The sequence below is a fragment of the Hibiscus syriacus genome, unplaced genomic scaffold (genome assembly GCF_006381635.1).
Source record: "Hibiscus syriacus cultivar Baekdansim isolate YM2019G1 unplaced genomic scaffold, ASM638163v2 tig00111917_pilon, whole genome shotgun sequence".
Taxonomy (NCBI): Eukaryota; Viridiplantae; Streptophyta; class Magnoliopsida; order Malvales; family Malvaceae; genus Hibiscus; species Hibiscus syriacus.
The window spans coordinates 404262-476350 of NW_024063213.1; the positions used below are offsets into that span (position 1 = coordinate 404262).

General features: G+C 34.3%; 5 protein-coding genes and 1 pseudogene across 5 annotated transcripts; 4 read left to right on the forward strand and 2 right to left on the reverse strand.

Annotated features, from left to right (window-relative positions):
* The first annotated feature begins 22074 nt into the window (after positions 1-22074).
* Positions 22075-22610, forward strand: LOC120172917. The gene has a single exon (XM_039180246.1). The coding sequence runs from the start codon at positions 22149-22151 to the stop codon at positions 22572-22574; it is 426 nt and encodes a 141-aa protein (XP_039036177.1). The 5' UTR covers positions 22075-22148; the 3' UTR covers positions 22575-22610.
* Positions 22611-38436: 15826 nt separating this feature from the next.
* LOC120172912 (exonuclease 1-like) lies at positions 38437-43223 on the reverse strand. The gene is given in 15 exon segments (XM_039180245.1): positions 38437-38662; positions 38758-38977; positions 39134-39185; positions 39281-39627; positions 39703-39757; positions 39840-40012; positions 40146-40190; positions 40193-40268; positions 40361-40433; positions 40520-40701; positions 40876-41099; positions 41200-41344; positions 41458-41581; positions 42349-42468; positions 42950-43223. Coding segments are annotated over 15 exon segments (2079 nt in total). The 5' UTR covers positions 43111-43223; the 3' UTR covers positions 38437-38580.
* A 4027-nt stretch (positions 43224-47250) lies between these two features.
* On the forward strand, positions 47251-48483 carry LOC120172903 (bidirectional sugar transporter SWEET2a-like). The gene is made up of 5 exons (XM_039180238.1): positions 47251-47364; positions 47505-47541; positions 47633-48008; positions 48085-48204; positions 48292-48483. The coding sequence occupies exons 1-5, from the start codon at positions 47304-47306 to the stop codon at positions 48397-48399; spliced, it is 702 nt and encodes a 233-aa protein (XP_039036169.1). The 5' UTR covers positions 47251-47303; the 3' UTR covers positions 48400-48483.
* A 6347-nt stretch (positions 48484-54830) lies between these two features.
* LOC120172933 lies at positions 54831-55587 on the forward strand. Its single transcript, XM_039180257.1, has 2 exons — positions 54831-55075; positions 55297-55587. The coding sequence occupies exons 1-2, from the start codon at positions 54866-54868 to the stop codon at positions 55585-55587; spliced, it is 501 nt and encodes a 166-aa protein (XP_039036188.1). The 5' UTR covers positions 54831-54865.
* A 1730-nt stretch (positions 55588-57317) lies between these two features.
* LOC120172950 (transcription factor GTE12-like) lies at positions 57318-59442 on the forward strand. The gene is made up of 6 exons (XM_039180267.1): positions 57318-57341; positions 57421-57504; positions 58552-58673; positions 58794-58860; positions 58953-59074; positions 59217-59442. Exons 3-6 carry the CDS (start codon positions 58581-58583, stop codon positions 59385-59387), a joined length of 453 nt encoding a protein of 150 aa, XP_039036198.1. The 5' UTR covers positions 57318-57341; positions 57421-57504; positions 58552-58580; the 3' UTR covers positions 59388-59442.
* A 565-nt stretch (positions 59443-60007) lies between these two features.
* On the reverse strand, positions 60008-62062 carry LOC120172934 (annotated as a pseudogene).
* Positions 62063-72089: the final 10027 nt, after the last annotated feature.

Consider the following 72089-nt stretch of genomic DNA (forward strand, 5'->3'; position numbering starts at 1 on the left):
CATTCATTTCTTTAATCATGTGATCTTATCCTTAACACTTATGAATATCATATCATACATTTCACAAAGCAAAATACATAACATTACATAAAGTTTATTTATGTTATCTCTTTTATTTGCCCATGGTACACTTGTGAGAACTAAAGATATTGGAGTACATTGAGGTTGTGCATAAATACTGTCACCACAACTCGTATAAATTTCCACTGAGTGATATATAAAATTTCCACGTAGAACCCTTGACTCTTGGCAGGCCAATTATACCCCTAGCTCTTTTATCACGTAACATAGGCTTTACCATTTATCACAATTTTTATAACTCATATCACATAGACATATAATCTCATATCTTTTTATCACACAGCTCATGTAACATTTTCGTATAGTCTCATAGCTTTTATCACTTTCTCTTGTTATCACATATTCATATACTCATAAAACTCATATCATTTCTCATGAAATCACTTAAATCATATCAGATAGTTTATACTTTGTTATCTTATGTTCACATATATCAGGTAGCACATATAGTCACATATCACATAGATTATTTATACCAATTCACATGGTTTATCACACTAAAATTTATTCACACAGATCATGTAACATATACAATAACATATAACACATATACTCATATCAAACACATGCTTATATTTATGAATCTATGTTTTCTAATATAGGAAATAGACTCGTCGCAAGTCTTATTTCCATTAACCATCATATTCCAACTAGTATGCAATCACCTTAGTCTCACTAGTCCAAGTTATGTACTTATCTCTTTCTTGCTCGATTTTATCTCGTTGACTCATCAGATACTCGTTTTCAATAGATATCTACACAATTATTGTCAAACCCCAATTATGGGCAAATTAATTTTAAAATAAAAGTGTAAATGAGGATGATATAGTAGGTAGAAATGGAAAAATTGTTGGGTTGGCATTTCATAATTGAAAAACAAAATAATTATTATTATACAAACTCAATCATGAAGACAAAAGCCTTTGGAGTCTGACAAATAAAGCATCCAAATAAAGTTGAAGACCTTGTATCATATACGTGTAGTTTTCTTTGTGTTAATTATCTAAGGGTAAAGAGGCACGTAGAAGAGGAATAAGAAGAAAGCTGAAGATAGAGACATGAGAGGAAAAAAACAAAGTGAGCGGTTTTGGGGATTGGTAACGCCAATTTAATTTTTAATTTCGATGGAGAAAATGATGAATTTTTGCAGAACATGAGTTCTCTGAGACTGAGCAATTCGTTCGAAAAGAAAGTTGGACTAGGGAGAGAATTCTAGTCTCTGCGGCCTCTAGAAATAGAGCTTGGCTTGAATCGGAGCTATCTGTTCGTTCAGTGTCGCTGCTGCTACTTTTTTTTCATCATCATCTTTGGAACTCAACAGGGGCAAAAGCAACATCAGCAGAACCAAAAATTGTTGTTCCAGTGTTACACCAATGACAAGAGAACCAGATGGGAACATGGAGAGCCTCGGATCCGAAACATTTTTGGTAGATCTACATCTATGTATAAATATTATCGATGATCAGAGGCTAGATTTTTTTATAAGGAGAATGAGATTATTCGAACAGAATAATTTGGGTTTCGACTAGCGGTCAGTAGCAACGACCGATGTGGTGTCCACCGACGATTAATGGCTGCCGATGATCAGCCGTTGGAGCCTCCTTGCTTAAGATATGAAGAGAGCACTGAAGAAAAAAAAATAGAAATGGTGATAGTTGCGTGAAGTGAATAAGTGATTTCATAATACCTTTTGAAAATCACGTGTGGGGTGTTGAGATAGTAAGATGGACAAATCATAGTTTCAGTCCTATATGTTTGGTAAGGTTCTAACTTTTCCATCAGTTTTAATAAAATTTCAACCAAACTATGATAGTTTAAATTAATTCAATTTAATACTTGATTTTAGTTATTAAATATTTTAACGACTCTGAAAGTTTTAGTTTAATCATTTGGGTTCCCGAACTATTAAATTAGTTTCTAATAATCATTTTTATTACGAGGGGAAATATATTGGATTCAAGTTTGTGTATTTGATGGTTTGGGTTCGTGAGAGAAAAATTGGAATCTCGATCCAGTACCTCTCGATCCATCCGTATGCTTTATTATGTATTCGATACATTATTGGTAATGGAATTAAAGATCGAGATCAAGTGAATCGAGTTTAAATTGTCGATCAGTATGGCACGAAAAGTGAGGTAATACTTTACTACATCTTTATGTTTTATGGAACATGTGAATATTGGTAAATGCATGAATAAGATAATGTTGGTCTCATTTGGGTAGTTAATGAATTTCTACACTCGATCCGAACACAGTAGAAATTTGGTAACTGATTATGGTTCAAAGAACTTTTATAAGAAATTAATGAATTGTTAGAATTAAATTACAAGTTTATGATTAGTGATAAAGAAATCAGCCATGGATTTGTAACTTATATTTTATATCATCAAAGGTCAAATGTTAAAGGTACTTGGATGGGAAATTATGAGAATACTCCGGTAAGGTAAACTTATGAAAATACCCTTAAGTTGTAAGATGTCAAGAATTGTCCCTGGAAGTTGATTAATAACTCTGAAAGGATATATTGATATGATAAAACTATAGATGTGCATACGAAATGCTAGTTTTCTTAGAAAATTCGAATAATCGGTTTTCAACCCCAAGAGGGTTTATGCACGATACTAGAAGTTCGTTAAGGAATCATTTCAAGATTTGAGAATGTTCTGAAGAGCAATTGACCATAGGATCTTTAAATTATAATTATTTTCGTTAAGAGCTGATATCGAAATTATCTGGTTAAGAAATTACGAAAATGCTCTTGAGAGGTAAAATAGTCTGAGTTGACCCTGAATAAGAAAATACTATGAGGATTCGTACTTAAATCAATTAAGTACAAATTTGATTGTTAAGATCCTGACTTAGTGAAGAAAATTCCTGATATTCCGTTGGTAAAAATCTGAGAAGGCACTTGACCCGAAAATATCCGAGTTATGAGTAAATACTTGAAGAATAAATTATCGGGTTGCTATTTTGACAGAATTATTCGAAATGACTGAAATAAATGATAAGTTTGAATTCGATAATAAAATCGGACGGAAGGAAATGATTGTTATACACTGGATCTGTAAATGACCAGAATACCCCTATAATGAAAATAACCCAAGAATATCACCAAGCTCAGGAATGATTGGAAATCCTCGAGCTCTGAAATGAATGGAATAAAACTGAAAACCAAAATTACCAAAATAACCTTATGGCCTATACTAAGTAAATGTCTTGGATTAATTAAGAAATCCAAGTGAATATGGATGTTGTACTACCCTTAAAAGTTATGGACCATAACTTAAGTGAGCCAATCAACCTTAATGGTATGCCAGTACCTGAATAACATAGATATTACTTGAATGTGTGTTCATTTTCTCAAGTTTGGATCGATGATAATTCTGGAAGTACTTGACTCAACTTAACTCTAGATCGCATTCCGTACTAAGAATTAGACATTTGTTCGACAAATCAACCACGAAGACCAAATTGAATAGAACGGAAGTACAACATGTATCTGAAATTCAGTAACGTTTGAATTACTCTGGAAAATCCCGAAGTAACTGGAATAGACTTGAACGCTAAATGAACTAAGTAACCTCAAGGACTAAGGATTAAGTAAGTGATTTGGATGAGTCTGGAAATGTTAATGAACAGAAATGATGTAATGTTCTTATGGGTCATGAACTACAAATTTCATGATATTGTGGAAGCATGACGTGAAAATGAAATAAAGACATTGAAAGATCTATTCAGCGATGATTCCGAAGATGATATATGGACAAGAATTTTCGGTATTAAAGAATAAATACCCTGGAAGGGTAATGGATTGACCAGACGATAAGTATCAGTTATGGGAGTTGTTCAGCTTGAGTTATTCGATATTCCGATAGATCGACACAAACCGTAAATGTTCCGAATCTTCGTTTCTTCCTTATCAACTCAAGTTATATTCTGAATAACTGATTATTCCATTAGTTATTGAACTATTCCTCTAGTGATTCTAAATTCCGACATTCTATCGGTAAACTGAAGATCCTTGTTTCTCTGCACAATAAGATTATCTAGTATCTTTGAAGAATATCTGATAAATATTCTGATCCTTTAGTGTGTTCCACTTGTACTACATGATAGTTTTATATGTTTCAAATGAGTTTAACGAAAGTATTGATTTATTGGTTTATGAACCATGGCAACATGGTATGTGATCTCCGATTATGGTTTTCATCGAAAAGTATGAATTGTACATGATTTATGAAATAATAGAATTTACTGGTTTATGAATTATGGTTACCTGAAATGTGTTATCTGGTTTCTGTTTTCACTGGAAAATATGAATTGTTCCTGATTTATGGAATCATGGAATTTAGTAGGTGTGCAGGTGGGTGTAAGGTTCTGTGAACCTACACATTATGGAGTGTTGGTTGGAGGGAATAATATGATTTTTGATAAACGTTTTATGGGAGAGTGTTGTTGGAGGAAGTTATCGTTACTGCATGCTCCTCTACTTTGTGATCAGGGTAAGTCCTTACTTGGTGTGTAGGTGTGTGTATGGTTCTGGGGAACCTACACATTATGGAGAGTTTAGTTTGAGGGATTAATATGGTTTTTGAATAAAAATATGTTTTCAAACTACTACTGTTTAAAAAGAAAAGATTTGTATCTCTTCACTGGTTCTATAGGAACACACTAGATAACCTATTTTGATCTTCTGAGCCTAGACATCCGAAATATTTCCATCTGGATTGAAAACTCATTATCCGTTACTATCTAAAATATCAGTAGAATCTCTGATCTGCATGAAAATTCATAGATGTTCGAAACCAATAAGAAAATTTATGTTTATCTGTATCTGCACGTTCTTCAGCATCACCTGGTAGTTCTGTATTACTGAGCTTTCCGAAGCTCACTCTATTACTCACCATTGAAGGTTAAAAGATTGTACCAGTACAGCTATCAACATCTGTAAGGGAGTTCTTCTGACGTTGCTTGCAGAGTATGGTATATGTGATTAGGAGGCATGTAATTGTATTTTGGTATATATATTAGTCTGAAAATCTATTTTATTTCTTCATACTGATAAATGATTTTATAAGTTTACATGTTCTAATAAAAAGTTTTAAATTTTCTGCTATTTTTACAGTGGGTCGCTCCGGTGACCCTAATATGACACTCCAGATTAGATCGGGTTATCCATATCGGTCTAAGGGGTTACATTTAGTGGTATCAGAGCTGTTGGTTTAAGTCAAATTTTTCAATATAGATCGGCCGGTTAAATTTCAAAAGATGTTTGATCAATACATGTCCCTAGAATGCAATCGTACCTCTTTAAGCTAGAACTCTAAGGTTCAATCCCTATCTGTAATGAGCAAACTTAAGCTTTCATTTGTTAGGAATCTATCGTTTTATAAAGGAATAACAGTAACGTTTATTTGAATTCTATAAAGTACTACACGAGCCATGTGAGAGTTACTCATCTGAGAAATTCTGACCTGACTCCATAAATGAAATTGGGATATGTTACTGCTCTAAGAGCCTATTCTTGTAACCAAGTCAGAATTGATTGCACAAGGATAAGTATGTTCTGATTATTTTATTGGACTGGGGAAGAGTTATGATAAGAATGTATACTCAACTGGTTAAGGATTAGTGAAAGATCCGTATTTCTATAAGAGCTACATGAAAGTTATGAAAGAACTTATGGAAGTTTTAGTTATGTAATTATGTGACATGAATGAATTTCGAGGACGAAATTCTTTTTAGGAGGGAAGAACTGTCACATCCCAATTATGGGGTAAATTAATTTTAAAAGAAAAGTGTGAATGAGGATGATATAGTATGTAGAAGTGGACAAATTGTTGGGTTGGTATTTCATAATTGAAAAAAAAATTATTATTATTATTATACAAACTCAATCATGAAGACAAAAGTCTTTGGAGTCTGACAAAGAAAGCATCCAAATAAAGTTGAAGACCTTGTATCATATACGTGTAGTTTTTTGTGTTAATTATCGAAGGGTAAAGAGGCAAATAGAAGAGGAATAAGGAGAAAGCTGAAGATAGAGACATGAGAGAGAGAGAAAAACAAAGTGAGCGGTTTTGAGGATTGGTAACGCCAATTCAATTTTTAATTTCGATGGAGAAGATGAATTTTTATAGAACATGAGTTCTCCGAAACTAAGCAATTCTTTCGAAAAGAAAGCTGGACTGGGAGAGAATTCTGGTCCCGGCGGCCTTTATAAATGGAGTCTGGCTGGAATCGAAGCTATATGTTCGTTCAGTATCACTACTTCTACTTTTTTTCATCATCATCTTTGGAACTCAACAGGGGCAAAAGAAATATCAGCAGAACCAGAAACTGCTGTTCCAGCGTTACACCAATGACAAGCGAAATAGATGGGAACATGGAGAGCCTCAGATCCGAAATATTTTTGTAGATCTACAGTTATTTATAAATATTATCGATGATCAAAGGCTATATTTTTATAAGGAGAATGAGATGATTCGAATAGAATAATTTAGCTTTCGACTAGCGGTCAGTAGCGATGGCCGATGTGGTGTCCACCGGTGATTAATGGCTACCGATGATCAGCCGTTGGAACCTCCTTGCTTGAGATATGAAGAGAGCACTGAAGAAAAAAAATAGAAATGGTGATGGTTGGGTGAAGTGAAGAAGTGATTTCATAATTTCTTTTGAAAATCACGTGTGGGGTGTTGAGACAGTAAGATGGACAAATCATAGTTTCAGTCCTGTATGTTTGGTAAGGTTCTAACTTTTCCATCAGTTTTAATAAAATTTCAACCAAGCTATGATAGTTTAAATTAATTCAATCTAATACATGATTTTAGTTAGTAAATATTTTAACGACTCTGAAAGTTTTAGTTTAATCATTTGGGTTCCCGAACTATTAAATTAGTTTCTAATAATCATTTTTATTACGAGGGGAAATATATTGGATTCAAGTTCGCATATTTGATGGTCTGGGTTCGTGAGAGAAAAATTGGAATCTCGATCCAGTACCTCCCGATCCATCTGTATGCTTTATTATGTATTCGATATATTATGGCTAATGGAATTAAAGATCGAGATCAAGCGAATGGAGTTTAAATGGTCGATCAGTATGGCACAGAAAGTGAGGTAATACTTTACTACATCTTTATGTTTTATGGAACATGTGAATATTGGTAAATGCATGAATAAGATAATGTTGGTCTCATTTGGGTAGTTAATGAATTTCTACACTCGATCCGAACACAGTAGAAATTTGGTAACTGATTATGGTTCAGAGAACTTTTATAAGAAATTGATGAATTGTTAGAATTAAATTACAAGTTTATGATTAGTGATAAAGAAATCAGCCATGGATTTGTAACTTATATTTTATATCATTAAAGGTCAAATGTAAGGTACTTGGATGAAAAATTATGAGAATACTCCGGTAAGGTAAGCTTATGAAAATACCCTTAAGTTGTAAGATGTCAAGAATTGTCCTTGGAAGTTGATTAATAACTCTGAAATGATATATTGATATGATAAAACTACAGATGTGCATAAGAAATGCTAGTTTTCTTAGAAAATTTGGATAATCGGTTTTCAACCCCAAGAGGGTTTATGCACGATACTAGAAGTTCGTTAAGGAATCATTTCAAGATTTGAGAATGTTCTGAAGAGAAATTGACCATATGATCTTTAAATTATAATTATTTTCGTTAAGAGCTAATATCTAAATTATCTGGTTAAGAAATTATGAAAATGCCCTTGAGAGGTAAAATAGTCTGAGTTAGCCCTGAATGAGAAAATACTTTGAGGATTCGTACTTAAATCAATTAAGTACAAATTTGATTATTAAGATCCTAACTGAGTGAAGAAAATTCTTGATATTCCGTTGGTAAAAATCTGAGAAGGCACTTGACCCGAAAATATCCGAGTTATGAGTAAATACCTAAAGAATAAATTATCGGGGTTGTTTTTTTGACAGAATTATTCGAAAGGACTGAAATAAATGATAAGTTTGAATTCGATAATAAAATCGGACGGAAGGAAATGATTGTAATACAGTGGATCTGTAAATGACCAGAATACCCCTATAATGGAAATGACCCAAGAATATCACCAAGATCAGGAATGATTGGATATCCGCGAGCTCTGAAATGAATGGAGTAAAACTGAAAACCAAAATTACCAAAATAACCTTATGGCCTATACTAAGTAAATGTATTGGATTAATTAAGGAATCCAAGTAAATATGGGTGTTGTACTACCCTTAAAAGTTATGGAACACAACTTAAGTGAGCCAATCAACCTTAATGATATGTCAGTACCTGAATGACATAGATATTACTTGAATGTCTGTTCATTTTCTCAAGTTCGGATCGATGATAATTCTGGAAGTACTTGGCTTAGCTTAACTCTAGATCACATTCAGTACTAAGAATTGGACGTTTGTTCGACAAATCAACCACGAAGACCAAATTGAATGGAACGAAAGTACAACATGTATATGAAATTTAGTAACGTTTGAATTACTCTGAAAAATCCCGAAGTAACTGGAATAGACTTGAACGCTAAATGAACTAAGTAACCTCAAGGACTAAGGATTAAGTAAGTGATTTGGATGAGTCTGGAAACGTTAATGAACAGACATGATGTAATGTTCTTATGGGTCATGAACTACAAATCAAGCACGTCAGCATTTCATGATATTGTGGAAGCGTGAAAATGAAATAAAGACATTGAAAGATCTATTCAGTGATGATTCCGAAGATGATATATGGACAAGAATTTTTGGTATTAAAGAATAAATACCCTGGAAGGGTAATGGATTGACCAGTCGATAAGTATTAGTTATGGGAGTTGTTCAGCTCGGGTTGTTCGATATTCCGATAGATCGACACAAACCGTAAAGGTTCTGAATCTTCGTTTCTTCCTTATCAACTCAAGTTATATTCTGAATAATTTATTATTCCGTTAATTATTGAACTATTCCTCTAGTGATTCTAAATTTTGACATTCTATCGGTAAACTGAAGATCCTTGTTTCTCTGCACAATAAGATTATCTAGTATCTTTGAAGAATATCTGATAAATATTCTGATCCTCTAGTGTGTTCCACATGTACTACATGATAGTTTTATATGTTTCAAATGAGTTTAACAAAAGTATTGATTTATTGGTTTATGAACAATGGCAACAAGGTATGTGATCTCCGATTATGGTTTTCATCGAAAAGTATGAATTGTACATGATTTATGAAAAACTGGAATTTACTGGTTTATGAATTATGGTTACCTAAAATATGTTATATGGTTTTCTGTTTTCACTGGAAAATATGAATTGTTCCTGATTTATGGAATCATAGAATTTAGTAGGTGTGCAAGTGGGTGTAAGGTTCTATGAACCTACACATTATGGAGTGTTGGTTGGAGGAAATAATATGTTTTTTTATCAACGTTTTATGGGAGAGTGTTATTGGATGAAGTTATCGTTACTGCAGGCTCCTCTGCTTTGTGCTCAGGGTAAGTCTTTATTTGTTGTGTAGGTGGGTGTATGGTTTTGGGGAACCTACACATTATGGAGAGTTTGGTTGGAGGGATTAATATGGTTTTTGAATAAAAATATGTTTTTAAATTACTACTGTTTAAAAAGAAAAGATTTATATCTCTTCACTGGTTCTATGGGAACACACTAGATAACCTATTCTGATCTTCTGAACCTAGACATCCGAAATATTTCCATCTAAACTGAAAACTCATTATCCGTTACTATCTGAAATATCAGTAGAATCTTCGATCTGCATGAAATTCATAGATGTTCGGAACCAATAAGAAAATTTATGTTTATCTTTATCTGCACATTCTTCAGCATCACCTGGTAGTTCTGTATTATTGAGCTTTCCGAAGCTCACTCTATTACTCACCATTGCAGGTTAAAAGATTGTACCAGTACAGCTATCAACATCAGTAAGGGAGTTCTTCCGGCTTTGCTTGCAGAGTATGGTACATGTGATTAGGGGCATGTAATTATATTTTGGTATATATATGAGACTGAAAATCTATTTTATTTCTGCATACTGATAAATGATTTTATAAGTTTACATGTTCTGATAAAAAGTTTTAAATTTTCCGCTATTTTTACAGTGGGTCGCTCTGGTGGCCTTAATGTGACACTCCAGATCGGATCGGGTTATCCGTATCGGTCTGAGGGGGTTATAATTATACGACTTATGTGAATATCAGAGTTTGAATCGATTATAACCAATTAATATAACGTAAGATGAAAGAACCACTTAATTTAGCATTCTAAGCTTAATAGTATCGGTATTCTTACTATAATACCGATACTACCCTTTTATGGTATCAATACCCCTAGGTACCGATACCATTTTGACATTTTGTATTTATAATTTGATAATGGTATCGATACTAGACACTTGGTATCGATACCCCTTAAAGATTTCATCGGATTTTATATTATGGTATCGATAATGTTCCTTCAGTATTGATACCCCAAGCTCAAATTCTACCTATTTGGCTTTGAAGTATTGGTACTGGATGAACAATATCGATACCCCATGCCCATAACTTATTGATTTTACCCAAAATTTTTACCACACTCACGTAAATCATCTACTATAACCTCCTTTTAACTCTTTAGACTTAACTATACTTATTCAAATCATCTTATATCCATATAACACATCATCATCTTCAATATCTCATCATAATTACTTTAAAAACTCTTTACCTTCAATCTTTCATAACTTATTCATCTTTGAGTTTTATGTCACCTTAAGCTTCCCTTAAACTTTCTTATTTATCCCAATAATAAAAACCAACTTTAAAATGAAAGGAATAACCAACTTGAGACCAATTTACCTTTAATCAAGCATTCACGGTGGAAGAAGAAGGAGAAACTAAACTTCTAGAGTTCTCTGATTTTTCCTTCTTCCCACTTACATGTGTATATATATAATACCACTATAATTTTTTAATTATTTTCTTACTAAATGACCATTATAACCTTTCCACTTTCAAACTTTGCTATTAAATCCAACAACAAGATTTTCTAATTAAGTCCCTGAACTTTTCAATTTTTCTTAAATTGATCACTAAATTTCAAAAACTTTCATTTTAGTCACTAATCCAGTTTTTGGGATGTTACATCATTATTGGTGTACTCAATCACCCTTCGAATAAACATCGTGAGATGGGAATTAGGGTAACTAGTTCTACTGTACCTTTCAAAGTTGGGCATCTTGAATTTAGGCGGAAGTACCAAGCCAAGAACTAAGACTAGGTCGGTTGCATCCATTTCATTGTGAGAGCTCTGTCTTCTCATTCCCTTTAATTTCTCTCTACACCATTTTTTTTAAATTCTCAAGGATCTCATTCTTGTTTCTTCTCGTCGCATCAGGATTCGTCATATTGTGATCAGTAGAATCATCCCGAGGATTTAACACGGTTTCTTACATTCTAGTGGCAGAGAAGCCTACTTGGCCACTTGGAAGCTTGTTGGGCGAAATGAGTGGTTGTGAACTAGCATGTGCCTTCACATATTCAGATTTTTCATGGGTAGAGGAAATCTTCTCTTTGCCTCTTTCTTAGTTGAGCCCAATCAGTTTTGCTACCATTTGGTCAACTAGGTCTTTTTGGTTTTGCAAGATACGATCCATTGTGGCTTTTTTATTTTTCTCCATTTTGGCTTCCAACTCTGCTTGCATCTTTTGCAGACTCTCTTTCAACTCTTTCTTCAGCTTATCAAATTTGGCTTCCATTCTCAGTACTATGTGAATGCAGTTGCACAGTTAGAAGCACTTCCTCAGAGTTCCCCACAAGTTATGATTAAAGCATGTAAAAATGCTTAAATGAATGTTATGAAAAATGAAATGATGCAAATGCAGATGCAAAAATATTGACCTCAACGATGAATATCATAGAATAATTTTCACCAGAGATAAAAACTTTCACATTACAAGACAATCTACTTTACAGACATACCTTCACTTAGATGTTGAGTCTAAAGTGGATCACTGCTTCGTCTCGGATATTCATCCTTGAAAATGATGCCCCTCAATACTCTGTAACCTAACTTGCTGACGGTGCTGAAATCAGTGTGTCACTCCTTAATGGTTAGCGATGAAACGATTGTAGACAAAGCTTTAATGTTGAATTACTCCTTAGATCAATGAATCATCATTTTAGCCTTGAATGTTGCCCGATCTTCGAGAAAGACTTATTCTTGTAAAAAATTTCTCTCGAATATCCCCTTGCAGATTAACATTTTCGCATTATGTCATGACAATGCAATGCAATGCAATGAAATGAAATGCAAATAAGAAAAAATGACACAAACAAAAGAAAAGAAATAAGTTAGTGTACACAAACAAAAGAAGTGAAATCAGTTAGTACATGTACAACAATCGATACAGATAAAAATGTTATTCAAAGAAGAATATAACACCTACCCCGTCATGATATCTTCCCGAACATGATTTAATTAAATAACATTCCTACTCGGACATGTTATCTACTCAAAATGATTTATAAGAAATAATCCTAACCGCATGGTATCTATTTTACATGCTTTTATTTAACAGAATTTAAAGCAAAAAGAAAAGATTCAGAAATGTTCATCCTTTGTGTACACTTATTTTGGGTACATACTAACAAACAGAGGTTTGGTATGACTATACCTAGGGTGGTCGTTCTATGTTTCACTATATACATGGTTTCAGCTTTAATGGGAAAGGGTACTCGAATTGTCCTTGATATCGATACCCCCTTGGGCTGCCAAACCCTCGATCCTCACCCAATACAAGTTTCGAACGGAACGAGTTCAATTCGAGAGGATTCATTTCCTTATACTCATACGAGGAATAAATCCCTACAAATGTATAAGGTATGTATCCCATGGGTTATTTTCTAAAACTCATACGAAGATTAAATTCTTACTAGTAAAGCATTCACCTCGACTTATCTGGATTGAAGCTCGTGTCTAGAGATCATGTTATGCAAATGTACGTGATGTGTGTGAGGAGGAGCATACAAACCTTTGACTCAAAATACAAACCAAGGAAAAACTTGATAAAACCTTAACAAAGCTGAAAACATAAATTGAAATGTTAGTACGATAAACACATATAAATTAGGGAAAAAAAAATTAATAAATGGATCATAATTTAACTAAAGACTTGAACTCATAATTTCCATCACAACGACAATGTGTAAGTGAACTACAGCATGACTCTCTAAAACAATTTATCAGCAGAGTCGCCAAGTTGTCATAACCATTTTTTTTTGGAAAAAACAATTAAATATTATTTTAAAAACGATTATGACTTTAATTTGAAAAATTGGCGGTTTTGAATTGATTTGAAATAAATTAAAAGGGAGTATCCATCGACCTTTGGGTTAGGTAGGTCGAATACCTAAAAACATCTTTTAAAACAATTTTAAGGAAAAATTATTTTAAGACAAAAACTGGTTTGCATTTACAAAGATTCGATTAAAATGGGTTCGGGAGTCGATTACGCGTGGGGAAAGATAAGCACCCCCACGACGCCCGAAAATTGATACTGAATCGCTTACACCTTGTCGTAATGGTAGAAATAATGAATTCAAATCAATACTTAAAGTATGATCCATTTGTTAAAGTTAATTAATTTGCTTTGAATTATTTATTAGGGAACATTCTTTAATTTGATAAGAAATCCTAAGATTCGCACGTTCTGCAATGGAAAGACTATTCCGTCTATTTCTTATCCGTAAAGAATATTCCCTCATCAATAATATGAGTATAAAACTTGAAATAAAAATCGATATTTGTATAAAATAAATTACACAAAAAAAAAATATTGGATCATTTGAATAATAAATTTAATAAATAAAATGAACTAAATTTATTTCAAGTTTCCATTTCGTTCGAATGTCGTATCGGATTGTACCACTTCGATCAAGTGATACTCTCCACGCTCATTCTACAAATATGTTATTGGAAATATTTGAAAAATACAAAGGAAATAAATACAAATAGAAATATGCGAAATAAAATGTTTACAACAAATAAAGTTAAGCATATTTATTTACATATGATACAAATGAATACATAACATCAAAATATGTACATACATAAGGGATTGACATAAATACAAATGAATATTACAACCCAAAATATAATGATAAAAAAGTAAGTATTTATAATTACAAGGACCAGAATGGAAACAACATAAACTTAAATGACTAAAATAGTACAAACAGGTACTTAAGGGACTAAAATAGAAAAAACAAACATTTAAAGGACTAAAATAGGAAAAATAGTAACTTAAGGGAATAAAACAACAAAAACAGAAATTTAAATGACTACAATAGCAAAAACAGAAACTCAAAAGGCTAAAACAGTAAAAACGAAAATTTAAAAAACTAAACTGGTATTAACAAAAACTGGAATGACCTAATAAACAAATATGAACAAATCAGAGCCCCAATAATCAATTTAAAATAAATACAAGGACAAGAAACAAAAATAACCCATAAATAACATTTAAACCCTAAAATAAAATAAATAAGAAATATGGAGGACTAAATAATAATTAATCTTAAATGATAAACAGTGACTAAAATAAAATATTTACAAATATGGTGGCCAAATTCGAACATCACAAACATGCCAAAATAAACAAATTAGTGACTTAATGTAGATAATGAAAAATATAGGTTCAAAATAAAACATCATAAATTTTATTAATGGCTAAAACAAAACGTTACAGACTAGGAGGGACCTAAACTATAGTTAACCCAAACACTAAAAACACGCAGAAGGTCCCCCCTTAAACGACACCATTTAGCTCAATATATATATATTATACCCAAAGGCCAAAATGGCCTAAGTTTCTCATTTGGCTCATTTCACACCGAGAGAATAGAGAGAGAATAGATATCCTCTCCACTTTCCTTCATAGGGGAAGGAATAGCCACCCTACACCGGCGGTGGCCACGGCGGCTCACGGCGGAGCCCATAGTGGACGGAGAGAGAAACCCCCCTCAAAAGACTCCTCTTTCATCCCACAACTCGAATATCAACCCAGTTTAGCATAAAACCCCCATTAACTGAGATCTACCTTTTTAACTTTCGGAGATTTGGAAAAACGGTGACCCCTCGGCTTCCAGTAAGTCCCCGAAATAAGGTATGGCTTCTCTTTTCTTTTTCTTTTTCTCTTGTGTTTCTTTCTTTTTCTTTTTAGTTCTCTCTTTTTTCTCTTTTTCGAAACTGGTTTTTTTCTTTTTTTTCCACCGATTCTCTCCCTCTAATGTTTATCTCTCTGTAAACTTCTCTCCCCCAATCGCTTCCCCAATATCTTCTCTAACTTCTACCTTTTATGTTGATGCATGTGATGGATTTGGTAAATCACCTCAGGATTTTGGATTTGATTTCTTTTTATTTTTTATTTTGGGTTGATATGATTCTTTGTTTGATTGATTGAAGCAATCAGACGGTCATTGTAGATGACAGCAGCGGCGTCAGAGGCAGTCGGTGCTGGCAGCAATAAAGGACGACAACGACAGAAGCAGCTACCTAGGGTTATGATGAAACCCTATAGAATCGGGTCGGGTCAACTTAGTTGTTCGGGTTGGATCTCAGCTGGGTTGGTTCGGGTTAGGCTATGGTGAGCTTGTAATTTGGGCTTAGATTTAATTGGGTCACATTTGGCCTGCAAAATGTAATAGTAGATAAATAATAATAATACAAATAATAATAATAATACAAATAAATTAATAATATTTTTGTAGGTCCGAACAAAATCAGGTGTCTACACACGCCACTAAAGGGTCTGAAACGATAAAAGTCAAACTTAAGGCGTTTGTAATTACAAATACCACTATATATTGAATCTATTGCGGCGTTTGTCACAAAAATGCCACTAAAGTATGAGTCTATAGCAGTGTTTCCTCATAAACTATGCTAATATTACTATTTTGTAGCGTTTTAGTTGTGAACGTCACGATATGTATAAAGTTAGCGGCATTTATTATAAAACGACACTAATAGTATCTCTATAGACCTATTATACTGTAGTGAATTTGAAAAAAGTTACCAAATATATATGTCAAAATGTATAATTAGTTTATTTAAAATTATGGTAAAGTACACAAATGGTGCCCCAACTATAATATAATATTTTATTAAGTCTATTGACTATTAAAAGTTACAAAATAGTCCTCTGACTATAGAGTATTCTTTGTTGAGTCTCTCGGCTATTAAAAGTTACAAAATGGTCACCCAATTATTCATTATGTTCAAAACTCATCTTTTTCTTTTAAAAAAATTGATGGTAATCTAAGCTGAACGTTAACATCAGAGTCATCTTGAACATTTTCGGGGCCCTGAGCAAAAATTCAAAAGTAGGCCCTTATAGGAAGAAAGTCTATTCTATTACTTTAAACAATTAATTTAATATCATAGAAAAATTATTAAACTTTTTCGAACATTAGTTTCATTGTTTTGTTAAGAAAACAACTTAAATAAGAGAATAAAAATTGAATGTGGGTATGCATTATGATATGAAGCTTGATTTTGAATAATAAATTAAAAAATATAGAATAATGTATTATGTTATCTTTAGATGAGATTGGAGAAGACTAAGAATTAAAGAATATTTGATAAATTGAAAATTATGATTTGTAAATAAAAAGACAAATATAATTAGATTATTTCAAAATTGAATGAATTAACGAGAGAGAGAGAAAGGGATGATAAATTGAGAATTTTATGAAATTAAAAAAAACTTAGAGGACTTAATTATGAAGGTAGAAATTGAGATTGAAAAAAATAAGGGTCTCAATAATCAATTGAAAAACTTAGGGGAATCAATTATAAAGGTAGAAATTGAGTTTGAAAAAGTTTAGAGGCCTCAATTATAAAGGTAGAAAGTGAGATTGAAAAACTTAAGGGCCTCAACTATAAAGTTAAAAAAGTGGGATTAAAAAAATTAAAGGCTTCAATTATCAATGTAGAAATTGAGATTGACAAAATTAGGGGCGTCAATTGTAAAGGTAGAAAATGTAGAAAGTGAGATTGAAAAAACTAAGGGCCTCAATTATAAAGTTAACAGGTGAGATTATAAAATTAAGGGCCTAAGTTATAAAGGTAGAAAATGTAGAAAGTGAGATTGAAAAAACGTAAGGGCCTCAATTATAAAGTTAAAAAATTGAATTAAATTAGGCGCCTCAATTATAAATGTAAAAAGGGGATTGAAAAAAATTAGAGATTTCAATTATAAAGATAAAATGTGTGATTGAATAAAAATTAGGACCTCAATTGTAAAGGTAAAAAAATAAGATTTAAAAAATTAGAGGCCTAGTTATAAAAATGAAAAAGTTGGGGGCCTAATTATAAAGATGAAAAAATGGGGGCCCAAAGCAATTGCTCAGGGCGCTCCCCCTAATAGTCGTCTCTGGTTAACATACTGACTGTGATATGATAAAATATAATTTCATAATCTCAAATGGCTATATATTACAGTCATCATGTAAATGTCCAACTTAGATAACCATCAATTTTTAACGAAAAATGATGAGTTTAGAACATAATGAATAGTCAGGTGACCATTTTGTAACTTTTAATAGTTGAAGGACTTAACAAAATAACATTCTATAGTCAAAAGATCATTTTGTAACTTTTAATAGTCGAAAAACTTAATAAAATAATATTCTATAGTCGAGGGACCATTTGTATACTTTACCCTTAAAATTAAATATTAAATGTTATATTAATCTTAACTTTATTGACAAGATTATATTATAATATTGAAGATAATATGAATTCAAATAATTAAATTTGAACCCTTAACACCTCTCGTTTTGCTTACTAACAAATATCAACAATGCTTGAGAGTTGTAAAAGAGTCGAATTCGAATATTGTTAAGTTCGATTCAACTTAAAAACTCTAAAATAAAATTTAATTCGACTCGAAAACTCTCAAGCTAAAATTTTCAAGCTTGACTCGAGTTGAAGCTCGAAAAAGCTCAAAATGAAAGGAAAAAAACTTAAATTTAACTTGATTGGAGTTCAAAGCTCAAACTCGAACCTTAAATACATGAAAACTTTATATGTTTTTTAAAAAAAATAAAATTTTAATATATTATATTTTCGAATTGCTCACGAACTTTTCGAATTGAGTATCAAGTAGCTCGTTCCGACTCATTAATAACTCAAATTAAACTCAAACTCGAATCTATTTGAGTTAAATATTTATTAAGTTTTGACTTAATCAATTTCGAATAACTCATACTTACGAATTTTCTTCCTTTTTCTTATTAATACTAATTAATTACTTGCACGAAAACAAAGGCTGGCCACGTGGTACGTAAGCGGTCAGAGAATAAAGAGATTCCTCTTTGGCCCACGTGCTTTTGTTTGAACAGAAGTTGACGTCACTAACTACGTGTCTTAGTTTAATTGGTTTGTCCCATTGGCAAATATCCTTATGGGACGTTTGGTTCGCTGGAATATTCATGGGAGAATTAAAATCTGTGAAATAATTGAAATATGACAGAAATTGAAATCCAATTCCATATTATGTTTTGTTGGCAGGAAATTGAATTGAAATCCAATTCAATATTCTGTTTGGTTCGCATACATGTCAGATGAATTTGATTTCAGTAATGTAAAATGACATGATTGTCCTTTTTATTTTTTTTTCTTAATTTTAGTTTGTTTTATAAATTACATGTAGCAATATATTATAAAAATTTTAAAAAAATAAATTTTAATTTGATTGATTGATTGATTATTCATTTTAATAAATTATAAAAATCATGCTAATAAATATCATAAGTTAAAATCATCCCAATTAGGGATGGCCATGGGCCGGGTTGGGTCGGGTTTTTGGTTCACCCGACCCGACCCGAGAACAAGAGAACCTCCATCCGAGACCCGATCCGACCAAAATAAAGTTTCACCTGACCTGAATATATGAATTAGAAACCCGACCCGACCCGAAATAATAAAAAAAATTATTTTTATTCAATAAAAACAGTGACTTAATTGGAAAAATATATATATAGAGAGAGAGGTATTATTGTAATTATTCCTAAATATATAAGGTAGAATTATATATTTTTTGAGTCAGGTCAGGTCGGGTATTTTTCACCCTAAACCCGAACCCGAACCAACCCGAATATCACACTTAAAAAAACCGACTCGACCCGACCAAAATAAAGTTTCACCCGACCCGACCTGAATATATGAATTAGAAATCCGATCAGATCCGACCCGAAATAATAAAAAATTATTTTTATTCAATAAAAACAGTGACTTAATTGAAAAAATTATATTTAGAGGGGTATTATTGTAATTATTCCTAAATATATAAGGTAAAATTATATATATTTTCAGGTCGGGTATTTTTCCTCCTAAACCCGAACTCGACCCGATCTGAATATCACACTTAAAAAAACTGACCTGACCAAAATAAAGTTTCACCGGACTCGACCTGAATATATGAATTAGAAACCCGACCCGACCCAAAATAATAAAAAAATATTTTTATTCAATATATGAATAAGTTACCAAAAGATTGATGATGGTAGTATGATCAAATTTCAATTCCCTCCAACAAGGAAATTGAATTCCATCATAAAATGGATGAAATTCACTTTCCCTCATTTGATGGAAAGTTGAAGCCATGAAAAATTTTAATTTCCTTAAAAAACTTGAACCAAAAATAGGAAAATGATAAAATTAAATTCAAATTTCCCCTAATTCCAAGGAATTAATGCCATTCAAACGTCATCTTAGGGATAGATTAAGTGGACCCCACTCGCGTAGGCCCACCTCTCTCATCTTATGCGGTGCATAAGCCGTGGGTTATGGCAGGCTGACGTACTTTTAACTTTAAACTTACGCCTTTTTCACCCAATCATTTATATTATGAAATGTAAAATTATATTACTTTCCACCATTATTGTTGGCTCGGTTCAGCCAAGCCGCTTCCATTTCGACTCGGCTTCTTTTGCACAAAATATTGCTGGTTTAATTATTCATAGATCCTTGTGAATGTAAAAATTAAAAAATTAATTCATGACCCCTCAATTTTTTGTTTTAAATACTCCTTACTTCCCTTTCGATTCCAAAAGTAAACAAGTTACCATCGATATCAATTTTTAGATTTTAAATCAATGTGTTATCAAATAAGATTTCAATAATGTTTTCGTATTTTATTGTATAATCATAGATATTCATGTATTTGTATGATACATGTAGCACATAACTATTGGACGTCACTAATTCTGAGGGCAAACTTTGATGAAAATAAAAAATGATATTTTAAAGTACAAAATGAAAAATAATATAAGTCCAAGAACTACATCGCAACTTAAACTAGCAATTTTTAATTAAATATAAAGGGTAAATTACACTTTTGCTAATTGAACTTTACTCTCTCTATTTCACTCATCGTACTTCCAATTTTTTTAATTTACTCACTTCACTCTATAGATTTGAATTTTTTTATCACTCTTCCGTTAAATGATTAAACGATGTTAAGACATTATATAAAATTTAGTGAGTAAATTGAAAAAAATTGTAAGTATAATAAGTGAAATAGAAGAGAGAGTAAAGGTTATTTAGCAAAAGTGTAATTTACTCAAATATAAAATATAACGTAGCAATAAGAGTTAATAAATGTTAAGCCTTTTGGCAGCCGACTCATTACTTAAACATGCAGAAAACAAACAAGCACAAGCAAATATATATCAATGAAAGTGGACAATATCATATTGACAATACTGCATTTTAGGGTGGAAAATACTAAATACTCATCCAATATAAAAAAAATAAAAGGTCTAATCATGTTTTCAATCTTTGTACTATCCAAATATTTAAAATGTAGTCACTCTAATTTAAATTTAAGTATTTTTCACCCTTTAGAGAAACGAGTATTTCATTTTAAAGGTTTTTAGTCTTTGTTTAAATGAAGAATTATATTTTTCACCCTTTTGAAAAATTGCAAATTTCATTTAATATTCTTTTAGTTATCCATTAATATTTGATCAATTGATCGACTATTTCAGATCAGATTTTATAAAGACTCGTTAGGAGAGCAATATTATCGACCTAACTATTCCATCCATAGAATTTCTAATTCTAGTTATCGAAAATTTTATAGTTTTATCTACGCACAAACGTAAATTTATAATTTCACTTGATTACGTACATAGCACGTGAAAAGTTTTAATAAAAATAAATAAAATTATTGAATCTGAAATCTCTGGTTCTGAGTTCAAGATTATAAGATTTTAAAAAATTGAGCGAGTGTTGATATTTATCTTTTATTTGTACGACTTCCATAGCACTTTATATCACATAATCCAATTTAGTATGTATCTTTTGATGATATATGAATTAAATCTTTAAGTATAATAATCAAATTTTAAATTATTTATCTATTAGTTTAAATAAAATAATATAAAAAATTATTATAATTTTTAAAACAAAATTAATTTATTTCGTTCTTAACTTGAAAATAGATTAAATTTCTATTACTAAAAAAGAGCGAGACTACATGCGGACAAAAGATATTAGTTAGAAGATGGATTTATAGAAGTTTAGGAGAGAAAAATATATTAACAATAGTAAATACAAAAAATGAAAGCTTAAAATTTTTATAAGACGGTTATTCTCATTATCCCTCTCGATTCATCTTTGAACGAGATCATTAATAATTGATTGATTTAGTAAGATATTACATTAGGATAAAATTAAAAATTCGAATTATAATGTGATAAATGAAATAAATTAAATTAAGAGAATGAACCTCTCTATAATACCTAATTAAGATTAATGGATGGAAAATACAGGTGAATAAGAAAAAGAGTGGGACCTATTGGATGCATTTGGGACGTCATCTGAAGCAACATGAAATTTACAATGAATAAGAGTAACGAGTACGGTTTAGATTCGCTACTATAAATTCCCTTGTTTTTTCTTTCATTTTCCCTCACTGTTTTGTCTCAAAAAAAAAAATCAATCTCTTCATTCATTTATAAAAACTTTTAATAAAAAACAAAATCTAATCAATCAGATCTCGCCATGGCTGCAGAAGAGTTGCAAGAGTCCGAGGTTATATTTTCCGACAACACCAGCGACATTTACGCCACACATCGTCACCAAGAAGACGATGACGGCGGCTACTTCGATCATCCAGCAGGAATCTCCATAAACGCCGGCGTTTCGACACGTAAGGAAAAATCGAAGAAGAAGGTAGCTGCCAGTTCGCTTCCCGTCAGCATCCCACGCCATCATGGCGGAAGTGTTTTCGGCGGCGATTTTGAGGAGGAAGACGAAGAAGATATGGAGGAAGGTGAAATGGTGCCGCCGCACGTGATATTGGGGAGGAGAATTGCCGGGAAAGTGGCGTTTTCCGTTTGCACCGGCAATGGAAGGACGCTTAAAGGGAGGGATTTGAGTCGAGTTCGGAATTCTATTCTTAGAATGACTGGATTTTTGGAAGCATGAAAACCATAATCAAATAATTTGTCCATTTCCTTTCTATTTTCATTTCAAAATTTCTCTTTTGATTCTTAACTTACATAATCAACAACTAAATTATAACTTAATTTTCTCTGGGAATCTGTTGCTTTCGTGCAATGATTAGACTCTGAGCAGCGGCACCGCCATGATCAAAAAAGGAAAACACAGCTGGAGCTTTTGTCTTGAAATGGGACAGAATGCCAACAGGAACAGCTGGTTGTTCTTTGATTGAGAAAGAGAAGAAAGACACAGTAAAGCAAAGATGATAACTGGGTTCATTGGTTCATTGTGAGAAAAGAACCCAAAACAGAACTCAACTAGCTATTTCATTATATTTTTTTTTGGTAATTAAACATCAGTTTCTCATACATTGTATTGGTTTATAGGATTGTTTTACAAATACATATAAGATTTGAAATTAATCAGTATGAATATGGTTTAAAATTGATTAAAAATACGATCGCAATCATTTAATAATATGATCCACCATGTATCATACTACTATGAATGTATAATCTTAAAAACATCACTACAGTTAATGGATGTTAGATACATCTGTCCCTTCTTGCTCTATTAACCCCTTCTTATAAAATATGGAACAATTAAAAATTATGTATAATATATTCTCACATTTCTATTAATTATGTATGCATGAAAATAAAATGTTCTTTATTAAGTTAAATGTGATTACAAACTAATATTTATTTTAAAAAATTAATTATTTTACAATAAATACTCAATCATTCTTGTTATAGTCGTTGATGTTCGAATCTGAAACCTCTAAAAATAACTATCATTCATTTAATCAATGAGATAATTTGATTTATACTAAAGATAAAATGTTAATTTCATTTAATGATGGATAAAACGAAATAAATAAACATCACAAGCACCCATGTCCACTGTTAAATAGATTAATTTTTCAATATATATAATATTAAAAAAATTCAAGTTTTACCCTTGGCAACCATCTACTTACAACATCCCATTGGCTACAATCTGTATTTAATTTGATTAGTAAAATTAAAACTTAAATAATTTCATGTACATTAAGCAATTTTAAATATGATTATATTATAATATTATAGGACTGGCTTGAATATTGTAGGATAGGATGATAGGCTCAATAATTTGGGCATGTGATTTTCAATTCTTATTAATTACTCCACAACAGATAAGCATTAGTTCACTTTTGTCCGAGTAAACTATGACAATTCGACGATTTCGTACTCATACTAATATGTATTTTCAACATCATTATATAGTAGACATATTCCATATAGAATATGAAGTAATATTTATTAAACATCATTATTAAGTTACATACTGCAATTGCATATTACACTCCACTGTTTATTTATTTTATTTTTGTTGAAAATCTGGATGACAACTGTACCAAGGTGAACTAAGCTTCGAACCCAAGTGTTCATGAATTTGTGGATAAAAAAACACTTTTATACGAAATATTATTAAATTAATTTATTAATCAGACCTTATGTTTTTCATTAAAATAATATGAATTGGGTAAGGATGAAATTGACAACGAAGCCACGTGTGAGATCAGCTCACGTGGGCCGCATCATAGCCGTAGATAGGTTAAACACAAATCTCACCTTTTTATTATTATTTTAATAAAAATAATCTTTAATTAGTATTAATATTTGAGCTGAAAGTGCGTTAGGATGCAAAATGGATTATTTGCAAAGAAGTTGACTAATTAAATTCAATTTGTTAAATCAATTGGGTAAGAATTTAACCTGTTTGTTATAATTATTAGAAGGATTCTACCATTTTAATTGCATTTTTTTAATTGGATTATTTGCAAAGAAGTTGGACATAAATCTATTTAGATTAAATTATAATTTCAGTATTTCTATTATGTTTGAATTTCAACCTTAATTTAATTTATTTTCTCACCACTATACAGGGAAGGAGCGACCCGGGATCCACTGTCCTCCAAATTTTTTATTATTAAAAAATTATATGGTAAAAATATTAAATTAGGACTCTAAATTATAGTTTATTTTGATTTTACTCCTATTTTTTAAGTTTAATTTTGTCCTCCTCATTTTCTATGATTAATTATATTTTATCCCTTTTAAGTTGGAATTCCAACTTCAACCCCACCTCTATAGTATTATTATTATTAGTCGTACTAACTGTCGGAACCGTTTTTCGGGTGGGTCCGAAATTGGGCTTCGACTTGGATTAAACGAATTGGAGCCGCCACCGATTTTTATTTTAAAACAATTGGGTTGATTGTATACCTTATTTCTTACCTAATTTGCATCTTACCAAAGATGTGTCGGTTTCGAGAGTTTGTTACAGTCAATGAAGGGTTAGCACCCTTGAACTGCCCTTTCGGTACTACGTAATTTCCAGTTGTCCAAATTACTTACCCCTGATGGATTCGAAAGTGTACCCTTTAAAAAGTCGAGAAATGTGTTAAAATAAAAGTAATAAAATAAAGAAAATAAAAAGAAATCAAAGGAAAAATAAAAGGAAAAAATGAACTAAAGAAAATAATAATATGTACATATAATAATAAATAAAAAAAACAAGAATAAAAATAAAAATAAATAAAAAGATAAAAAAAATATAAAGGAAATAAAAGTAAAATAAAGATAACGAAATAAAGAAAAAGACAAATAAAGAAAAAGATAAATAAATATTAAAAAAACTACCCCTTCACTTCACCGAAAGTGAGGGGGAAATTTTGGTAAAAAACAAAAAAGGGACCATATATATATATATATATATATATATATATATATATATATATATATATATATATATATATATATATATATATATATATATTTAATAAAATAAGTAAAAAACAATAATAAAAGAATAATATATATATATATATATATATATATATATAAATACTAGGTAAAAAAAGTAAAATGTATACACATAGAAACGTATAAATAAAAAAATTAGAGAGAAAAAAATAAAAATAAAATAAAATAATAAAATAAGTAAAATAACAAAGAAAGAATAAATAATACACATAAATAATGAAACCCAAGCAAATAAAAATTAGTATTTAAATAAAAAAAAGGAAGGAACAAATATTTGTATATACAGTAAAATATAGAAAAATAAATTATATAAAAATATGTATATATATACATAAGTAAAAACTAACAAAATAATAGTAATAAATAAAAAACCAAATAAATATATATATATATATATATATATAATTAAATATAAATAATAATAAGGGATTAGCTTAAAATAAAAACAAAATCGGGGGCCACATTGAAAGAAAAATTTGTGTAAAAACCGAATTTTGGGAAAAATAAATATTTAAAAAACATGGGGATCAAAATTGTAATTCCCCCTCTTTTGTTTAAAAACACGTGGGTCGAAGGGGGCAGGTCGGGTCACGGGCCATCCGGGTTGGGTATAAAACCCATTTTTCACAAACACATTCATTATTTTCCATTTTACCCAAGATGAGTCAAATCAAAAAATTTTAAATCCTTTTATGTGTTCTTGAGGTGTTCTTCTTTTGAAGAACACCACCGCAATTTTCCAGAAACCGGCCGGCCACCGCCTCGCCAACTACCGTTCATTGACGGTGGTCGGAAATGGTTTTTGTATTTTTTTAAAAGCTCTTTCTTCCCTCTCTTCAAATATCAAAGTGATTTTTCGAAAAAAACGCCTTGGGGGAGTAGATCTAGAAAAGAAGATTCAAACACCCCCTCCGGTCATCTGTGATTGGGTTTTAAAATGAAACAGACTAACATACAAGCCAAGACCCACCAAATCCAAGGTAAAAAATTATACCTTTTTATTTTCTTGCTCTCGAATCGGTTACAAAATACTTCGATCCACTATTTGTATAATTTTTTATGTATTTCGCGTTGTATTTGTGTGTAAAAAACAGTGGTGATTACATCTTATTTATAGCCTAGGATTTGCTATTTTAAGTATTTGATTCCTAGTAAAACTCTAAATTTGTTGTTTGTTCTCTTGTTAGTGGTGACGCTGCCGTGAAACTCGGACGTGGCTTTGACCGATCGGTTGAGGGGCATGCGACACTCGACTGGACGAGAGATGATGTTAGGGTTTCAAAAAAAACTAACCGGTTCGGGTGCTCTATTGGACCGGTTTGGGTCTTCATTCGGGTTTGATGGGTTGCTCCACTAGATACGGGTTTGGTGTGTAATGAGTTGTGGGCTGCTGACTTTTGTAAATTGGGCTTCTGATCTTGGTTTTTTTTTGTAATAGACCTAAAATAAATAAAATAAATGTAAGTATATATCATATAATATAGTTTGCAATAATAATATTAATTAAATTGGGAATGGGTGGAATTCGGTGTCTTCGACTGCCCCTATTTGCTTATTATCGTGTAACGAAAATAGAGCAAAGATTAAAAGGCACAAATTTCGTCCATATCGAATATTCTCTATTGTAGAGTTGAAATCCAATGTCAAAATTGGTTTGTTAATTTGGATTAAATCTCGAAATGACTCTCTCGTCGTGAGTTTGAGTTGAACTGGAGACTTTCTGAGCACGATATCCTTCGTTGTGAAGTTGAAATTGAACTCAAAGCTTTTGGAAAGTGACCTCTGAATCGTCTTCTAGCTCAAGATACTTCGTCATGAAGATGAAACTTGACCTGAAGACTTCGGTGTTGTTGTGTTACGGATGACTCCTTCATCGTGAAGTTGGGTCAATCCTTTGGGTACGATATTATTCGTCGTAAAGTTGAAATCGTAGATGGCTCCTTCGTTGTGAAGTTGAGCTTTGAATTGGATATCCTTCGTCGTGAAGTTGAAATCCAATCATGTGTAAGTTGTGCTGTTTCGAGTCCAATATCTTTCGCTGTGAAGCTGAAATTGACTCTAAATGAAATTGGAAAGCTCATTCGCTATGAAGTTGAGCTTTGAATTGAATATCCTTCGTTGTGAAGTTGAAATCCAATCTAGAGATGGATGTTGCTTGTGGGCACGATATCCTCCGTCGTGAAGTTGAAATCGTTGATGACCAATTCGTTGTGAAGTTGAGCCTTAAATTGGATATCCTTCGTCGTGAAGTTGAAATCCAAGTATTGTATGTTGCTTATGGGCACGATATCCTTCATCGTGAAGTTGAAATTGTGGATGGCCCCTTTGTTGTGAAGTTGAGCCATGAATTAGATATCCTTCGTCGTGAAGTTGAAATCGTGGATGGCCCCTTCATTGTGAAGTTGATCCTTGAATTGGATATTCTTCGTCGTGAAGTTGAAATCCAATCTAAATATGAATGTTGTTGGTGGGCACGATAACATTCGATAACATTCGTCGTGAAGTTGAAATCGTGGATGACCCCTTCGTTGTGAAGTTGAGCCTTGAATTGGATATCCTTCGTCATGAAGTTGAAATCCAAGTATTGTTTAAGTTGGCTTTGAGTTAGATATCCTTCGTTGTGAAGTTCAAATCCAATATCGAGTAAATTGTGTCGTTTTGAGTCCAATATCATTCGCTGTGAAATTGAAATTGACTCTGAATAAAACTGGAAAGTTGTTTGTTGAGTCCAATAACCTTCGACGTGAAGTTGAAATTGACTCTAAATGAAACTGAAAAGTTATTTGTTGAGTCCAATATTCTTCAGTGTGAAGTTGAAATTGACTCTAAATGAAACTGGAAAGTTGTTTGTTGAGTCTAATATCCTTTGCTATGAAGTTGAAATTGACTCTAAAAGCTGCAAAAAATGATGAATGTGATGCTCTTAAGTATTTCTAAGATGAATGCAATATGAATTAGCTCTTGTTTTATCTCCTGGGTGGAGTCTCGTGCTTTTTTTGTCGATCTGGTCCTTGGAATTGAGCATGCCCCATTTCTTCTTGGGTTGCAGCCTTCCACATTTGAGATTGTCTTGTTTGAAAATATTTTTTATTCTTTTCTCTTGTTTTAAGAGGGGAAAATATAAGAATTCTGTAAAACATTGCTCCTTAATTCAGGCTTGCAATCGAATCGAATCATAAACATGAGTTCAAAGCATATCAAAGGAATCAATAGCTCTTTTAATGCTTTCAGAGTCATAGCTCTTTGAAAAATATATGAATTGATGAGTTGGCTTCTAAGGTTTCAACCATAAAAACATCATTTTTTCTCTGTCATTGCAACATGCCTTTTTCTTGGCTAGGCATTTTAATTGGATGCGGACAAAATGACGCAACTAGCATGATCAATTACTAGACCTTCTATTTCGATACTTTAATCTTCCATTTGTTCAAGCTTCGTGGGCTCTTTTAACAAAGGTAGTGCAAAAATATTGGTCTAAAAATGGAATTCTTTAGTGCTCGTGTGAAATTGACTATAACAGGTGTTCCTTAACTCCCTTAGTCCATCATTACCAAAAATTTCTTTCTTAGATATATCTGATTTAATTTGCCATTGTCCGACTAGCCAAATCCATAAAGCCGTGGCGTTTAACCAATTGCTTTAGAGGGACAACTTAACATTATAATCACTTTTATCTGGTTAACTGAAGGTTTCGTCTTGTCATAAAGTCTTCGGCCTGACAATAGCAGTGGAGCAAACACAGAATTGCCAAGTGTCCGAGCAATGTCATGGTTTGAACGCAATCTATTCATAAAGCCAGGACTCTCGAGTTTCCTCTATAACTAATTGCCTTAGTGGAATAGCCCATCGTTACGGACTAAATTTCTTATGATTGTCAAGAAGAACCTGTTATAGTTTAGGTGTTTGTTAAAAGTAAAAAAATTAATCTTTAGAGTTCAATTTCCAAGCAACTGACCTAAACTAGATTCACATACTCTGCTATTCCATCTGTAAATATCATGACCGTCATTGAACGTCTTAAACAAAAAGTATAGTAAAGTCATATGCGAAAGATGTCCCATGTTGTTCGCACCTATGCACACCTAAATACCAAGCCTCTTTTTCTTTCCCTTATGAGATGAGAATGATATATTGGTTATTCGCAAGAGAATGGTACGATGTTTGAACGTATCTTCTTAGGTAGGGTCAAATTCATTGTTTACCACTTTTAAATCATGTTACATTGTCAAAGATCTGTAACTCTGAATCATTTACAGAGTTTTTTTTAATTCATTCGATATTCAAAGAATCACACGTTTGCAAATTTGATTTATTGCTTGCCATCTTTAAAGTGACATAAATTTATTTAAATGTCCTTAAAAAACTTGAGAAATGATGAAAAAAAAAATCAAACAAAGTAATGCAAATGATGAAATGATCTTCCTCCTCACTTGGATGCCCCGAGTTGTTGAAGTCGATCCGGTTCTTGTCACGCATCTTCTGCACGATTATCTTAAATGCGTAACAGTTCTTAATAGTGTACCCCGGGACACCGCTGTGATATTCACAATGAGCATTCTCATTATACCACATAGGGTATGGAGGATTCATCGGTTCCACCATATATGGTGACACTACGTGGGTGTCAAAAAGTTATTGATAAAGCTGTTTGTAGGTCATGTGAATAGGGTCGAAATGTTCCCTTTCCTTCTTAGGTTCTCTCTGATTTTGTTTAGAAGTACCTGACGGTACAGCTGCAGTGATTTTTATGCCAGAGATCATAACACCTTTGTTGGCACTATAGGTGTTAATGTTGTTGATCTCTCTATCTTTCTTAATGGGAGGCTTCTTGCTTGATTCATCTCCCTCTATTTTGTCTTGTTTTATGACCAACTCGATCATTTTACCGGTCATAACTAAGTCTGAAAAGATCCTGATGTGATTGTAACCAGGTGTCCGAAGTAAGGGGCTCTCAAAGTCTACACAAAGAGCTTCCTAGTTTCCTTTTCATCTAAAGGTGGATGAACTTGCACAACCAAATCCCTCAATCTCTGTGCGTATTGTCAGAAACTCTCATTATACTTCTTCTCCAAGCATTGCAGGATAACTTGGTCTGGTCTCATGTCATTAATGTACTTGTACTACTCCAAGAAAGATTTGGCTAAGTCTTTCCATGTCTTGATATGAGATTGGTTCAACTGATTGTACCATTGGATAGCTGAACCGGATAAGCTCTCCTGAAAGCAATGAATCAGAAGTTGATCATTTCTCACATACCCTGTCATTTTTCGACAGAACATCATGATGTGAGCGGAGGGGCAACTGTTTCCATCAAATATTTTGAATTCCGAGACTTTGAACTTTGGTGAAAGTACCAAATCCGGGACCAGGCTAAGCTCCATTGCATCTACTATGTAGTAATCATGGTCATTTTGACCATTTTCATCTAGTCTTCCAACATTTTGATCTTCTCTTCCATCTTCTTTGCCTTATCTTCCTCATCAAAATCTAGGATATGGTAATCATTCAGATGATTGTCAGGGTTGGTTGCAGAAGTTTGTATCTTTGCAACAGATGAGGATTTCCCTTTTTCTACAGATAAGTCCCCTTGCAATCCGAGTAATATTCTGGGTGAGATAACCATCTGTCGGGTTAGTGGTATAGCTACCCCCTCGGATGAACCTGCCCCAGGTGCACTCGCTTGATGTAGACCTGATAACTTGGCCATAATTTGATTGACCAAAGACTCTTGGCTTTTCATTATTGTATCCAGAGTACTCAGACTGCTCTGGTTTATCTTATCTTCTAGCTCTCTCTGTAACTTCAACATATTTTCCTCAAGTTGAGCAATTTTTACTTTCATATTCTTTTTTTTCAAGCGGGTGTTGTATGGATGGGGTGTGTCCAATGCTTGAGGTGGTGTATCCAGTATTTATTCCCTTTGATGAGACATTCTTCTATTAGTTAATGTGAATGCAAAGAGATAATAACAAAATACAAAATATGTCTAAATGTATGATGTATGCAATGTTTGAGGCATTGATCCAAAAATGTGTATGTTATTATAAATAATCCTTATTGGGGACAAAAGTGTTACGTCTTAGAAGACAAAAACATTTTAAAGGTATAGACGTCGAACAGCTTCTAACAGGTTGATTCGTCTTCCGTCTTTTTTCTATTATCATTTGAATGCCTTGTCGAACTGTTCTAGCTTCTCTGGCTAAACCGTGCAAGTGACGAGCTGCTTGCTCCAAAAAGTCTCAAATGGATTCATCTCTTGTTTTCACTCTCAGTTGAATTTGTTCCCTAACGAAAATTCCATTGAATCCCTCCGTCGTTAAGAGTTATCTGAAGTTTATTTGCTTGCTTCTTGAATTCGCCAGTAATGATATCAAGCTTAGCTAGGGTTTCGTCATCTTGTTCTCATAGTGAGGTAAAGATAATAATCAAAACAATCATGAAAATAAAAGATCTTACCCCACATGATATCTGTCCTACCCCACATGCTTATTATTCCTACCCGGACATGATCTCTATCTCGTAAGTTGATTTTAAACTAATCCTAACCGCATAGATTTCTAGTTCACATGCTTTAAATATAAAATAAGACAGAAAATGAATTCAAAATAGCCTTGGGTTTGAAATGAGGTTTTGAGGTAGGCTCTAATTCCCTGTCGTCTCTCGATTTAGGTTCTAAAAAAAGGGTACCCGAGTTCTCCTTGCTGGTGCCCCTTGGGCTTGCCAGACCCTTAGTCCTAAGCCCATTACAAGCTTGTGTGGACTAAGTTAAACTCAAGAGGACACATTCCCTTATGTCTCTGCGGTGAATAAATTCACACAAAGACATAAGGTATATGAATCCCGAAGGCTACTTGCTAGGCCTGTGCGGAGAATAAATTCTCACGAAGGTGTCGCTTTCACTCCCATTTAAAAATAGGGTTTGGAGATCAGGTATAGAGCCTTAGGTGAAAAAAAATTTGTCAAGCTGAAATCATCGAGAGAAACCGTCAGTACAACTATTTATTCGAAAATATAATCAAAAGTAAGTAATAAGGATTAAAAAGTTACCTTAAAATTTAAAATTATAATTTTTATTAAAAAGACAACTGGAAATTACCTTAGCCTGACTCACTTACCTGTCCCCAGCAGAGTTGCCAAGCTGTCGGGACCGTCTTTCGGGTGGGCCCGAAATTGGCCTTCAACTTGGATTAAACGAATTGGAGCTGCCACCGATCATTTATTTTAAAACAAATGGGTTGATCGGATACCTTATTTCTTACCTGATATGCGTCTTACCAAAGATGTGTCGGATTCGGGAGTCAGTTATAGTCAAAAAAGGGTTAGCACCCTTGAACTTCTTTTCGGTACTACGTAATTTCCAGTTGTCTTTAATTAAGAAAATTATAAGTTTAAATTAAATGGTAAAAGTATGATCCAAATTACTTACCCCTGATGGATTCGAAAGTGTACCCTTTAAAAAGTCGAGAAACGTGTTAGAATAAAAATAATAAAAATAAATCAAAGTAAAAATAAAGGGAAAATGAACTAAAGAAAATAATAATATGTGCATATAATAAATAAATAAAAACAAGAATAAAATAAATAAATAAATAAATAAATAAAAATATAAAGAAAATAAAAGTAAGATAAAGATAAAAGAAATAAAGAAAAAGACAAATAAATATTAAAAAAAGGGTAAAGTATAGTAATGGTCACTGAACATTTCTGAAGCTTGCATTTAGGTCCCCCAACTTTTAAAACTTGCAATACAGACCCCCAACATTTATTTCATTTGCAATATGGTCCCCCAACTTAAATCACTATTAGAAAATTAGGGTAAATTATATAAATGGTCATTGAACTTTTCAGGCACTTGAATTTAGGTCCCCAACTTTTAAAACTTGCAAAACAGTCCCCCAATAATTTTATTTTCTTATTAAATATTAATGTATAGAAAATATAAATGATTCAATTTATATTTAAATGTATGAATCATTTATATTTTTGATATATTTTATTTTTCTTGTATAAACTAGTATTTAAAATATGTTTATATTTTAATCAAAATATTTCAATATACGAATAAAAATATATTATATAAATGTATATTTATATTTAGATGTATAAATAAAAAAATATTCATATATTAATGTATGAATCATTTATATTTTTGAATATTTTATTTTTAATAAGAAATTAAAATTATTAATTATATTAGAAATACTCAACTTAAGATTATATATAATCATGAATTATAAATATGAAAATATAATTATTAAATTTAGTTTAAAAATATATAATCTTAAATTTATTCTTTTAAAATATTGTATCAACTAATATTTAAAAAATATATTAAATCTATCAAACAATTTATCAAATATAATATTTTTTATTGAAAAAAATATAATATTTTCCCATCATTTATTGCTTTCAAATTTTTTGCCGAAGTTCAAATCTCATTATTTCCATTTTCCATTATATTCTTTTTTTTTCTGGCATTGGTCATACTATTAGTATATGTATTATTGTATATCTCTTAACACAAACGATGATGTTAGCTTAGTGGCTCCACCCTGTATCTTTCATTTGCGTGACTCAGGTTTGAGTTTGCCCAAGACCCAAATTTTACTTCTTTGTAACTTAATTTTCTTCTAATTAGGTGGTGACATGTGTCACCAATAACATATATCATGATCATGTGTTAACACATGTCAGATCCTGGTTAAATGATTAATTTATTAAATTTTATTTAATTTAGGACCAAATTGATAGCATATATAAATAATTAGGTGGTGACATGTGTCACCAATGACACGTGTCATGATCATGTGCTAACACATGTCAGATCCTAATTAAATGATTAATTTATTAAATTCTATTTAATTTAGGACCAAATTGATTATATAAATAATAAAGACTGAATGTATAATAATGTCAATTCCTTTTAACTGCCACTTCATCATTTGTATCAATTGGTAACGACTAGTGGCTTAGTTGAAACAGTTAAATAATTATGTTGTATGATTGATAAATTTAAAAGATATATGACAAAAGTAAAAAGGGCTAGATAGTTAAGTTGTCAACCTAGTAGTTTACACTTTTATTTATACGTCAAAATAACATTTTATAAATTTAAAATTCGAATTATTTTCAACATCTTCTATATCCTAACTACTTTTTTAATTAAAAAATTTCTTCAACAGATAAGAATTATACTATTATATTTATATAAAAAATACGTATCACATGAAATAAGATGAAATTAAATAATAATAAATCTGACATAATTGAATTTAATTGAATTATTTTGGAATTTAGGGTTTAGAATGAAATTGAATTACTTTGGAAATTGGGGTTTAGAATGAAATTGAGGACTATTTTGCAAGTTTTAAAAGTTAGGGGACCTAAATTCAAGTGTCTGAAAAGTTCAATAACCTTGTATATAATTTACCCTAATTTCTAACGGTGGTTTAAGTTGGGGGACCATATTGCAAACGGAATAAATGTTGGGGAACTGTATTGCAAGTTTTAAAAGTTGGGGGACCTAAATGCAAGCTTCAGAAATGTTCAGTGACCATTACTATACTTTACCCTAAAAAAACTACCCTTCACTTCACCAAAAGTGAGGGGGAAGTATTAATAAGAGAAAAAAAGGGCCCCCTATATATATATATATATAATATGATGTTTAATAAAATAAGTAAATAATAATAATAAAATAATAATAGATATATATAAAATACTAGGTAAAAAAAGTAAAATATATACACATATAAACGTATAAATAAAAAATTAGAGAAAATAAATAAAATAAATAAAATAAGTAAAATAACAAAGAAAGAATAAATAATACACATAAATAATGAAACCCAAGCAAATAAATAAATAAAAAAGGAAGGAACAAATATATGTACATACAGTAAAAAAATAGAAAAATAAATTATATAAAAATATGTATATATATGCATAAGTAAAAACTAACAAAAATAATAGTAATAAATAAAAAACCAAAGATATATATATAATATAATTTAATATAAATAATAATAAGGGATTAACTTAAAATAAAAACAAAATCGGGGGAGAGATTAAAAGAAAAAATTGGTGTAAACACTGAATTTTGGGAAAATAAATATTTAAAAAACATGGGGATCAAAATTGTGATTCCCCCTCTTTTTGTTTAAAAAACACGCGGGTCGAAGGGGGCGGGTCAGGTCACGGGTCATCCGGGTTGGGTATAAAACCCATTTTTCACAAATACATTCATTATTTTCCATTTTACCCAAGATGAGTCAAAACAAAATTTTTTAAATCCTCTGATGTGTTCTTGGGGTGTTCTTCATTGAAGAACACCACCATAGCTTTCCAGAAATCGGCCGGCCACTGCCTTGTCGGCCATCAGCCGCCGTTCATCGGCGGTGGTCAATTTTTTTTTTTTTTTTGCATTTTTCAAAAGCTCTTTCTTCCATCTCTTCAAATATCAAAGTGATTTTTTAAAAAACGCCTCGGGGGAGTAGATCTAGAAAAGAAGATTCGAACACCCCCTCCGATCATCTACGATTGGGTTTTAAAACAAGACAAACTAACATGCAATCCAAGATCCACCGAATCCAAGGTAAAAAATTATACCTTTTTATTTCCTTGCTCTCGAATAGGTTACAAAATACTTCAATCAACTGTTTGTATAATTTTCTTTTCGGTATTTCGCGTTGTGTTTGTGTGTAAAAAACATTGGTGATTACATCTTATTTATAGCCTAGGATTTGCTATTTTAAGTATTTGATTCCTAGTAAAACTCTAAATCTGATGTTTGTTCTCTTGTTGGTGGTGACGTTGCCGTGAAACTCGGACGTGGCTTTGACCGATCGGTTGAGGGGCATGCGGCGCGTAGATGGATGAGAGATGAGGTTAGGGTTTAAAAAAAACTAACCGATTTGGGTACTCCATTGGACCGGTTTGGGTCTCCATTCGGGTGTGATGGGTTGCTCCACTGGATACAGGTTTGGTGTGTAATGAGTTGTGAGCTGCTTACTTTTGTAAATTAGACTTCTGGGTCTTGGTTTTTTTGTAATGGACCTGAAATAAATAAAATAAATGTAAGTATATATATCATATAATATCGTTTGCAATAATAATATTAATTAAACTGGGAATAGGCGAAATTCGGTGTCTTCACTAACTATTTTGATTAAAATAATGACGAAATTTTCTTAGAAAAACATTTGTATAATTTAGGGTAATTATTTATTTAATCGTCCTATTTTAGTTATTTAATTATTATTTTTTAAAAGTTTCATACATAACATTTTGTTTTGATTATATTTTGATCATACCGAAACGTTTTATTATGTGTTAAAAGAAATATATTTTAAAAATTCTCTTTAGTATTTTAATCAAAAGAATTACTCATGTTAGGAGATTATTTATTGTTGTTCAGGTCGTATGTCTTTAATCCTAAGCGACTCACGGTGTACTGTTTTTTTTGTTGACAATGTTATTGATTGTGTGTGTACTCTTTTTCTCCATATAAGATTAGAGAAGTTATTAACGAGACACGTAAATAGACTTAAGTGTATGATTTAAATATTTCTAATAAAAATATTGATTAGAAAAAAATATAAAAGTAGAAGAACCAAATCATTATTTTAGAATAATACATGGACTAGATCATAATTTGACTATTTAATTGTAATTCAGATATAAAAAAATTATTTGCGAAGCTAATGAGATTTTAGTCATGTTAGTAAAGATCAAGACTTTTAACCATGAATTTCTAAATTTAAAATTCAGAATTATTTTGATTTGAGTCGAAATATACTTTTTTTTAATGATAAAGGAAAACCAAGCTAACAAAGCAGTAAAACCTATTTCTAACAGCCAATTAACCATGACTATCACAGAGCCTTTCATCATGTAGCAGAAACATCCCTGAAGCAGCGAAGTTGTTTGTCCGTGCCCTCTCATCCCAAGCATCTCGTTTCATCGTCCACGAGAGCAGCCACTCCCACAGGAGGTATCTGAAATCGATGAGCACCAAATTCCAGTCCCCAAGCCAACTTTGCCACCTCATTTCTTTCTCTTGGAGTTCAACTAAATTGCACAGTCCAATCCTGCTCCAGCATCTCCACTATGTGTGGAACCATTGGAAGTAATCGATCCATAGTTATGCCTTGTTCAACCACGCGTAAGACTTCCTTGGAATCCGTTTCAACATGGATCCATTGGATACCCATCTCCCAAGCCATCCGTAGTTGCTTTCAGGAAAAGAAACAGACAAATATACCATTTTTATGAATTCTCATTTGACCTATCTTCAAGAAAAAAGAAAAGAAAAGAAAAGATAATAAAATCACATAATCAAACTATTTCAATTTCCAGAAAGCAAAAGAATTCATGGAAGATGCTTTTTCAATTCCACAAGAATAAACCTTCATGCAATATATATTCCAAGCAATTGCTTTGAGGAAAACGTTGCTATCAAGCACCCAAAAGAAGAGGAGGAGGAAGAAAAGAGAGAGATACGTGCCGCAAAGCATTTCTTGTTTGTTGGGCTACTCAATATCATTGGAATGCACTCTGGGAACCATTCTTTTTATTATACTTTAACGTCAAGGTTTCTGTTAAAACTTATAAACCTATCAATGGGGGAAAACTGGTTTTTGAGAAACTTGTTGACACCAAATACAAAGCCTATCCTTTTGGTTTTGGCAAAGGATTGTTTGATTTGGGATTAAGAGAATGGTTGCACGTAAACCTTGGAGTTTGGATATAAAACTTGTTTTACATTGTCTTTTAGGAATGGATTTATTAATTGAGTGATTAAAATAAGACCAAATAAAACATTAAGTGAGTAAATTAAAAAAAATTTAAACTTCAATGACCAAAATAGGAGTGAAACAAAAGTTAAGTGATGAAATTTGTAATTTACCCTTCTAACTATTCAGTATCTCGATTATAGTAGGCCGCCGGTGGGTAGAAAACCACCAGCACCGGAAGCTCACGGCCAGCATCTTGCAGTTGTAACGATCTCATGACCAGTATAAGAAAAATGTACAGTATTATATTAGCCAAGAATGTAATTTTAATGAACAATAACAATTGTAAAACCAAACGTTGCTGCCATTTTCTTCAGTCAGGAGAGCTCCATATAAATGAACAATAACAATCCTGCTGCCTGCAATGCCGGGGAAATATTTTTCCGAAACTTAAAATCTCCGAGATGCCAATGTGGCCTTCTTGTTTTTCGGTACATACGCAAACTGGTTAAGATCTACAGCAGCAGATGACCTTCAATGGATAAGACCAAGTATTAACGGATGAAAGCTTGGAAATATAAACTTTAAATAAAATTTCTGCAAGGATAAAGATTTAACTCTGTTTACCTATTGATACATGTGTTCTGAGCATATTTCAAAGGGGCTCGAAGACCACTGGCACGAGAACCGGGTGATGAGAATCTAAATGATGATATTACTGAAACAAATCTTTCCATGGATTTCTCTGCTACGTTTGAGTAACGGCCTAAATGTGAAATGTTGGATCCAAATTTTGCATCTCCAGCTTTCGTCTCCACAAACGTTTCGATATTAGGATCATGATCACCTGCAAATGAAATAATTAAAAGGTAAAGACTCCTAAATCGTGGTGCCAAAGTTGGACCATGACAGCCATATAAGTTTAGCACTAAGCAAGATTAGTTTATCAATCCATAATGAACATCAGATTTGTTCATTATGAGTCATTTTTATTAACAGGTACCAGTATCATCATGGGATGCATCCATGTAGATTTGCTGGGGATTCACATTTTCCTGAAATAAAAAGGGCAAAATAATTTAATCAGGAAACACAAGAAAAAGCAATAGTGTGGATTCTAAAACCTTAAAAAGAAAGTGAAGGCACTGACCAGTTCATCATATTCAAGCGAGGATTTTTTTCTTTTCAAAGCCGTTCCTTTAAAATAGTTATTCCCATAACTATCAGGAATGCTAGTCTCGGGGAACTGAATGGTATTATCCTTGCCACAAAAGTTTACTCGTTTATCTTCTTGGTCATTTGTGTCAACTTGCTTCTTGTGAAAGTACCGACTTCTTACAATGCTCTTTTTGTTATCCGTTATTGTTTTACTTTTAGACGCATGTGCAAGAGTACTATAATTATACTCATGTGAAGCTGGAGAAGGTCTATGTGTTGGCTGATCAGATTCTTGCGGCAACACAAGGTCTTGGCTTCTAATCTCATCCGGCCTGGCTTCTATATCCATGAACACACAAAGTAAGCATTTAAATGGTAAAATTATAGACCAATCTATCAGACATGTATTTTTACCAGGATTTGGAGATGCTGCATACTCAGAAAGCTCAGAAATGAAGACATTTTCTTCCTGCAGAAGTTGAGGCAGAAAGTGTAAAAAAAATTACAACTATTTAAATGAACTAAATGTAACTCTTACTCGCATCACTCACAATGTTGTAAGTATTCTTTGAGTCGAGTGAGGTTGACAACAGGGTATTGCAAGAAGCATCCTCTGCAGTAACGTGTTTGTCAGGACAGATAGAAGCATTAGCTACCATACTTGACTGCTTAGGCGATACCCGAGGGGCCTTGAAGTTTCTTTTTGCTTCAAGAGATGCAAAGCCTTTAATTGTTATGGAACAACAATTTACAAATAAACAACTAAACGGCTTCATGATAACTGAATAATGTAATGCAATTTCCCCCCTAAATATGTCATAAATCAAAAGCTAGGAGAAAGTAACATCAAGGGATACAGAAATAGTTGGTCAGAAGGTTCTTCTGCACAGGCAAATCTAGCCTTTTCTTTCACTCTCAGGCTTAAAACTTTTCAGCTGTAAATTTCTGTCGGGCACCAGCTGAGAACTATCACCGACACCCTGTTGAAGGATCAAGTAGTCAGGAACAATCGTCAATTAGTAGAAATGATGAAAGGAAAATATAGAATTCAAATACTAAATAGAACAATTACCGGAAATGGCATTTGCGTAAATGGATCAAGTTCACCTCTTGCAATGCCTTGAGCTATTTGTTGAGGTATCGGCGTATTCCAAATTAAGGTTTATCAAGTGTTTATCAATAGAGACTAATAAAAAAAGTTTTAACTAACCAGATGATTTATTAAGGATATGGGCCTAAAAAGTCCAACTCCAAATCATCACCAATGTCGTCGGATGTGTCAGATAAATGTGCAATATCTTCAGTGATTGGATCATAGACTCGTTGGCACTGAAATGTTAATATCGCTTTCTTGAATGATTCTTCATAAAAAGGAGGAACTGAAACAGTGCTGTATCTCAAGTGCTTAATCACCTACCAGAATTTTTTTTAAAGAAAAAAAAGGAAACAGATGAAAAGATCATCACTAGGTGGATAAGAGACAGTATGCAAAAAAGTGACAGAGACATAAAGAAATAGTATAATCAAAGAGAAGAATCTCTTGCGTTAAAGATATTCAATGTATCGGGAACATTTGATAGTGCTCACCTTGTCATAACTTTTGAACTTTTTAATCAGAGCATGGGCCCTTCTCAGACCCATTCCTGGCAGTGACTGCAAATAGTCACAACCGCTAAGAATACACATCTCGAGCAGCATCTGTTTAGTGAATCCGGCAAAGCTTAGCTCCTTGTTTTGCCGTAGCATCGAAGACTTGAACTCAACACCTTGCCCAAACTTATCCATTTTAAAGATAACCTGCATTAGATAAAGTATCATAGAACTTTAAAATCTGAAAGATGGATAAAAAAGAATTTCTCGTAAACATTGAAGAAACTGCAGTATGTTGTTGAAAGTAGTTAATAGCTACACAACTCACTCTAGGACAGCCAAAGGGTATAAGATCAGAGTCCTCGGTGATTACTGCATCGACCTGTTTGCTGATAGCCAAGAAAGTCATTTGTGCATCTGCCTCATAAGGTGCCACAACATAACATATATTCTCCCGCTTTAAGACCTTCCACAGTCGACCATGTCAAGAAAGAAACAGCAGTATAACATAAATGGACCATTTAGCATTGATTCCTTCTAGAAAATGTAACAAGATCTCCTTCAGAATTTGTTACTTACCATGATTAGTTTGTGTGCAATTGAGGGTGAAATGTCAACAGCTTTTTGGTAGCACTCATAAGCAGCAGTAGAATTTCCACATAATTCATGTTCAATTGCTCGTGCAAGATTTTCCTTCCTTGCCCTGCGTTTATGAGGCATGGAACATTTCTTTAGACCATGCTAGGAGATCATGAATTCAAATCATCCGACATTCAATAATGGAGTCAATCAGACTATATATATATCATATCCCCTGGCATCTATACAGTAGAGAGGAGAATCACAATATAGAGCTCCCAAAAAAGGCAGGTTGAGTTTGTACATTCTTAATTAGTCATTTTATTTAGCAGTTTATTTGCATAAATAGAAAGCATTCATGTGACATTGCAGAGCATCTCAGAGAAGATAACTTCCTCATACAAAGAAAGCACTTGATTTTACTTGCAGATGTATCAACAGGACCTATCTAAACTTCTTATTTCAGGTTGATCATACAAACCAGGTCAATGTGTTGACTGGGTGAAAGCACAGACAATTGGTAAGAAGAACTTAAGTGACAATACCTATGCGAAAACTGGTTTTAACTTTATAATACATCCATGGATCAATCTGGACCCAAATTTTCAATGGGAAAGCAAGAATGATTGGTAATAACAACTTATAAACAGGTCGGAGAACTGAAGCAGAGCTAGATTCATAATCGAGCACACCAAATATGCATTAAATACATAACACCTGAAGTGAATAGGCAGTTGACATAAAAAGAACAGTGACAAATAATTAGGACTACCACATCTTAAGTAGCACATCCGTTTGGTAGTTGGATATGAAGGCAAGACCAATGCATTCATATTTTCGTGGAAACCAGAATCATGTTTAGCAATTCAGGAGAAAAGACATCTAACATACCTTGCTCGCTTGTTCTCTTGTTCAATCTTCATTGGAAGAAGACCTCCATCAAAAACAAGAACCGGTTTAACACCATGATGTCGTAGCAAATTTACCCTATGCATACAATACTCAATGTGCCTAGTGGATCGAATAAACAATGCACCCATGTTAGAAAGGAAAAAACCAAAGGAATAAACCTTTCCTTCATCCACACCATCTTTCGTCGTTAAACAAAGTGAACTAAACTCATAAAGCTTTGATTTGAGATGAAATGGAAACTTAATACATTTTATGCCTAAATTTTGCGTTTTTTTACAACTAAAACTACATTGCAGAAAATCCATTTCTATTTTACCTTAAATTTTCCTGAATAAAGAATGAAAATAGAAATAAAAAACCATTGATGTAAATAAAGAAAACAAAAGAGGCATGCTTTCGAATATTTTAAAATAACCCATTAATACTTTTCATCCAAAGAAAAAGAATGCAACTTTTTTTCAGGCTAGTAACATCATCCAAAGAATACGCATTAACCCTTTTTGTCCAATAACTCCGACGAAAACCCAACGATTATGTTTTTTTATTAAAAAAAACTAAAGATAGAAAGAGAGAAGGAAACCTGGAGGTGGGTAATCCTTTACAGAGTTCAGTACTGCAAGACAAGGCTCCTTTGTGGAGCCAAGAATAGGTGTCGATAGCCACGCAACAGCCCTCGAGCTCCTTGATATGGATTGGTACCATAATCGATTTCAATAGAGGCAAAAGCCCTTGTATTCCCATCCCTGTAGCTGATTCGGTGATGGCTTGAATCTGTAACAATGGAGAGTAAACGACCAGCGCCTTAATCTTTCACTGTTAAAAGCATATTTGCAGAGAAATAGAGGGAAAGATTTGAGGTTCAAGGAAGAAGAAAAATGTTAATAATGGCCCAAATTTTGGGCGGGAAAATGTTTGGGATTATTTCACGGCCCAAACTTAATTTTGAAGGGGTCAAAGTATAATTTCATAATGGCACTAAATTAAAATTTCATACTTTAAGATACTATTGAAAAAATAATAAATTAGATCTTATAAATTTAAATATTAATTAAATTAATTATTATTATTATTATTATTATTTACAAATGAGAAACAAATGCTAATTTACACGTCCAACAGGCGTATCATTTCTAAGTAGATTCTTTATGTCATCAGAAGGCTGGTGTAAGATTGTGAGCCCTTCCAATGTGGCCTAAATGAGCCATGGCATCTACGGCCCCATTCGTGCCTCTGTAGATATGTGAGAACCTGACATATCACTGTCGTTAGAGGAGATGTCGAATTCTCCGTACAATTGCTGGTTCGTTACTCTGCCCGGTGGATGTAAGAATGTGCATTACCTCACTGCCATCGACCTCCACTTCGACCTGTTTTTCCCCCCGGTACCACGCTATGGTAAACACATCCAAAACCGTCCATAGCTCAGCATGTAAAATCAAGCAACGACCAATTTTACGATGATAGCCCCCCAGCCAACCTCCTTTACTGTCTCTGATGACTCCACTGCTAGCAGCTGCTGCGGATTGCCGAGTCACAACCCCATCGGTGTTTATTTTGATATCTCCCCGATTGGAGGGCTTCCACTTTACCTGCAAGGCTCGAGCATGGTGGTTGTTTCCACTGGACAAGTTAGAGCTATGGGGCAGGTGAGCCCAGGCCGTAGCCGAGTTGATAACTTCCAATGGAGACCATGAATCTTCAGCAAAAACGAAGCTATTACGCTGCTTCCAAAGGCTCCAGCATATGATGTGAAACACGTGCCTCCAGTAGCATTCATTTTTATCGAGCCCCGAGTTTCTGCTTTGATTTCCTTCTAGCCATTCAGTTAGAGAAGCAGAGTGAAACCGCGTGGAGACATTATCAGGGACAAGTTGATTCCAAACCATTCGCTCCAAGAAACAGTCACGAAGAACATGTAGGACGTTTTCATCTCCGTAGCCACCGCACCTTGGACAATGACCAACAGAAATCACACCCCTTCTAGCTCTCTCGGAGTTGGTCATGAGTCGATTACGGGTGCCATCCAAAGGAAGTGTTTAATCCGTTCAGGCCCATCGAAGTCCCAAGCTATGTTCCAAGTGTTATTAGCAGTGTCCTAGGTGTCTTCTTGTAACCGGTTTAAAGCCGATTTAACCGTGCAATTTTCACTGGGGTCCCATCGCCAAGTCGGGATGTTGACACCAACTTCATCAGTAGGAGGAGGGATAACCATGATTTGCTCAATAACCTCATTATCCAAGATGAGACCAAGCTTTTGAAACTCCCATTGACCGTTTGCAGTAACATAGTATATCACATGAGCATCATGATCCTGGATTCGGTTTGTGGAAATCAAGTCAGCAAGCGGTTGAGTATTTGGTATCCAGATGTCATTCCAAAATTTTGTTGACCTGCCATTGCCTATTGACCAACATAAATTCCCACGGATGAAGTGACAGGTACGAGCAAGGGATTTCCAGACATAAGACCCAGATCGGACTGCTAAATGATCGGGAACCAGTTCCCTCACCTTGTATTTAGAGCGCAGAAGTTTCACCCACAAAGCCTCCTGTTTCATAAGAAAATTATATCCCAATTTAACCATAAAGGCCTCGTTTTATGATTTGAGTGGTCGAGCTCCCAATCCGCCGTTTATGTGAGGTTGGCATATAGTTTTCCAGCTAATGATAGCCATCTTGGGGGATTCCGTAGTCCCTCCCCAAATAAAATTGCGAGCAACCTGTTCAATCTTAGCACAAACTCCTTTAGGGATCAAAACTGTTTGCATAAAGTAGCTAGGGATAGTCAAGAGTGTTGATTTCGCAAGTGTCACCGGACCTGAGAAAGATAACTTTGAAGCCACCCATCTACTTAGTTTAGTGCGAACCTTTTCGATTAAGAATTCAGAAAGTACATTTTGTGACTCTCTTGTGGAAGAGTGGCATACCCAAGTATTTGCCTAAATCTGTAGTTCGTTGGAATCCCAATTGAGAGCAGATATTATTTGCCAGTTCCTTGTGCACATTGGTGGAGAAAAAAACTTCTGTTTTGTTGAAGCTAACTTTGTGTCCCGAGAAATAACTGAACTGGTCCAGAATAGCGCTTACAAGATTAGCCTGCGAGGATGTAGCTTCGCAAAACAACACCAAATCATCGGCAAAGAAAAGATGGGACAGGGCCGGTTCTCCACGCGTTAGCACCATTGGTTTTCAATGTCCCATACACCGCGTAGTCAATGCTTTGTCTTAGGGTATTACCCAAATAGTTCTCTTACCTATAGTAATTGTTTTATTGAATCTTCCTATTATTAAATCTTTTTATTATTAAAAATTATAAAATAATTATTTGATTATAAAATATTATTTTATTTAATCCTTAATTATTAAAATGGTCATTTGATTATAGATGTTATTTGTTTAGTCCAATGACTATTAAAAATTACAAAATGATCATCAGACTATTCATATATTCCAGACTCGTCATGTTTCATTAAAAAAATTGAATATCACCTGAGCTGGATACCAACTTACTGACTGAGATATGATAAAATTATATTTTAATGATATTTAATGGCACCATCGTTGTTTTCAAGCAACGACCCGATGACAATGTAATCGAATATTCAATCAACAAAAATATAACTCAAACAATTCTATGATCAAATTTTATCATATCTCATTCAACATGTTAATGTATAGCTCAAATTCTTGTTAATTTTTTAATAAAAATGACGAATTTAAAACATATGAATAATTATATAATAAATCGATAACTTTCAATAATAAGAATACTCAATAAAATTAAATATCATTTCATAACTTTTAATAATCGTTATATTCAATAAAACGATATCTTATAATTACGAACCATTTGTATACTCTTAACTTGATTTTAATTATGTCCGACTCGTCAAATTTTGGGCTTTGTATAACAAAGTTCTTCCTGTGACGCAACTTGAACCAGCGATTTGACTCAGGTCACCATTCTTATCTCTACAATCAGCTCCAAAGCGCATATCCATTCAAATAAGATACCTGAGCAAAAAGACACCCAAAACATACAACTGCATACGTATAAAACACGTGGCTTACATAAATAGATAACGACATTTCAAAAACGTGTCAGGACAGCCTGCTAAAGAGTAGATTACACATTTAATACCTAAACTATCAGTTTTGATTCGTTTTTTTATAAAAACATACCTAAAATTTAATTTTTATTTCATTTTAATATCATACCATTAAAAAACTTAACGTGTTTAGTACCTAAATTGTTAGTTTTGGTCCATTTTAGTCCTTAAACTTTCAATTTTTTCAAAACGTTAGCACTAAATTTTGAATGTGTACTAAAATAAAATAAAATTAAAATTTTCCATGACAGAGTAATAAAATGAACCCAAAACTAAACTTTAGGTATGGTTTTGAAAATATTGAAAGTTTAAGTCTAAAATGGATAAAAAAAAATAATAGTTTAGGTACTAAATGCATAATATACCCAAAAATCAAAGTCTCCCTACAATCCTACACGGCTACAGCAGTAATGTTGATATTCATTCTACACCATATATCTTAAGCAACCCTTCTTTATCGAAGGAAACAGATACTTCTCCTTTCCCGTGGCTTGATTTGCATGCAAAAACATGAGTTCTGCATTAAACCATCACTTAATTCTCACAAACATATACATCGAATCGTCTCGGATCGACCTGTTTTTCATTTAGATTTGAACTCAAAACATTACTAGAAAGATATTATAATTTGTGAATATTTATCAAACACGCAAACGACAAAGAGAAGAGAAAACTCAATTGGACAATGAAAACAAGTGGTTCTAAATTCTATCCAATGGGAAGAAAAAACTCAGAAATCTTATTTCCCCTCATGTGGTTTATCAACTATCTCTGTCATATTATTAATAAGCTCTTTCCTCCTGGGGTTTATTTGCAAGAGGACAACATGTCTTTAACTGTGATATCTTCTGTTTATGCAATCTGCAGTGATGCAGCCGGGGTTGCAGGTAGGGTTTTCCTTTTTCATTTCTGGGTTTATTTTGATGTTTTCACTGATGAAGGTGATTTTTGGTTTAGGGTTGAGGATTTTCTTGTTCATCAAGTCATAGGCTTTTCTGATCTGTTGATATTTTCCAAAATTTTCCAGGAAACATCTTTGCTTTTGTGCTCTTCTTGTCACCTATGTAAGTTCATTTCCAAAAAACAATGTACAAAATATTGAATCTGCAATGTTTATTTGCAGAAATTGAACTTTGTTTGTGTTTTTTTCTTCAGATCAACATTTAGGAGAATTATCAGAAATGGTTCAACAGAACAATTCTCAGGGATGCCATATATATATGCTCTGCTGAACTGCTTGATTTGTCTCTGGTATGGTATTCCCATTGTTTCCCCAGGTATCATCCTGGTGGCAACTGTCAATTCCATTGGGGCAGTTTTCCAAATGGTGTACATCTCCATCTTCATCGCATATGCCGACAAGCCGATGAAGTTAAAGATGTTCGGGTTCCTGGTATCGGTTTTTGCCGTGTTCGCTTCGGTCGTCTTCATCAGCCTCAAGTTCTTTGGCTCCCCGGCACGGCAATTGTTCGTCGGATACTTGAGCGTCGCGTCCCTGATCTCGATGTTCGCCTCTCCTCTGCTCATCATTGTAAGTTCAATAAATGTTTTCGCCTTTTTTCCGATATTCCGACGAAATCGACTCCCTCATCCGTTTTATTTTCCAGAACTTGGTGATCAAGATGAGAAGCGTCGAGTACATGCCGTTCTCGCTCTCCTTGGCGACGTTCTTGATGAGTCTAGCTTTCTTTCTATATGGAATTCTCAAGCAGGACCCTCTCATATATGTAAGTTTTTTTTTTCTTTTTTAAAATTTTCCCTCATTTTTGCGGTGTTTGAATCTTTGTTGTGAAAATTCTCTGCCATTGATGCAGGTTCCTAATGGAATTGGAACAGTTCTGGGGATTGTACAGTTGGCCTTGTATGCTTATTTCCAGAGAGCATCCCAAGAGGAACTAAGGCATCCTTTGATTCATCCTTGATATAATGTTTGTTATTGATGCGCTATAATATGCGACATGATCAAAATTTATTCTTTTTGATTTTGACAAAAAAATATAATCGTGAAAGGGAGAGAATTCTCTTAATAATTATATATATATATATATGTATGTATGTATAGGTTCATAATTTTGAAGGAATTCTTGTTGTAATTTGAATACACATATATAATTTAGATATGTAATATCATTTTCAATCAAAGACTCAACGTCATTGTATTTTCAGAAGAATTTATATGAATAAAACAATTATTTGAGGTCAAATTTTGTTATTAGTATCTATATTATATGTAAATTATAGATTTAGTACTTTGGGTAAACTATATAAATGGTCACTAATTTTTTAGTAAGTTTTTGTTTACCCAATTAAAGTTTCAAAACTAACGAATTGATTACTAACGTTATCGATTTATAATAAATTAGTTACTCATAGTTAACAACCGTTACTAAGAGTAACAAAATGCTGATGTGGTGGTAACACAGTAAACCGACGATCTGGCACCATTTTGTCACACGAGATGATCACATATGCTAGCCGTTTGATTTCTCAAAACTTGAGTTGTTAAAAAGAAAGGTTAAAAATCATTTTATTTTCTGTTCGTCTCTTCCATGAATCGAGGAGTGTTGTAGATGTTGGGAAGTAAACAAGTAACGAGTAATTTTCCTATAACCAGATTAATGAGAATGCGAAATAAAAGCGGAAAAATAATACCTGAAATTGATAACGGAGTTCAGCCAATTTGCTTACGTCTCCGGACTGCTGCAGATCTTTTACTAAGAGAAAATTTACAGGTGTTTACAAAACACACTTGAGAGAGAACTAGAAGATTTTGGGATGATTTTGAAGCTAAATGGGCTAGGGTATTTATAGTTAAAGCTTAAAGACTAATCTTGTAAATACTCTAAAGTGTGTAATGGCTAAAATGTAATTAACCCCTTTATCAAAATCAACAAATGTTGCACCATTTTTTGACAATTTGCACCGAATTCTTCTTCCAGCAAAACCATTTCCCTTTTGTTGAAAAATCAACAGGCAGTGCCCACCCTTTTTTACTTTACAATCTCCCACTTGAAAACTGATTTTAATCTGTCTTCACACCTTGATCAATGCAACAACATTTCTGGTATTGTTATTTTAGCAAGCCAACTGAAGCTGAACACAACTTCAGTTTGTCCGTAGTCACCGTCTTTGTCAACATGTCTGCCGGATTTTGAGCTCCACTAATCTTTTCAAGCTTCAAAATCTCATCTTCCAGAAGAGACCGAATAAAATGATATCGCAATTGTATATGTTTCGTCCTGGACTGAAAAGACGGATTCTTTGCTAGATGGATAGCACTTTGACTGTCGTAATACAAGATATTGTTTTCTTGTTTCTTGCCTAACTCTTTCAAGAAACTTTGGAGCCAAACCATTTCCTTGTTGGCTTCTGTAACAACGACATATTCTGCTTCGGTTGTGGAGATAGCAACTATCTTCTGTAGTTGAGAAACCCAACTCACTGCGGTTCCTCCTAGAGTATAGACATACCCTGTAGTGCTCCTTCTGATGTCAACATTTCCAGCTAAGTCAGCATCTACATAGCCTGTCAGTATCGTATCTCCACCTTTGAAACAAAGTGCTTTGTTTGTGGTACCCTGCAAATATCTAAGGATCCATTTGACTGCTTCCCAGTGTACCTTGCCCGAATTATTCATGTACCTGCTAACAGCTCCCACTGCATGAGCAATATCTGGTCTGGTACAAACCATGAGATACATCAGACTTCCAATTGCTGAGGCATACGACACCTTCACCATGTGTGCACGTTCTTCCTCCGTCTTTGGTGACTGTTCTTTGGAGAGTCTAAAATGAACACCTAAAGGTGTACTTACTGGTTTAGCATCTTGCATGTTGAACCTGGAGAGTACTTTGTTGATGTACTCAGCTTGTGATAACACCAAACTCCCCGACTTTGTGCCTGTCTTAATCCTCATCCCAAGAATCTGCTTCGCAGCGCCCAGATCCTTCATAGCAAAATGTTTCGACAATTTTTGCTTCAAGTTTATAATCTCTTGCATGTCTGAGCCTGCAACGAGCATGTCATCAACATACAATAATAAAATAATGAAGTTGTTATCGAACCTCTTGATGTAGCAACAATGATCTGTTTGACATCTGGTAAAACCACTGCTATTCATGAAGCTATCGAACTTCTTGTACCACTGTCTAGGAGCTTGTTTTAAACTATACAAGCTCTTCTTCAACCTGCATACCATGTTTTTCTTGCCTGTCTCTATGAAGCCTTCTGGCTGCCTCATATAGATTTATTCCTCCAAAATCGCCATGAAGGAAAGCTGTCTTTACATCTAACTGCTCAAGATGTAAATTCTCTACAGCTACAATTTTCAACACCAGTCTGATTGTAGACAGTTTTACGACTGAAGAGAAAATTTCATTGTAGTCAATACCTTCTTTTTTGCTGAAAGCCTTTGACAACCAATCTTGATTTGTAGCGTTTGCTCCCATCGTGCTCTTCTTTGATCTTGTAAATCCACTTGTTGTGGAGCGCTTTCTTGCCTGGTGGTAATTCAGCTAATTCCCACATCTGATTTGACATAAGCGAGTCCATCTCATCTTTCATGGAAGACTCCCACTTGACTGAATCCTCCACTTGTATTGCTTCATCATAGCACTCTGGTTCACCATTGTTGGTCAGCAACAAGTAGTGCAAAGAAAGAGAATACCGTTGGGTTGGTTTAGGAATTCTGGAAGAGCGTCTCAGTTCTGGTGTGCCTGGTTATTCTTGAACTGCTTCAGGATTGATCTGAACATCATTTCTAGAAATCTCCTCGAACTCAGCAAATTCCTTTGTTTCAGCTTTGGTATTTGAGCTGCTTGATTCTACAGTTGACATGTCTTTGTACATCACATTCTCATTAAAAATGAAATCTATGCTTCTTATGATCTTCCGATTTTCATAGTCCCAAAACTGATAACCGAACTCATCACCTCCATAACCAACAAAGGCACATTTGTTGGACTTAGCATCGAGTTTACTTCTTTCAGCAGAGTCTATGTGTACATAAGAAATACAACCAAACACTCTTAAGTGTGAAAGGTTTATTTCTTTCTTGCTCCAAACTTCCTCTGGTATTCTGCCATCCAAAGGAACTGAGGGCCCACAGTTGATCAGGTAAGCTGCAGTGTTGATAGCTTCAGCCCATAGAAATTTGGGTAATCTGGCATGTATCCTCATGCTTCTGGCACGTTTATTCAGAGTTCTGTTCATGCGCTCTGCTACGCCATTCTGCTGCGGTGTCATGGGAACTATTGTCTCCATCTTGATCCCATTGTTTACGCAAAAATCTCTGAATCTACGATTTCTATACTCTCCTCCATTATCAGACCTCAACCGCTTAACTTTCATACCAGTCTCATTTTCCACCATGGCCTTCCATTTTCTGAAGGTATCAAAGACTTCTGATTTCTTCTTTAGAAAATAAACCCACACATTCCTTGTAGAATCATCGATGAAGGTGACATAATATAATGAGCCTGCAAGAGATGGAACTGGAGATGGTCCCCATACATCAGTATGAATCAACTCTAACCTTTCTACCTTGGGTGTCTTGCCAATTTTTGCAAAACTGACTTTCTTTTGTTTGCCAAAGATGCAATCCTCGCATAGTTCGACATCTACATTCTTTAGATCCGGCAGATTCCCTTTTGACAAAAGTGTCTTCATCCCTTTCTCGCTCATATAGCCAAGCCTTTGGTGCCATAGGTTTGATTTTTCATCAGCATCTGCGGCTGCAATGATATTCTCTAAATTTGAGGTTACATAGAGAGTACCAATTTTCTTACCACGAGCAATGACGAGTGCTCCTTTGGTAATCTTTCATTCACAGCCTGAAAAGGTTGTGCTATATCCTTCTCCATCAAGCTGTCCAACAGAAATCAAATTTCTTTTGAGACCAGGAATATGTCTCACACCTTTCAGTGTCCAGGTGGTATGGTTTGGCAACTTTAGTCGGATGTCTCCTCTTCCGACGATATTCAAGGTTTCATCATTAGCTAGATGAACCTTCTCAAAATCACCACTGACATAGTTCTCCATGATTTCTCGGCAAGGGGTGGAGTGGAAAGATGCTCCTGAATCCAAGATCCATGATTCAATCGGACTGTTGACGCTTAGAATCATGTCATCAACTGTCTCCTCTGTCACGTTGGCAGATTCCTGTACGCCGGTATTTTTCTTCGGTGCTCGGCAATCTCTTTTAAAGTGATCATTCTTGTCGCAGTTATAACAGGTAAAATCTTTATTTCTCGTTCTTGATTTTCCCATTCTGGATTTGGATCTGCCACGATTTGAATTTCTTTCTGAAGTTCTCCCTCTAGACTCCGTGTGCAAGACTGAGGAGGTTGATGCTTCACCCGATTCTCTCCGTCGAATTTCTTCGCTCAGTACCAGATCCCAAACATCGTCGAATTTCAATTTACTATTTCCCGACGAGCTGCTAACTGCTGTAACAGTAGCATTCCAACTGTCTGGTAGAGATGATAAGAGAATTAAAGCTCGAACTTCATCATCGAATTCAATTTCCACTGAACTCAACTGGGTTGTGATTGTGTTGAGTTCATTCAGGTGTTGAGCCACTGATGCCCCTTCCGCCATCCGCAAATTGAATAATCGCCTCATCAAGTGCACTTTGTTTGAGGCTGATGGCTTCTCATACATACTGGAGAGAGCAGCCATAAGACCTGCCATAAGACCCGCCATGGTCTTTTCCTTTGCTATGTTGAAAGCAACATTGCGAGATAACGTCAGTCGGATAACTCCGAGGGCTTGTCTGTCGAGAAGAGTCCAATCTTCATTCTTCATGCCCTCTGGTTACTTTCCTGAGAGAGGTTTATAAATATTTTTCTGGTACAGAAAATCTTCAATCTGCATCTTCCAAAAGCCAAAGTCCGCACCATCGAACTTTTTAATTTTCACCTTCCCTTCGTCTACAGCCTTCGCTCCCACTCGAATCTGGCTTCGTTTGGATCGTTTCTGACAATTCTTGCGAACCACCGTGTATTAGAACACCTCTGTCGATAAATTCGTATCGCCGAAATTTTTTACTATTCACAAAATTCACTATTCATGTGAATAGTAACCTCATAAAAAATTGACAAAATTCACAACCAAAAGCTCTGATTTCCAGTTGTTGGGAAATAAACAAGTAACGAGTAATTTCCCTATAACCAGATTAATGAGATTGCGAAATAAAAGCGGAAAAATAATACCTGAAATTGATAACGGAGTTCAGCCAATTTGCTTACGTCTCCGGACTGCTGCAGATCTTTTACTAAGAGAAAATTTACAGGTGTTTACAAAACACACTTGAGAGAGAACTAGAAGATTTTGGGATGATTTTGAAGGTAAATGGGCTAGGGTATTTATAGTTAAAGCTTAAGGACTAATATTATAAATACCCTAAAGTGTGCAATGACTAAAATATAATTAAACCCTTTATCAAAATCAACAAATGTTGCACCGTTTTTTTGACAATTTACACTGAATTCTTCTGCCAGCAAAACCATTCTCCTTTTGTTGAAAAATCAACAGCCACCCTTTTTTACTTTACAGTAGAGCTCACTTGTACAACCACTGACGGCCGAAAATCACCCTAATTGGTGGAGCATCAACACTACGCCACCCCATTGATCTTTCTATGTTTGTCTTTGAAGGTCAACCATCTACAAAGCTCTCGAAGTCCGATGATAAATATGTTAATGTCAAGTTTGCTACACTTGTTCTTTCGATGTATAACTTTAAAGCCAACGGATTTTTCCCTTCAACTTCCTTGACATCAATTACAACAACCAATGCAATAGCAATTATTATATGGGTTAAAGCTCCTGCAGACACTTTTGTTCGTGTAAATCATGTGAATCATTGCTTGTTTCTTGTCATGTCTATAAATCTGTAAAGGAAGGGAGCATAAATGTTTTTTCAATTCAACGAAGAAAAAAAACTAATGCTTGAGATGAGGTAAACACCACTTGTTCATACTTGAAACTGACCATATATTTTCGTTTTTAATTTATGAAAAAAAGTTTGTGTAATAATGGGGGCCATATAAAATTGATGCTTTACAAGCTAGGGTGATTTCCTGTCATGTGTTGTATTTATGAACTCTGCAACACTCTTTGGTTTACAATGGAGAAGAATATTTTTTTAGTTTCGTCTAGACGTAAAGTCAAACGACCAACATGTGTGATCGTCTTGTGTGGTAAAACGGTTGTTTGTGATTTAATTTTCAATAATAAAAAGCCCAATGGATTTTAGTACAATTAAGTCCAAGCTAGCAATGAAAGCTTACCTCTGCATTGAAGAATTTGTGGCTGATATAAAGCTGACATTTTCTAATGCATGCTGTATAATCCCCCATCTAATAATGTTCATAAAAAGGCGGAAGAAATGGATGAATTTTTTGAGGCAAGATGGAAATCATTGGAGGAAAAGTTGAATGCGCATGGTAAAATTTCGAGTGTACAACTGAAAGATGTTGATGAATTAAGGCGGGGTTGTCCTAAAATACAACTATCCAGGAATAGCTCTTTGCCGAAGATGTCCAAAACATCAGAGGAGAAGGCTGAGAAGATGACTTTGAATGTAAAAGCAGCAGAAGTGAGTAACTATATATGGTATTTATAAACAGACATGCTTATGTACTCTTTAATTGGTTTAATTTGACAGAAAAAGGTTGGGTTTGAACAATGCTTGCAAAATAAGTCAGAGTTATGCACCTTAGTCCTGGCTTGAAATTATGCCGTCACTCATTTTATTTTATTTTATTATCATAGAAGTCTGAGTTGCTTTTGATGCTTAGTTTCTTGGCTTGTTAACAGGTTCAGCTTCCTAAATCGGAAGAGAAGAGTGTGAGCAACTTGTCAGGCAAAAACTTACAAAAAAGGTACAAAGTGCCAGAATACAGTCTCTGCTTTGTGGCTCATTATTGGAGCCAATTTACAATGTGTCTTGTAGGCACCAGTACTGCTAACAGTGGTGGGTGTACTAAAGGGTCTATCAGTGGCAAGCCACCATTGAGGTCCCGTGCCTGCAAACGCAATTCACGTGGCAGCATAAAGTGTCAATGTAGCAGTCCATGCTGTTCACACCTTGTGTCTTCAAATTGTTAGTTGATAAATTGTTCTTCCTCTATTTTTTTCATTTTAGGCCGAAATATCCTTTAATTTTCTAAGAATATTATTTTTGGCTTGGTGTAGATGTTACTTCAGAAGGATAGTTGGGTGGAGGTCCTAGAGTGTGTAGCGATCGCGACGATGCCTCTAAACTGGTACACATGATTGTTTTTTTTTATTGTTATGATTAGGTTCATGAAATATGTGATAAATGCTTAATTTAGTTAATATTTTATTTTTAAAATACTCCTTAATTATTGATTTTTGTTATTTATTTGTTCATATAATTCATTTTCTGTGCAAGACGTAAGAGTTTGGAAATTACACTAAAAGGAAGACATTTTGTAATTTTTTTTATTATTAGGTCACGGCTGGAGATATGGGCACGACTTTGGGCATGACACGGTCTGACGTGACAGTTTCTAGAAGATCCAGTCAGCGTTTCTAGAAGCACGAATAGATTGCCCGCACGTTTCTGGAATTCGGATTTGAATTAAACTCAAGTTTTAGGATAATATTTTAAATATTATATTTTATCTTTATTTTAGGTATTTTAGTTTAAATAGGTTTTAGTATTTTAATTAAGTTTTAGGATATTATTTTTATATTTTATTTTTGTTTTAGGTATTTTAGTTTAAATAGATTTTAGTATTTTAATTAAGTTTTAAGATATTATTTTTATATTTTATCTTTGTTTTAGGTATTTTAGTTTAATTAGTTTTAAGTGTTTTAATTAGAATTTAAGACGTTTTAGCTTGTTTTTAAGAATTTGAAGGCTATAAATACCCTCTAAGGGTAAGCCTAGAAACATATATCTCTCATATGATAATAAAATCTTCTTTTTCTCTCTAGCTTTCTCTCTATTTTCGCATACTCCTTTATTTTTCTTTAGAATTTCATTTTCAATTATGCTAAGTATGACATTGGTCATGCTTAGCTAATTTTCTTTCAAGCCGAAGACTAAAGCGAAGCTCAATTTAAACGTGAGAATTGTAAGGTACTTAAATCGCTTCGGATTTTTCTCTTTGTTTTCTGAGCTTACTTTTCAAACCAAAACAATTTCGATATTGGTCTGGATGTTGTTATGGTTAACGTTTGAAGAAGGATTTGCTTATTGAAGCATATTCGACTTCCCGAGAACACACTTAGCAAAATTGTTTGTTAAGAGGAAACTAAGATCGAAATCAATTATTGTTGAAATGATATAATCTGAGTTGGCACAAAGAATTGTCCTTGTAAACCGACGTGAATATTAAAGTAAAAATATGTTTCAATGATCCGAGGAATTTGAGGTGAACATGAAGTCTAAGACTGTTTTCACTATAAGTTTTCTTTATCCCAATTTATTTATTTGTTTATTTAATTTTTATTTCATTATACTTCTTTAAATAATTTAAAATCCCCCTTTTATCTTTATTACTATTTTTAATTCATTATTTATTATTTTATTATTTTTTCTTTTTTTATAATTATTTATTTTATTATATTTTTTCAACTTTATCTGTAATTCTATATTTTCTTAAAATCAAAAAATAATTTTACTAAATCACAAAAATCATAGTCCTTGTGGATCGACCTGTTTTCCTATATTACATTTTCCTTTCTATTTAATTAAGAAGTCGAAATTATTTTAATAACAAAACGGCGGTTTTAAATATGTTACAAAAATTTTATATTAAATCATAGGACTGCCAGGCAAAAAGCACATCGACATCACAAATGAGCAACCAACTCTGATCAGGATTCTGATGGTAAGGAAATATCTTGATTATATATCACGATATTTCTTTTCTTGATCTGAGTATAATAATTCTTTCAAAAAATGTGAAGGTTCTGTAAGTGCTATCGATGAAGAGAATGTTCGTCTTAGTTCTCATCCTACAACTCCTGTAACAGATGCCAGCTCTGGTGAAGGTCAGTTTATCTGCTGATATTAACTTTTTAAGTTCTTACCTGTTTTGCCTTTCATAACTGAGAAACTGTCCTGAAAATGACCCATTTTAACTTTCTGCACTATTACATTCGGGTAATTCAAATATCATAATTTTCTAGAAGGAAAAAGAAAACAAATCATTGTGGTAATCATGGAGTTTCTCAAAAGAAAGGACCGAGTGGAATCCATTGTTCAAATTGAGGGGTGAGAGTGTCGGCTAAGTTATCATTCGTAGACTCAAAGTCATGATATGTAGTACATGTTCCTAGTATGATTGGATAAGACTTGGTGGATGGAAATCTATCTTTATTGCAACCCTAGCTATTTGGTTACGTGACTGAACTGCATAGTCTGTATTGTTCGATGTCTGTCTCTGCTATTTTACAGTTTTAGATTTATAGTCTGTTTCCTGACTCTACTGACTAATACATAATATTAGTAGAAAAGATATTAAAGTTGTGGTTTTTTGGCTTGGAAAACACATCAGATATAGCTTCAATCACTTAAATCAAATACCATCCTAAAAGCCTATATGAATCACATTATATGGATGGTTGTGAATGTACAGCTCATATTTTTTAAGCAACAATACTACACTATCCTAAAACTGACTGGTATGTGGTAGCAATTGAGAAGTAATGAGATTAAGAAAATTACTTTTTAACCTATTTAATCAAGTCAAAAGAACATGATCTATATAAGTATGAAATGACTTTTGGATTCAAGCATGCAATTGACCCTCGAGCAACCATTCTATATAGGTTTGTAGCTGATAATAAAGGGAAAATATAGGCATTTGATTTTTGTTATACTTTTTTCCAATATTCTTATGAAATGGAAAGGATGAAGAACTTCACATTTTGACCATCTGAATCAGCTTGTCTCTTAGTGACATATTATGACAGTTCTTTGACCAAATACATGCATCATGTAAGTTACGCCTTGGCAGACGAGTTTCTTTCATATTTTCTATTGGAATGAATACTACAATTAGTTACTAATTGATAAATAACCATTTTTTTATATAGGATTGTCAACTCCTATTTTTAGCGCACAAATGTCACCGAAAAAGGCTCTCCAACCTGCAATGTTGAAAAGCCGATTTGCAGACACTACTTTGAAAGCTCAACAGAAGACACTACTTGATCATGTAAGTTTACGCAGTTATATCTTTTCTATTTTGAATGTTGTGCTTGGAGTTTTATGTTCATTGGTGTGAATTTCTCGTCTTGATGGTGTTTAATAATAACTTATGCTGCTAATGTTATAGGTTGATAAAGCTGATATGGTAAAGTTGCTGCAGGAAAAGGAAAAAATGGAAAGAATGCAGCGTGAAGGTGATTATTCTTGTTCTTGACTTAATAGTATTTTATTGAATTGTTGATGATTTACTAATTGCTGGGGGTCATTGTTCTTTTATTCTGTACAGAGAAGGCAAAGCTTGAAGCTCAAATCAGAGCTGCAGAAGCTGCTGCCAGAATGAAGGCGGAGGCCGAGTTGAAAAGGGAACGGGAACTAGAAAGAGAAGCTGCTCGACTTGCATTGCAGAAGGTTTACTATTTGTTTTTCGGATTTTTTTGCTTGTATTTCAAGCCTGGGTTTAGAGTAGACCTAATGTGAATGAGCAAAGGCTATTGTAGACCACTATAATCACTAGTGTATTAAGAAACTGAACGGGGTTTGAATTTTACAGATGGGGAAAACAGTTGAGATTGAACAAAACCTGGAGATTATAAAAGAACTGGAGATGCTGATCGGATGTTGTCTATCTAGTTATCAGTTTCATGGTCGAAAATGCGTACCGCGTGATAGAGTGGATTGTAGGAGCGTATGGTGTGGTAACTGGCGAGAACCCTTTGCATAAGCTCGGTTTGTTCTTCAAAGACGAGTTCTTGGAAGACGAGGATGAGGAGGCTGTTCTGGATCGGTAGTATTATTTGCTCGGAATCCTCGGATTTTGATGCTAGCCGCTCGTTAAATTGCTTCGTAGCGTGAGCTCAAAAAATTGTAAGAGAAGAACAAAGAAAATGATAACATTGATTGTAAATGAAGTATTTGTGTAGGAAAGTTGTTATCTTGTAAAACATATTTCTTGTTATATAGAAAGGATGAAATATAGTTTCCAAACCTCATTCGTTTACAAGTAATTTGTTTAAAGTTTCTTAAATAAAATCATTTTATATATGCTATTAAAAAAAATTGATGAAGACAACTGTCAATGTAATACTCACTTTTATGTTAGTGTAGACGATATTTATCTTCCACATCCGTTAGTCTCCAATAATGACAGTAGTTTGTATCTTTTATTTTTTAATTATTTTTTATGTGATGTTATTTTCACTATTTTGAAGTTCATTTGTCCTCTTTGATGTTTTTACGAAAAATGATTGATCAATGGATATCGCATTACTGGTTATTCGAATGATACATTTATCTCGTACATGTAATTATTAGTTGAAAAACTATAAACGAGCATCAACATAATCATCTTCTGTTCTTGTTCTGAATTAATACTGGTGGAGGCAAAGCCCCTCCGAGGAATGAGGAAATCATGGCAAGAGCACGAGCCGGTTGGTAGCTCGGGACTAAACGACCGGCGCCTCTCACCGTTACAAACGTCAGACTGTCATATTCCACCACATATCCTCCCACCTGATTGTTAAGACATTTCAACGCTATTTGACACGATATTTAACACGAAATGTTGGTGTTCCGGTTTCGGTCTTACCTCCTCATCCGTGGACCATGGGCGCCAAGCAGTCTTGATGGGAAGCTTCAGTTTGTTTATGGCATATCTGGTCGATGTAACCGGTACAATCGAATCTAAGTCACCGCTGCAAAATAATCGAATTTTGAATCTATCGAATGTCGCTTTTTAAAGATGATTATATGAACCGATCGAATGGAAAAAAAAAAACAATTGGGGTTTTACCTGTACAGCCAAATTCTGATACCATTTGCCATGAGATTCTTGATGATGGGTAAGATAGTTGTAGCTTTATCAGTCCAGCCACGATACATCTTGAGGCTGAGTGGTACAATATAATATGGTTACGTTTACATTTACTCAAATTAAAATTCAGGACACAGAAGCAAGACCATGGGTACAATTACTTGCATATATCCCAAGCTGAAACCTTTGCATGGAGAGCTGTCTGAACATCTGCTCTATTCAAATAAGATGAAATAAAGTGGTTCGAGCATGGATCGAAACCGTTAATCTGAAATAAGGATCATATGATTATATAATTGGTTCATGTCGTCACTTTTGAGAGATCATATGTTTCACGTCCGGGTTTATACGTATTGTCTTACCGAATCGGACGAAGAAGAATTGAGTTGACAACGTGGGGCATAAATGTTGTACCAATCAATTTTTCCACGCTCAATACGGGATTTGTTGATGAATTTTGCACATTGTTCTGGATCTGTATCATTGAAATAATGACAGTAGGTGTGGATTCCTTTATTGGTTTCGTCTGAATTCAAGGCATGTGTCCATAAATAATCATATCGGCCTAAATAGTCTGTTCGATCATCAATCCAACCATTCCCGACCTGAAAAATATATTCGAATATTCGTCGAATACAAATACTTTTAAAAAATAAAAGAAGTTGAGAGTAATAAATATTGATTCAAACATACCGCGATGCCTTTAAGGTGTTGGATTTGATTTTTTGTTTTCATGAAGAATAATTTTCGCAAGCTGAGGCACGTAGTGGCCAGCGTAACTCTCACCAGCAAAGTACAAATTTCGGGTTTTATACTGAGGGAACCTCTCAAGCCAGTTGATGAGGAATCTGTAGGCATCTTTTGCCGTACTTTTGTCACCCATACTTGATAATCCGAGGTCGTATTTGAATACGAAAAGCCTACTCCGGCCGGGGATTCTATGAAGAGTACGTTCGTCACTGTCGAAACCGAACCGAAATTTAGTTAAATTTATTATCATAGCTACATAAATCTAAAGCAACCGATTAAATGGAAGTTGACCATTGTTCCATGCATAATTGTTGCGGGAAAGTGTCTTGCCGTCGTTGTTTACTCTGAAAGGGCCTAATTCCGCCATCGCGCCGATTAACGACGAACATGCTGGTCCTGAAATTTCCCGAAATCAGATCAATTAAGCCGAATGTAAACCGGACGAATAATTAATGAACCATACCTCCATTGAACCATAAAACCAAAGGATTTGTTGAAGAGTTCTCGGGGGACTCGGCAAAATAGTAGAAAAGAGCTCTATCAGCCTTGGAATCAACAGTGACATATCCCGAATAAAGGTTGAAATCGACACCGTCAGGTTGTCCTGGCAATGCACTGATTTTATCAGCCTCCATGGATCCATCTTGAGGCTGGATGCTATCGGTGTCTACATCGAACGGTGCCGGAAGACGCATCACAGGAGATGGTTTTCTCGACAAGCGAGAGTCGAGAAAGTTATTGAGGACTTGACCCTCATCGGCTTCTCCGTAAACTATGAGACGATGCCCCAAAAGGCACATAGAGAATAGCATCCATGTGCATGCCACCACTTTCATTGTTTGTTTTCCCCTTCTTCTGTTATGGATGAAATGTCAAAGGATTCATGGCTATATATATAGTTTCTCATTTGATCTAATTTTTTAGTAGAACTTTGTACCAAACCGGCTGTTTTGAAGTGTGGTATATGTAACGTATTTAACATTTGCATTGAACCATTAAATTCATCGTTATTAAAAAGGTAGTTAATAAACACACGTTAAGAAAGGAAAAAAAAAGAAATTAAATTCTTTTCTCTCTCAAAAAAATAAAAGAGAAAAATCTTTACGCTAATAAACTCACTTTTGACGCAAAAGAAAGAAGGAAAATATTTAATCAAATACCAATCCTTTATTTAATCTCTGGAAATTTTTTATTCTTGACCCAACTCTCTTCTAAGCAACAGAAGAGATATAGAAAGAGTAATAATCCCAATGAATTTGCCACCAAGCTTTACACAACTCCGCTCTTTGCAATCCTTCTAGCGCTAGCTACATGGGCAAGCCAATAACTCTTCGACTAGCAAGACAAAGGTGAACTCTACCCATTTTCCTTCTTAGACTGTCTACTTCCAGAAGCAATGGCCACAATTCCCTCGGGCGATGGAGTGGCACGACCACCGTATCCGAAATCAGAGTTGATCTCAACCATACTCCCCAACATCCAATCCTTTTGCCTCTAAAAACACCTCCAAGGGGATCTTAATGGTTGATATTATAGCAAAATCATCCCCTAAACTATCCACATGGCCAAAAAATATTGCACACAACACCCCATCAACCAAGCATAGCACTCCACCACACCCAGATAAACCATCTTTCATCACTCCAGCCACCCTGAATTTTGCTAGTCCTTTCACTGGACCTCCCTTATCCACTCCAACGATCTACCCAGGAGAGTCAATGGTAGAAATTTTTTTCGAATAGCTCCACCAACTGTCTATATTTACCAAATCATCCTTCGAAGCCTTCAACCAAGTTAAGGAGAACAATTTTGTGCTGAAAATTAAATCTTCCACTTTACACACTTTCCTTTTAAAGACCGCTCCATTCCTTGCAATCCAAATACACTACAAAGCAATTGAGAAGGAAATAAGCCACACACTTCTAATATTCCCAGACAAACCCGATCCAAAGCAAAATTTAGACAAACCATCTATATCACAAGGACTTGCCCTCGATAAATTCCACCATTGACGAAAGCAACTCCAAAAATTGGCTATGAACATATAGCCAGCAAACAAGTGATCTGCATCTTCTAAGGAGGACTCACACCATCTGCACATATCTTGGCCTACCTCAAAGACAATCCCTCGAGCCATTAGGAAACCCTTTGTCAGAATTCTATTCAACTTAAACATTTACAAAAGCTCCTAACCTTTGGAAGGACCTTTAAGTTCCACAAGCAACCAAAATTGAAAGTCGAATTCTCCACCTCCGCATTCACAATTAATTCAAAAAGTTTCTTTACCAAAAAATCCCCTACCTTATCGTGTATCCATATGATCCGGTATGGAGTATGAAAGATCAAATTAACTCCTTGAATTAATTGGAAAGTCTTTCCAACTGAATAGATTCGCGTTCCAGTTATGGTCTTGAGAAAAATAAGCCCCATTAAACCCCTTGAAAGCCCCCCATTTACTGCCAAAGCAGCCACCACCTCCCCTTTACGTGTTGATAATCTATAAAGACAAGGAAAGTTGTGCCTTAGGGGCTCATTGGAGCACCAAATATCTTCTCAAAACAACACAGTTTTTTCGTCCGCCACCTTCCATCTAAACTCATCAACTCCCATCCATTTACTTATTTCCTCATTACACCATTTATTCACTATGCCACGCCACAAAATGGACATTTTCCTTGCCTTTGAAGTCTTCATAACCCAATTTCTATTCGACTCGCCATACTTATTGATAATAACTCTCGTCCAAAGAGCTCCTTCCTCCACATCAAACCTCTACCACCATTTGGCTAATAAAGCTTTGTTCTTCGCATGAAGGTTAACAACACCCGCTCCTCCTTTAGATTTCGGCAACCAGACCTTCTTCCAGGTGACACGAATTAACTTTCTACTTCCATTAACATTATCCCACAGGAAACCACGCCTTAGGCTTTCAATTTTCTGCAATACAGATTTAGGCACCTCAAATAAAGACATGTAATATAAGGGGAGGGGAGATAAAGTCGAATTAATAAGAGTCACTCTTCTTGCAAAGGACAGAGTCTTGCTCTTCCTGCCCACTAACTTCGCTCGAACACCCTCCACATGTTGTGGAATTCAGGTTAATTTCCACCAATAATAACAAATTCATCTTGAAAACTATTATCTAGGTGCTAATGTGAAAACGATTGTACTAAAAATCACCCAAGGTAGATTCCCAGGAAAGAGGAGGGGTCACAATGGTCCCTCTTAAAACCCACTTTCCTTAGACAGAACTACCAAGACAAGTAATTTTAATAGGACAATTATTAACAACAACTATACCAGACAATAGCTATTAAATAGACATAAAGAGAACACCAAGATTTAACGAGGTTAGGCCAAAATTATTCGAACACTACTAAAATAATATTTCACTAATAGAGGAAATATTACAAAGAGAGAAAGAGTACAAATAGCCTTTAATAGTGAAGAAGGCTTATATTTGTGGGATGCTTAACTAAGGAGGAGGATGGCTCTATTTATAACAAAAGAATTTTCCCTCCTCCTTATACACAACCAATGTGGGACTTTGCCAAAAAACCAACAAATCTCCACCTTGGCAAATTCCACACACATCTCTCAAAATTTCAATCTTCAGAGTGTCTACAAATTCATCTTTCAATTTGTAACAATATTGACAAAGTCTAAACAATGTTTAAACTTGACCGTAGTTACCACTTTTGTCAACATATCAGCATAATTCTCAGTGGTCCGAATCTTCTGGATTATGACTTCACCTTCTTCTAGAATCTCTCGTACAAAGTGATATCAAACATCGATGTGCTTCGTCCTTGCATGGTAAACCTGGTTCTTTGCTAAATGAATAGCACTCTGACTGTCACAATGCACTTTGATGTGCTTCTGTTCCATTCCCAATTCACCAAGCAACCCTTGAAGCCAAATTGCCTCCTTCACAGCCTCTGTAACTGCCATATACTCTACCTCTGTAGTAGACAAAGCCACTGTTGACTGTAAGGTAGACTTCCAACTGACTGGTGCCTTTGCAAAAGTAAACACATAACCAGCAGTTGATCGACGCTTGTCCAAATCATCTGCATAGTTTGAATCACAGTACCCAACTACACACTGACCATCTTGTTTGTCCTGCTGAAAGACCAAACCAACATCTACGGTGTTCAGAATATACCGCAGAATCCATTTCACAGCTTGCCAATGCTCATTTCCAGGATCATGCATATACCTGCTCACAACCCCAACGGCCTGTGAAATATCGAGTCTCGTACACACCATTGCATACATCAAGCTACCAACAACACTTGCATATGGAACCTTTGACATGTATTCCCGTTCTGTATCATCCTTAGGTGACATGGATGCACCGAGCTTGAAATGAGGAGCAAGAGGTGTACTAACTGGTTTTGACTTCTCATTCATGCCAAAACGTTTTAGTACCTTCCTCAGATATTCTTTCTGAGACAAACAAAGCCTCCCCAATTTCTTATCCCTTGATATCTCCATGCCTAGAATCTTCTTTGCTTCACCAAGATCCTTCATCTCAAACTCCCTGTTCAATTGAGTCTTTAGTTTCGCAATTTCTGTCTGACTCCTGGAAGCTATCAGCATATCATCAACATAAAGAAGAAGATATATATATGATCCGTCTTGTAGCTTGCGTAAATACACACAATGATCATATTTGCTTCTTGTGTACTTCTTCCCTATCATAAACTTGTCAAATCGCTTGTACCACTACCTTGGAGATTGCTTCAATCCATATAGAGATTTTTCTAATTTGCACACCATCTCTTCTTTTTCAGCAACTTTGAATCCATCTGGCCGAGTCATATAGATTTCCTCATCCAAGTCTCCATGTAAAAATGCAGTTTTTACATCCATCTGAACTAGTTCCAAATCCAACTGTGCTACCAAAGCTAACAAAATTCTGATGGAGGAATGTTTTACAACTGGAGAAAATACTTCATTATAATCAACTCCCTCCGTTTGAGCGTAGTCTTTAGCCACCAATCTTGCTTTGTAGCGGATGTTATTCTTGTTAGGAAATCCATATTTCTTTGCATATACCCACTTGCACCCAATTGCCTTCTTTCCCTTCAGAAAACTAGCTAGTTTCCACGTCTGATTCTTTTGAAGGGATTGCATTTCTTCATTCATGGAGATCCTCCACTTTTTATGTTCTGAACTTTGGACTGCTTCATTAAAAGTGGCAGGAACGTCATCGATTGCAATTGGTGATACAAAAGAGACCATATCAGCATAACGAGTAGGTTGTCTAATGGTCCTCTTTCCCTTTCTGAGTGCAATTGATTCATGTTGCTGTGGAGGTTCTTGGGTCCGAACCTCTTCTTCATTTGACTCTTCTTCTAAAATAGGAGAGTCAACATCAGTTTCTTTACTGACTGGGTCAATTATGCTTCCTTCAAACTCCACCTGTTTGGGAGTTTCATCTGTCTGCTCCAATTTTTCTGAAGTCACCTTTCTCAACATGGTAGATTCATCAAAGGTAACATCCATGCTGAAGATTATTTTCTTTGTTTATGGACACCAAAGACGATAGCCTTTCACACCAAAGGTGATCCCCATAAAGATCACCTTCTTTGCTCTTGGATCCAGCTTTAACTCCTTAACATGGTAGTATGCAGTGGAACCAAACACATGTAAGGAATCATAATCTGTAGCAGGTTCTCCAAACCATTTCTCTAATGGTGTTTTACCACCAATAGCAGTTGATGGTAAGCGGTTGACAAGGTGACAAGCATAAACCAAAGCTTCAGCCCAAAATTCTTTGCCTAACCCAATATTAGACAACATACACTGAACCTTCTCCACTAATGTCCGGTTCATACGCTCTGCCACCCCATTCTGTTGTAGTGTAGATCTAACACTAAAATGCCTAACAATACCTTCTTTTTCACAGGCTTTCAGAAATGGATCATTTTTGTACTCTCCACCATTGTCTGTATAGAGACGTTTGATTTTTCTTCCTGTTTGAGTCTCCACCATCTTTTTCCATTTAAGGAAAACTCCTAGCACATCATCCTTTGTCTTCATTGTATACACCCAAACTCTCCGGGAAAAATCATCAACAAAGGTGACATAATAGTGTGTTCCTCCCAATGAAGTTGTCTTGGAAGGCCCCCATACATCTGAATGAACATAATCCAAAATACCTTTAGTATTATGGATTGCTGTTCCAAATTTCACCATCGTCATCTTCCCTTTGATGCAATGCTCACAAAAAGCTAATTTGCAAGCCCGAGCACCCTTCAATAATCCTTGATCTATCAACAATTCCAAGGATTTTTCACCAACATGCCCCAAGCACATATGCCATAACCTGGTTTCTTCTAACTCCTGTTCATCAGTAGAAGCTGCCACTGCTGCTGTCCCAATAATTGCACTACCCAGAAAGTAATACACATTGTTTCTTTTTCGGATTCCCTTCATTATCACCAGTGCACCAGAGATAATCCTCATAATCCCATCTTTTGCCCTCACATCTAAACCTTTTGACTCTAAGGTTCCCACAGAGATGAGATTTCTCATTAAATCTGGTACATAATGGACACCTGTTAAGGTTCTGATTGATCCATCCTGATTCCTCAAGCGAATTAAACCAATCCCAAGTGTGTCAAGAGGGGAATTATTTGCTGTGTAGATAATTCCACCTTTTAGTTCTTTAAAATCAAAGAACCATTCTCTATCGGGGGGTCATATGGTGGCTACAAGCTGAATCTAACAGCCATGAACTGGAATAGCTGGTTGATGGCGTAGCAGTGAATACGAAATCTGAATATGCATCATCATACTCGACCACATTTGATTCTGAGATAGCCTTTCCCCTTTCAGGTTTGCCTTTGTTCTTTAGCCTGGGGCATTCTTTCTTTCAGTGCCCTTTTTCTCGACAAAAGGCACATTCATCTTTGCTCAATCTGGACTTTGACTTCGATCTCCCTCTCCTTCCTTTATTCTGACTCTTCGAATGGCCTCTAACAATAAGAGCTTTTGCTTCGACACTTGTGTTTTCTTGTTTGTCTTTCTTTCTCAATTCATAACTATACAAGGCATGAGTTACTTCACTGAGAGACACATCAACTTTCCCATGAAGTAGAATAGTTTCAAGATACTCAAACTCATCAGGAAGTGATCCCATCAACATCAGAGCCAGATCTTCATCTTCAAAAGTCACGTCCATATTCATCAGATCAGTTACCAGCTGATTAAAGCTAGTAATATGATCATTCATAGTGGTACCTGGTACATAGTTGAAGCGAAACAATCTCTTTTTCATGTAGAGCTTGTTCTGACCGCTTTTCTTCAAAACTTTCTCCTCCAGTGCCTTCCACAATTTACTTGCAGAAGTTTCCTTAGAAAATGCATACTTCTGCTCTCTAGAAAGACACGATCGAATAGTACCACATGCCAATCTATTGATCCTCTTCCATTCTTTCTCCTCAACATCATCTGGTTTCTCTCCTTCAATAGCAATGTCTAGACCCTGCTGAAATAGGGCATCTAGAACCTCACTTTGCCACATGCTGAAATGACCGATGCCATTAAAAATCTCCACTACAAATCTAATATTTGTCACAACTGTTGACGATGATGTGGATGTTTTTGTTGCGTCTTCCATTTCTGCTACAAATTCTATTTAATAGCTGTCAATGCGGAATGCCAATTATCCCAAGGAAATTTTTTCTGATGTGGAAGATTAGCCTAAGTCGCAACCAAAGAGCATACTAAAATAAACCAAGAGCTCTAATACCAATTGTTGCGGAATTCGGGTTAATTTCCACCAATAATAACAAATTCACCTTGAAAACTATTATCTAGGTGACTAGTGTAAAAACAATTGTACTAAAAATTACCCCAAGGTAGATTCCCAGGAAAGAGGAGGGGTCACAATGGTCCCTCTTAAAACCCACTTTCCTTAGACAAAACTACCAAGATAAGTAATTTTAATAGGACAATAATTAACAACAACTATACCCGACAATAGCTATTAAATAGACATAAAGAGAACACCAAGATTTAATGAGGTTAGGCCAAAATTATGCCTACCTCCTCGAACACTACTAAAATAATATTTCACTAATAGAGGAAATATTACAAAGAGAGAAATAATACAAATAGCCTTTAATAGTGAAGAAGGCTTATATTTGTGGGATGCTTAACTAAGGAGGAGGATGGCTCTATTTATAACAAAAGAATTTCCCCTCCTCCTTATACACAACCAATTTGGGACTTTGCCAAAAAACCAACACCACAATCGGGTCCCAAGTCCTTACTCTCCTTGATATTTGGTCTAATTTTTTGTAATTTTTTAGTAAAGCTTTGTATCAATCCTGCTGCTTTAAAGCGTAGTATATGTAACCTAGTTAACATTTGTATTTTAATCATCAAGGTCGTCAAAATGTGGTCACCAAGGTTCTCCACGACCCACAAATTATTTATAATGGTCGGAGCTACAACTGTGACGTTATTCGTGAATAATCTTTCATTGGAGCTGCACTGGAAAGGTTTATGGAAAATTTTCAGAAGGCGAGGAGTCAGTAGCGTTTACATAGTAAGTAAAAGGAGCATAAGAGGATCAAGGTTCGCGTTCATTCGCATTGGTTCCAGGGAAGATGCTTCAAGAATGTTACAAAGGCTAAATGGTCTCATAATAAATGATATTAGAATTTTGGTAAGCTTTGTGAGACATGTAGGCAAATATATGGAGAAAAAAAGTCTTTAGTGAAGAAATAGATCCCAAAAGATGTGGTGCAAGTATTGGTTGAAAGGAAAAAAATGGAAAATCAGATCGAGTAGTTGTCTGTACGAAAAAGGTTTATTGGCCATGTCGAGGACAGAGACGTCTGGAAGCTGAGGAGGTGCCTTGTGGGTACTATGGCTTCTGTTTTGTAGCGTAAGAAGTATTACGATGAGGTTACAAGATTGGGGGCTTAGGGAGATAAAGTTACACAGAGTTGGTGGTAAAACATACATATTAACTATTAAGGAAGAAAAGTTGTATTTATTTTCGGAGGATCTCCGGTGGTCCTGTCCCATCCCAACTTTGGGCTAAATTTTTCTAAAATTTATTCTGAGGATTAAATTGAAATTTTGGTTAAATTTGAGGACTAAAAATAAATTTTCAGTTAAATTTAGATCCAAATTCTGAAAGCAACAAAAGCTCAAGGACTTATGGCATAATTTTTCCATTTTCCCAATGGGTTAGGTTATAAACCCCCAAAATCTAAGAGTTCCCCTTTTTGGAAACCCAAAACCTCTTTCACCATCAACTTTCTTTTTATAGAAACTTTTACCCAAGAAACTTCAAACAATCTTTTGTCGCCGACTGTAGCTCTGTTAGCTACACTACTCGTACCAATGGAATTCTTACGTCATCCCAAATCTACCGGTGTTTGCCTTATATTCATCATTATCGGTGTGTGGATGGGTGAGATAGTGCAAGTTTTTGATAAGTTGATATTGAGCTCTCCGTCGTTTACCGTTGTGAACCGAGCTTTGTAAGTGTTTTAAAACTCTTTAAAACATATTTTAGAATTTTTTCGTAATATTTTTGACCCAAAATGACCCCGCACGTGGCCCCGTGCATTACCACTGCATGTGGGGCTTGTCCACCTCCTGGTGGGCGTCTAGAAGCCAGTAAACTCGACCTGTTGATCCATATCTGACCCGACCAGTATGTTTGACCCATCTAACCCATTCGACCCAAACCGTTTGACTCAAATCAGCCTAACCAAATCGGCCTAACTGAACCAAAATAAATCAATCTAATCAATTCGAACCAATCCAGCCAAGTTGAGTTGAGCTGTTGACCCCATTGAACGTCGTCATTAACTATTTATATATGTTAACTTTGACTATTGATTGCATTGACTTTGTTTTTTCAAAAACCTTCATCTTGACGTTTTTCGACTGAGTCTGATTTTATAGTTCTTTTCGCCAAACCCTGACCCAAAAGCCCCGAAATAAGCCCGTTGACCCGAAAATGCTTAGCATTTTTAATATTTCTGTATAATTATTTGAGATTAAATATATAATTGGTATGAGATTATATTTTTATGAAGGTACTCAAGTTTCTCCCCATCGAGGGTTGATTAGATCCAGTGCTTCTCTTCTAGTAGATCCGTACGGTCCATGTTCTTCGAGAACTACTCGTAGGTTTCCATAAATTATTTAAGTATAGTTTATTATTATATTAGGATTTTGATTCAGTTATTTTGATTCATATGATCTAGCACTGCCGTTGACCATTATAGGGAGGCTCAGCACTAGGCTACCTTATCCAAATTCTTAGACTGATACAAGTTTGTTCCTGATAATATTTAAAATTTTGACTATATGATATATGATTTACCATCTACTTCTGATATGATCTGTGGTTACTGTATTTCTGTATCTGATTTCAAATTATGTTATGTTTTCATGTTTTAAAGTATTTAACTACTGATTTTACTCAAACACATGCATATTTACTGACATTAGGGGGGGTATGATTGAGGAAGTATCTCAGGCTTATGACTTGTAAGACATTATCGCAAACTCCTCTGCTTTGTGCATATGATAAATCTTTACCTCAAGTCCTTATGCTATTAGTATAAGGTCCTTATCGGGTGTATAGATAGGTGTATGGTTCAGGAGAACCTACACATTCTATCTATAAAATAACTTTTACTGAAGTATTTATCTGAATATTTTTATACATCGGAAGGAGTATATTGAGCTTTTTAGCATACTATTTAATTTTAACTTTGCATATATCACTTGACAGTAGGCTAGAAGACTTGACATAAGGAGGATCGATCGTTCTTCCTTTTGTATAACTGTATATTTTTTTTATACCCATTCTGTTATATT

Coding starts and splice junctions, on each gene's coding strand:
- LOC120172917 (XM_039180246.1), top strand. CDS start 22,149: ATGGCTGCAGAAGAGTTGCAAGAGTCCGAGGTTATATTTTCCGACAAC.
- LOC120172903 (XM_039180238.1), top strand. CDS start 47,304: ATGTCTTTAACTGTGATATCTTCTGTTTATGCAATCTGCAGTGATGCA. Junction 48,009..48,084: donor CCTCTCCTCTGCTCATCATT/GTAAGTTCAATA, acceptor TTTATTTTCCAG/AACTTGGTGATCAAGATGAG. Junction 48,205..48,291: donor AGCAGGACCCTCTCATATAT/GTAAGTTTTTTT, acceptor CCATTGATGCAG/GTTCCTAATGGAATTGGAAC.
- LOC120172933 (XM_039180257.1), top strand. CDS start 54,866: ATGGATGAATTTTTTGAGGCAAGATGGAAATCATTGGAGGAAAAGTTG. Junction 55,076..55,296: donor TGAATGTAAAAGCAGCAGAA/GTGAGTAACTAT, acceptor GCTTGTTAACAG/GTTCAGCTTCCTAAATCGGA.
- LOC120172950 (XM_039180267.1), top strand. CDS start 58,581: ATGTCACCGAAAAAGGCTCTCCAACCTGCAATGTTGAAAAGCCGATTT. Junction 58,674..58,793: donor AGAAGACACTACTTGATCAT/GTAAGTTTACGC, acceptor CTAATGTTATAG/GTTGATAAAGCTGATATGGT. Junction 58,861..58,952: donor GGAAAGAATGCAGCGTGAAG/GTGATTATTCTT, acceptor TATTCTGTACAG/AGAAGGCAAAGCTTGAAGCT.